The following is a 72,089-nucleotide window of genomic DNA, read 5'->3' as shown; positions in this document are numbered from 1 at the left end:
ATGGACTACCCTTGCAAATGTTGGTTTCAGAACCTAGGACAGTATGGCGTCTAGCGAGGGAAACTACCACCGTAGAGGTCCTTACTTTGATGGTACTAATTTTGCTAGTTGGAAGCATAAGATGAAAATGCATATTCTTGGACAGAACCCCGCCGTATGGGCTATTGTGTGTATTGGCTTGCAAGGTGAATTCTTTGATGGGAGAACAACAAACCATGAAGCTACCGTGGAGGAGTTGAAGATGCTGCAATACAATGCTCAAGCTTGTGATATCATCTTCAACGGATTGTGCCCCGAAGAATTCAACAAAACCAGCCGTCTTGAGAATGCAAAGGAAATTTGGGATACTTTGATTGATATGCACGAAGTTACTGAATCCGTCAAGGAATCCAAGTTGGATGTGCTTCAGAGTCAGCTTGACTATTTCAAAATGAAGGATGGTGAAGGTGTCGCTGAAATGTACTCTAGGCTTGCTCTTATCACAAATGAGATCGCCGGCTTAGGAAGTGAAGAGATGACCGACAAATTCATCATCAAGAAGATCCTAAGAGCTTTGGACGGAAAATATGATATCGTATGCACATTGATCCAAATGATGCCCAATTACAAAGATCTCAAGCCAACGGAAGTCATTGGAAGAATTGTTGCTCATGAGATGTCACTCAAGGATAAGGACATTTTTTAAACTGAAAGGCATCCGTATGAAACAGTACGTGCCACATGGAGTAATGAATGCGGTCTTCTCCTCATCCTCTTCTGCCATGAAGATCTGATGGTATCCTGAGTATGCGTCAAGAAATGAAAGCAAGTCACATCCGGCCGTGGAGTCAACAATCTGGTCAATGCGCGGCAAAGGAAATGGGTCTTTGGGACAAGCTTTGTTAACATCGGTAAAGTCGATACAAAGTCTCCATTTCCCGTTCGCCTTGCGCACGACTACAGGATTGGCCAACCACGTAGGATGGAGCACTCCTCTAACAAGGCCTGCTGCTTCCAACTTCTTGATCTCTTCTGCGATGAATTCTTGGCGCTCCACTGCTTGCTTCCTGACCTTCTGCTTGACGGGCCGCGCATGAGGACAAACGGCAAGATGGTGCTCAATTACTTTCCTGGGAACACCGGGGATGTCAGACGGTTGCCACGCAAACACGTCGACGTTCGCCCGCAGGAAAGCAATGAGCGCGCTTTCCTATTTAGGGTCAAGAGTGGCACTGATGGTGAAGGTACCACCAGTGCCGTCCTCCTTGGCGGACACCTTCTTGGTCTCTGGCGGAGCTGCCATTGTCTTCTTACACTTGCCGGTGGAGCTCAATGGTGCGTCCTCGACGGCAGCGCAGCACTCCGAAGAGGTGCGCTTGCCGGAGTGGGCATCAGAACTCTTGCCGGACTTGGTCTTCTTCTTCCCCTCGGGAGCTTCAACGGCAGGTGACTTGCGATCTGCTGCGGCTGCGGCTTCCCGGTAGATCTTGTCGGCGCAGATAAGGGCGTCTTTCTTGTTGCCAGGGACAGAGATGATGCTTATCGGGCCTGGCATCTTCAGCATGTTATATGCGTAGTGAGAGGCTGCCATGAACTTGGCGAGTGCTGGACGGCCGAGTATCCCATTGTAAGGCAATGGAAAATCGGCAACGTCAAAAGTGACCCTCTCAGTCCTGAAGTTCAACTCGCTGCCAAATGTTACTGGCAACGTGACCTTCCCCTTCGGCTTGCTCCTTCCCGGGTTGATTCTTTGGAATTTGCCGGTCTCTTCAAGCTCGCTGTCAGGGATCTGGAGTTTCTGGAGTACAGCGGAGGAGATCAGGTTCAAGCCGGCCCCGCCGTCAACTAGCATCTTAGTGACCTTGAGGTTGCGGATAGTTGGTGAAACCAACATCGGCAAGCACCCGACCGCAGTTGTGCGATCAGGGTGGTCCTCAATATCAAAGATGATAGGCGTGCTGGACCATTTCAGAAGCTTGCGTGACTCGACAGGTGGCTCCGCCGTAATGACTTCCCACACCCACCGCTTGAGTTGGCGGTGCGAAGTATGCAGAGAAGCACCGCCGTCAACGCACAAGACCTCTGTGGCTTTCTGGAACTCCTGCTCACTGGTCTCGACATCATCCATGTCTTCGTCGTCGTCGTCATCTTCATCCTTGTCGCGGCCGCGGGGAGGTCTGTCTCCTTGCCGCTGCTTGGCCTTGCCGCGGCGTCCTCCCCAGCTGGCACGCTTCTTGCCGGATTCCCCAGCGCCTCCTTGGGCCCTCTCCTTGTCGCGTCGCTCGTATTCAGCCTTTTGCTGCTGGACAAGCTGCTCGACCTTCTTGCAGCTCTGGAGGTCATGGCCCTTGGTGCGGTGGATCTTGCAGTATTGCTTGTCGGTGCCATCCTGCTTGTCGGCGACCGCCACAGCCTGGCAGTTGGTGCATGCGGCAATCTCCTTGCCGGAGCTACCAGCCTTGGCTTTCTTGGCGCCACCTTCGTTGCCGGACTGCTCAAAAACTAGCACATCTTTGCCTTTCTTCTTCCTGTTGTTCCGCCGCCGGTTTTTCTTTGCCGGGGCAGCATCCTCGCTGTCAGATCCTCCTGCTCCTGCATTCTCTCCGGGGAGTTTCCTCCCTTCTTCAGCACGTGCACACTTGTCGGCCAGGGCATACAGCTCACTGACGTCTCTGATCTTGCACATCGCCATCTCCTCCCGCATCCTGCGGTTACGCACGTTCTGATGGAACGCGCTGATGACCGCGGCAGGGTGGACATCTGGGATGTTGTGCTGTACACGGCTGAATCTCTGAATGTACTTGCGCAGGGGCTCTCCTTCCTTCTGGGCGAGCAGATGAAGGTCACTCTCTTGGCCATGGGGTTTGTGGCCGCCTGTAAAGGCGCCGACAAACTGATGGCATAGGTCTGCCCAGGTAGATATGGAGTTGTCCGGCAAGTGCATGAGCCAGGACCTGACGTTGGGCTTGAGCACCAGCGGGAAGTAGTTGGCAAGGATCTTGTCGTCCCGCCCCCCGGCAACCTGCACAGCGATGGTGTAGATGCCGAGGAACTCCGACGGATGCGACTTGCCGTCGTACTTCTCTGGTACGTCTGGCTTGAAATTCTTCGTGCTGGGCCACTGGACTTGCCGCAGCTCACGAGTAAACGCAGGGCAACCTACCGCGTACGGCAAGCCGCCTGGTTCCCCTGGCGCATGCATGTCGACAGAGGGCCCAGCACGCTGGTCCGATTGACGCCGCGCTTCTCTTCGGCGCTCGATGCGAGTTCGAGCGTCTTCTTGCTGTCGTTCGTGAAGAACTTGGCGCTGATCGCTACGAGCTCGTGGATCTGATGACGCGGTGGAGTCGCTGTCGAGGTGGATCCGGCGAGTCGGCGATCTTGGCCTTCGAGGCGGAGAGTGCATAGTGGTTGCACCCCCACCGGTCTTGTCGCCACCGGCTCGTGCCTGGCTGACTTGCCGCGACTGCGACATGCTCGGCTGCCGTTGAGTATCGCTGTTGGTGAAGCCGATGAGGCTCTGAATGGTGGCCCTCCAGTCATCGATCTTGTCTGCCGTTGGAGGGTAGTCTAGGAGCAGTTGAGCTCGCGCCAAAGCTTCTGCTGTAGTGGCGGGTGGCGGTGGCGAACGGTGCGAGGGGCTGGATATGCTCGGACTTCTAACTATGTTAGAAGGAGCAGTATCTTGTCCAGGCGACCGTGCCTCGCTCGTGCCAGCATGTTGGCGTGCACGCTGGTCTTGAGCACTCCGAGATCCACCAGCTCGATCTTGGTCCAGCAAACGCATGGTACCGTGAGTACCATGACGCTGCCGGTCCCGCGCCTCCTGAGATGGGCACGGTGCATGTACGGACGCCGAGGTCTTGGAGTGCGCTCGGTCGTTGTGGGAGCCGGCTAGGCCGCCGATGGGCAGCGCGGCCTTGTCCTTGGACCTGGCAGCACCGTGAGCTCCCTCGTCGACGCCCGTTCTTCCGCCGGCGTCTGCCCCATCAGCCGTTTGCTCCGGCGGTGGTGGGTTCGGCACGGACGGAGCAGCCGCCTCCGAAGCCTTCTTCTTCGGCGGCATGTCGATGAAGATGATGAAGATCTAGCTCGTGTGAACGCTGGATCTGGTTCACACAACCTCGACGCCCCCTACCTGGCGCGCCAAAGATGTCGGGGTACCGATCCACGAGCACCTATGGGACCGGCGGACCGAGTCCCTTTCGGTTCGGCGGGGGCGAGGGTCGCACGAAGAGCGGATCGAGGCGAAGCACACGAGCCGTTTACCCAGGTTCGGGCCGCACGGATGCGTAAAACCCTACTCCTGCTTTGTGGTATGTATTGAGTTCTTGCTTGGGAGCGCGGAGTGCTACAGTACACCCCAGCAGCTAACGAGACCGAGCCTGAGAGTTCTTCCTCCTTCCCCTCTACATTGCGCATGGGCCTCCTTTTATATGCTCAAGGGGTCACCGATAGGTGGCAACGTAGACAAGGGTAAAAATGGAAAGGTATTGCGCTTGGTACAGCTACCTGCTACAGTGTATCATACCTAACCCTGACGGCAGGGGACAAGGGCATTAAATGCCCGTCTGTGTCGCCTAAATAGTGCAAAAGGGACCGCCAGGGACGCCACCGCTTGCCACGATGGCAATCTTGTCAGTGCCGCTTGCCACCGCGCACCGCTGGCTGCACAACCTCTCGCCACGTACGCCTGGAAGGGTCCCAGAGCGACACGTTGGTGGATGTGCTGGAGCGCGGACACAGAGTGGTGGCTTGCCGCGGCAAGCACCTTGCCGCGGTCGTTGTCTTGTAGTGTCTGGGAGCTTGTCGCTCACCGGGCCTTGCCGGGACGCGTGGCGCGTCGCAGCAAGTTCCTTGAGATGCCTTGGTTGGCCTTCCCGGCAAGCTCCTCTTGCCGGGGTCTTGTCTCCTTGAGATGCCTTGGTTGGCCTTCCCGGCAAGCTCCTCTTGCCGGGGTCTTGTCTACTAGGCTTGGATACTTTGTCCTTGAATGGCTCCAAAGGAACCACGGAGGACCTTGGCGGTCACCCGGCAAGCCTTGCCGCGGGATGCTGCGACTGCCCGTGCACAAGTTCGGGATACTAGGGTACCCGTACTCTAGTACACCGACATATATTAAGTAGGGTTTGGAGATGAGATGGTGTTGGTGAAGATCTTGGTGGAGATGGGTCCTCCAATGATGAAAGGAGCATTGGTGATGACAATGGCTTCAATTTCCCCTTCCCGCGAGGAAGTTTCCCAGCGGTGTTGCTCCGCCGGAGAGAAAAGGTGCTCCTTGATATGTCTCCAACGTATCTACTTTTCCAAACACTTTCGATCTTATTTTGGACTCTAATTTGCATCATTTGAATGAAACTAATCCGGACCGACGTTGTTTTCAGCATAACTACCTTGGTGTTTGCTACTTGTGAGCTGCGTTGGGATTTCCCCGAAGAGGAGAGGATGATGCAATACAGTAGAGATAAGTATTTCCCTTAGTTATGAAACCAAGGTTATATCTCCAGTAGGAGAATCACGCAACAACTCATTAGCAGCACCTCCATACAAGATAATAAAGCCTCGCACCCAACGCGAACAAGGGGTTGTCAAACCCTTGGCAGTTATTTGCAAGATTAAATTGTATGGTGATAGATAGATAGATAGATAGATAGATAGATAGATAGATAGATAGATAGATCGAACAAAAATACAATAAAATAAATAAAGTAAAAGTGCAGCAAGGTATTTTTAGGATTTTCAATATATGATAGAAGTAGACCCGGGGGCATAGTTTTCACTTGAAGCTTCTCTCTTGAAAATAGCATACGGCAGGGAGACAAATTACTATTGGGCAATTGATAGAAAAGCAAATAATCATTACGATATCCAAGGCAATGATCATATATATAGGCATCATGTCTGAGACAAGTAGACCGAAATGATTCTGCATCTACTACTATTACTCCACACATCGACCGCTATCCAGCATGCATCTAGAGTATTAAGTTCATAAAGAATGGAGTAACGCCTTAAGCAAGATGATATGATGTAGCCAAAGTAAACTCATGCATGAATTAAAACCATCTTTTTACATAGCAATGATATAATACATGTCATGTCCCATTCTGTCACTGGCATTGAGCACCGCAAGATCGAACCCATTACAAAGCACCTCTCTCATTGCAAGATAAATCAATCTAGTTGCAAACCAAATAAATAGATAGGAGAGAAATACGAAGCTATAACAATCATGCATAAAAGATTTTAGAGAAAACTCAAATAATATTCATGGATAATCTGATCATAAACTCACAATTCATCGGGTCCCAACAAACACACCGCAAAAAGTGATTACATTGGATAGAACTCCAAGAACATCAAGGAGAACATTGTATTGAAGATCAAATGGAGAGAAGAAGCCATCTAGCTACTAACTATGGACCCATAGGTCTATGATAAACTACTCACGCATCATCAGAAGGACAACAAGGTTGATGTATAGCCCCTCCGTGATCGAATCCCCCTCCAGTAGAGTGCCGGAAAAGGCCTCCAGATGGGATCTCTCGAGAATAGGAACTTGCGGCAGTGATATGTCTCCAATGTATCTATAATTTTTGATTGTTCCATGCTATTATATTATCTGTTTTGGATGTTTTATATGCATTAATATGCTATTTTATATTATTTTTGAGACTAACCTATTAACCTAGAGCCCAGTGTCAGTTCCTGTGTTTTTGAGTTTCGTAGAAAAGGAATAGCAAACGGAGTCGAAACGGAATAAAACCTTCGCGATGATTTTTCTTGGACTAGAAGACAACCATGAGACTTGGAGATGAAGTCGGAGGAGCTGATACGTCTCCATCATATCTATAATTTTTGATTGTTTCATGCCATTATTATACAACTTTCACATATTTTTGGCAACTTTTTATATGATTTATTGGACTAACCTATTGATCCAGTGCCCAGTGCCAGTTCCTGTTTTTTGCATGTTTTTTGTATCGCATAAAATCCATATCAAACGAAGTCCAAATGTAATAAAGTTTTACGGAGAATTATTTTGGAATATATTTTTTGGGAGTGGGAATCGCCGCAAACGGATGCCCACACAACCCACAAGACACGAGGGTGAGCGAGAGGAGCCATGCACGTAGTGGTGGGTTGTGCTCACCTTGTACGTCGGTTGGGGCTCTACTTCGGGTGCAAGGAAGCTTATATCCAGAAAAAAAATTGTGTTAAAATATCAGCGCAATCAGAGTTACGGATCTCCCAGAATATAAGAAACGGTTTTCGGCCAGATCTAGGGAGCGCGAAACAGAAGAGAACAGAGAGGGAGATCCAATCTCAGAGGGGCTCCCGCCCCTCTGCCGCCATGGAGGCCATGGACAAGAGGGGAAACTATACTCCCATCTAGGGGGGAGGCCAAGGAAGAATAAGAAGGAGGGGGCTCTCTCCCCCTCTCTCTCGGTGGCGCCGGAGTGCCGCCGGGGCAAGGATCGTGACGGCGATCTACATCAACAATCTTGCTTCTGTCAACACCAACTCTTTCCCCCTCTATGCAGCGATGTAACACCCCTTCTCTCCACTATAATCTCTACTTAAACATGGTGCTCAACTCCATATATTATTTCCCAATGATCTATGGTTATCCTATGATGTTTGAGTAGATCCGTTTTGTCCTGTGGGTTAATCGTAAATTCATAATCTTGGTTGGTATGATTGTATATTTTATTTATGGTGCTATCCTACGGTGCCCTCCGTCTCGCACAAACGCGAGGGGCCCCCGCTGTAGGGTGTTGCAATATGTTCATGGTTTGCTTATTGTCAGTGTTGCGGGGGTGACAGTAGCCTAAATGTGGATAAGTGGGTTATGGCATATGGGAGTAAAGAGGACTTGATACTTAATGCTATGGTTGGGTTTCACGACCTTAATGAACTTTAGTAGTTGCGGATGCTTTCTAGGGGTCCAATCATAAGCGCATATGATCCAAGTAGAGAAAGTATGTTAGCTCATGCCTCTCCCTCATATAAAATTACAAGAATGATTACCGGAACTTGTTATCGATTGCCTAGGGACAAATGACTTTCTTGTTGACAAAAGCTATCCACTTTTATTATGTTGCAATTTATTCATAGTTTTATTCTCGCAAAGTACTCGTAGTTTTATTCTTGCCAAATAGTTTCATACTTGTTTCCGGTAAAGTGAACGTCAAGTGTGCGTAGAGTTGTATCGGTGGTCGATAGAACTTGGGGGAATATTTGTTCTGCCTTTAGCTCCTCGTTGGGTTCGACACTCTTATTTATCAAAGAAGGCTACAAACGATCCCCTATACTTGTGGGTTATCAAGACCTTTTTCTGGCGCCGTTGCCGGTGAGCAATAGCGTGGAGTGAATATTCTCGTGTGTGCTTGTTTGCTTTATCACTAAGTAGTTTTTATTTTATGTTCTAAGTTGTTCTTTATCTTTAGTTATAGATATGGAACACAAAACACCAAAAAAATTAGTTGTACTTGCTAGTCATGGAGATGGGGGACCTCCTAAAACTCTCGATGCTCGTTACGTGAAAGACATTATGCACTACTTTGATAATCCTGATAAAACCCCATTCAACTATATAATGGTAGTAATGTTGGATCAATGTGAATACTTTAGGGATTATCGCTTGACTCATAAAGGGAAATTGTTATGGGATCAAATTCATATGTTGCATTGGTATGCTCGAGAGCTATGCTTAAGATATGATTATACTTGTTGCTCTAGGATGAACGCTCCCCATCTTCCCTTTTCATGTGAATTTAATGATAATTAAACCTTGGCTTCTTATGCTAATGGTATATATGATTACTATGATGTGGAACGAATAGAAGAATTTGTTGCTTTTAAGGGTGCTTATGAAATTGAATCTTTGTTTGAAAAAATTGAAGATTTTGATGATTCAGTTTATAGATTTGAAAATTTTGCTATCCTTAAAAATTGCTATGATAATTACAAATACAATTCCGATATTGATATATTTATTGAGAATATCTCCGTTGTCCAAGAAGAGACTAATATTTTGCAGGAGCCTATGGAAGAAGAAATTCATGATATTGTGAGACCAGTGGATGAAAAAGATGAGGAGGAGAGCGAAGAACAAAAGGAGGAAGAGCGGATTGATCACCCGTTCCCACCTTCTAATGATAGTAACCCTCCAGCTCATACATTGTTTAATGTCCCTTTGTTCTTACCAAAGGATGAATGCCATGATAATTGCTATGATCTCATTGATTCATTTTAAATATCCTTTTTGATGATGCTTTCTATGCTTGTGGCCATGATGCAAATTCAAATTATGCTTATGGAGATGAACTTGCTATAGTTCCTTATATTAAGAATGATATTGTTGCTATTGCACCCACACATGATAGTCCTATTATCTTTTTGAATTCTCCAAACTACACTATATTGGAGAAGTTTGCACTTATTAAGGATTACATTGATGGGTTGCATTCTAACACTACACATGATAATTTTGATGAGTATAATATGCATGTGCTTGCTGCTCCTACTTGCAATTATTATGAGAGAGGAACTATATCTCCACCTCTCTATGTTTCCAACACGATAAAATTGCAAGAAACCACTTATGCTATGTATTGGCCTTTAGTTGATGTGCATGAATTGTTCTTTTATGACATGCCGATGCATAGAAAGAGAGTTAGACTTCATCATTGCATGATATATGTTGCTTTGTGATCAATACTAAATGAGAAATCATTGTTAATTAAAATTGGCTTTGATATACCTTGGGATCCGGGTGGATCCATTACTTGAGCACTTTATGCCTAGCTTAATGACTTTAAAGAAAGCGTTGTCAGGGAGACAACCCGGAAGTTTTAGAGAGTCATTTATTTCCTTTGAGTGCTTTTATAAAGTTTAAAAACCAAAAAAATATAGAGGGGAACTTAATACTTCACAAAAAGAAAAGTGAAAGTGAGAAGGACGAGCACCGTGGAAGCGAGAGCATGCCTTGAACTTTATTCGTGCCCATGGTAACTTTGTGAATCTTGAATTACAGAAACTTTTCAAAAAAATAATTATCCCCTTGTACAATTACATTGTATTATAAAAATAATGTGCCAAGATTTGCCTTTAGGATGAGTAGATTGCTTGTTGGTATGTGCGGTGCAAAAACAGAAACTTTGGCTATAGCGCGCGATTTTACATTTTTTACTAGAACGTCAAAAGTTTCTGAAACTTTTTGCAGAGTCTTGATATACAATTTTTTCCCGGAATTTTTTCAGAATTTTTGGAGTACCAGAAGTATGGTGAATGTTCAGATTACTACAAATTGTCCTGTTTAAGACAGATTCTATTTTTGATGCATTGTTTTGCTTGTTTTGATGAAACTATCGATTCTATAAGTGGATTAAGCCATCAAAAAGTTATATTACAGTAGCTACAATGCAAAAATAAAATATGAATTGGTTTGAAAGAGTACTTAGAGCAGTGATTTGCTTTATTATACTAACAGATCTTACCGAGCTTTTTGTTGAGTTTTGTGTGGATGAAGTGATCAAAGATCGAGGAGGTCTCGATATGAGGAGAAGGAGGAGAGTCAAGAGCTCAATCTTGGGGATGCCCGAGGCACCACAAGTAAATATTCAAGGAGACTCAAGCGTCTAAGCTTGGGGATGCCCCGGAAGGCATCCCATCTCTGTTGTGCTGCATCACCCTTTCCTCTTCAAGGAAAAAAACCAATGCAAGCTCAGGAAGTAGGATGAAGAATTTTTGGTGCCATTACCGGGGAGATCTACGTCAAGCCTACCAAGTACCCATCATAAAACTCTCATCTCTTGCATTACATTATTCGCTGTTTGCCTCTCGTTTTCCTCTCCCACACTTCTAAAACGATTTTTAGAAAAATACAAAAAGATTTGCCTTTTTATTCGCCCTTCTTCCGTCTGATTTTTGGTTTGCTTGAACTCATCACCATGAGTGACTTTGGCATGGCTGGAACTGATGATGGGATGACTCCTAAAATTGGACATCCAGGAAATCTAGATGTTAATACTTTCGTTTTGGGACAAGGGAATTTTATGGGAAAAGAACATATACAAGAATTTTTCAACTGTATAGGCAATTTGCCTCTCGACGATGTTCCCATACTTAAGAGAACTAAAACATATGCGGAAGCTATTTCAGCATTAGTTCTGAAATTTGAGCATAGATTTATCCATACCCATCCTACCTTGCAAAGATTGTTTTATGAGTTACCCGTTATAAAAGATCCTAAGGCTAAAAAGATAGCTTCTCAAGTTCTTAAGAATGAGTTTGATCACATAGTACGGGAAGCTAGGGAAATTTTTGATCATTACAGTATGAATCATGAAAAACCGGTGATAGATGAGATTCTTTACAATAGTGACTATGCTTTGAGACATTTGTTTGGAAATAATCAGATTTTCGATGAAAATCTCAAAAATAAAATCCCCGTTTTAGATATGATCCAACAAGTTTTCAATGATGTTAATCAACAGTATTCTTGGATTGTAGCCGGAAACCAAAGGGGATACATAGATCGGCAGCTTAATGATGCCAAAATTTCTATGGACACTGTGTTCCAAGTTATCTTTGCAAAACCTCCCGATGAGAATACATCTATGGAAAAGCATACCAAAGATGACAATACATAGATCTATGTTTTTATGCCTAGATAAGGTCGTTAAACAATACCGCTTGTTGGGAGGCAACCCAATTTTATTTTTGTTCTTGCTTTTTTGGTTCTATTTTTCAATAAATAATTCATCTAGCCTCTGGTTAGATATGTTTTTGTGTTTTAATTAGGGTTTGTGCCAAGTAAGACCTTTGGGGTGGCTTACGGTGATAGTTGATTTGATCTTGCTAAAAAAGAGAAACTTTTGCGTCCAGCAAAATAATTCTCATTTTTAACAGAAGCATGATAAAATACTAATTCTTTTTGCACAAGATTGATATACAAATTGCCTCTGTTTCCATAATTTGTCAGAATTTTTGGAGTTGCAGAAGTATTCGAAGTTTACACAAGTATATGCCAATTCTTTTATTTGGCAAACTTCACATGCTCAACTAGCATATAATCTTCTAACAATTGCTGGTACTCAAAGCATATTTTTAGAATAAACTGTTTCCATTGAACAGAAAAGAAGATTGGGGTTTATTGTTTCACCTCCCAACTTACTTACCATAGGGATAATTGTCAACAACAATAACCTATGATCTTATATATTCAACTGGATATATGTGCCTGGATCTTTTCCGACCACATGTTGCTTGCCAAGTGGAGAACAATTGATATTGGAATAGGATAATATATTTTTGACTCTTGCATAACGTAAAGCTTAAAAGTAAAATATAGGCCCTTCATAGAGGGAAGCAGATGTTGTCATGTGTTTTTTTGATTTTTGGATGTGCGAGCTCTTAATGCAAAGGAATGTCACTTTATATTGCCCCTTACGATGATGACTGATACATCTCCGAAGTATCTATAATTTTTGATTGTTTCATGCTATTATATTACCAATCTTGTATGCTTTATATGCCATGTTATATCATTTTTGTGGACTAAGCTATTAACTTAGTGTCCATTTCCAGTTTTTTTGCCTATTTATTTGTTTCGCAGAAAAACCAAACGAGGTACAAACACGAAGAAATTTTACGGTGATTTTTTCTGGGACAGAAGAGACCCTAGAAGCTTTAGGGACAGACCAGAAGACACATGAGGGAGCAAAAATCTCAAGGGGCGCATCATAGGAGGAACTATATAGGTTGGGGAAATTCATGCAAATCTTCGTGGTGTGTAGACAAAACATTGTTGAACAAACAATGAACCTTATGGTGCACAGAGAAGCGTTGATGGGCCCCGACTCCGGAAATGGCTATATGCCAAAGTAATATGAGATAGTATCCATATACCTGAATCAAGTTTAGAACTTGGTAAACCCTCCGAAAGACTTAGAGTCTAACATATGGTAATGGATCTATAAACTGACAAAGATAAAAATGTTTTATAAAAGCTTGACTTGTTGCAAATAGTTTATGACAATATCAAGGAATTAACTATAATGAGATTGTCTCATCATAGCAATAATTAAAGTCAGTTTGGGTTATACTAGCAATTACTACATATTACTATATAATATATGGATTTCAAAAGGATTTCCATAAGATATAAGTAGAATCGGGATTGTATATATATGATACGGCCCAAGATAACTTTGTCAATCCAAAGGATGCTAGTAAGTGTGCAAACTTCAAAAGATCCTATAATGGACTGAAGCAAGCATAGAGGAGTTGGAATCCTTATTCGGATGAAATGGTCAAGTAAATTGATTTTATCGAGTAAAGCAAAGATGCTTGTATTTTTCAAGAAAGTAAGTGGGAGCATAATAATATTTCTAAGACACTTTGTGTGCATGACACATTGTTGATTGGAATTTTTATAAGTTTCTTGACACGAATTAGGGCTTTATTAAACTAGTTTTCAGTAAAGCACTTAGGTAATATAGTCTGGTATTAGGCATATTGATCTATGAAGATAGTATTGCTTAATTAGGCTTAGCTAAAAACATATATTAACAAGATACTAAAGCAGTTTTGTATGAAAATACGCCAAGAAGAGTTTCTTATCGAAGTCATGTGGAACGATTTTTAAGCAGGAATTGGTATCCCGAAATACTGATGAGCGAAATACAAGATTTCAATCACACTTGTGTTAATAATATTCCATGGTATGTAAACAACCAAATATGTCCAGTGTTTGGTATGATTTCTAGATAATTGTGCCAATGGAACACTGTTCTCAACAGTGGTTCCAGAGCTCAATCTAAGGGGTCAAAGGTTCTGACAGTGATTCAATATATACAAAGCCTGTTTCACATAAATTATGAATTCTTGTCAAATCATGATAGATGCATAGATATGCAAATGATACACACGGATCTGGAGTTGTCAAGATCTGATAGGACGAAGGCTATACCACAAGCAAAGCATGAACAAACACCAGATTACCATTGGTGTAAAGAAAATGTGCTCACTAGATTATTGACTCTAGTGCAAGTGGGAGACTATTGGAAATATTCCCTAGACGCAATAATATTGTATTATTATATGTCCATGTTCATAATTAAGAGATTATATTTCATGCTATAACTGTTATGATCCTGGAATATGCGATCCAGTGGAAAACTCATATGCACGTGTAGAATGATAAACAATGAATAATAGGTTCCTAGTCTCACCTCTAGGACTGGCTCAAGTGTTGTTCATGATCATGTATTTCAGATCTTAGGATATTGTTAAGTGTAACGATAATCCTAAAACAAGATTAAGAGTATGACGTTAGAAGAACGAGCATATAGAATCGACCCAAACTTGTTTGTTATACTTTGAGATAATATCGCACGAAACCAATTGTTATAACATGGAGTGTTAACATGTGTTTCTAGTTCCTTATACCATGAGAGTATCGTAGTCACTTCCTACCATATGGTGGACTTTGGGGTTGCTCAAACATCATCTGTAACAAGGTGATCATAATGACAACTTACAGGTTCATCAGAAAGTTTGACAAGGGACTAGATAACTCAAGAGTGGGATTTGATCCTCCAGCGATGGAGAGATGTTCTTAGGTCCCTCTCAGTGTGACTGTTGGAAATATGCCCTAGAGGCAATAATAAAATGATTATTATTATATTTCCTTGTTCATGATAATTGTCTATTATTCATTCTATAATTGTGTTATTCAGAAATCATCATACATGTGTGAATACATAGACCATAACATGTCCCTAGTGAGCCTCTAGTTAACTAGCTCATTGATCAATAGATAGTCATGGTTTCCTGATTATGGACATTGGATGTCATTGATAATGGGATCACATCATTAGGAGAATGATGTGATGGTTTCCTGATTATGGACATTGGATGTCATTGATAATGGGATCACATCATTAGGAGAATGATGTGATGGACAAGACCCAATCCTAAGCATAGCACAAGATCGTGTAGTTCGTTTGCTAGAGCTTTTCCAATGTCAAGTATCATTTCCTTAGACCATGAGATCGTGTAACTCCCGGATGCCGTAGGAGTGCTTTGGGTGTACCAAACGTCACAACGTAACTGGATGACTATAAATGTATACTACAGGTATCCCAGAAAGTATCTGTTGGGTTGACACGGATCGAAACTGGGATTTGTCACTCCGTATAACGGAGAGGTATCTCTGGGCCCACTCGATAATGCATCATCATAATGAGCTCAATGTGACCAAGTGTTTGGTCATGGGATCATGCATTACGGTACGAGTAAAGTGACTTGCTGGTAACGAGATTGAACGAGGTATTGGGATACCGACAATCGAATCTCAGGCAAGTAACGTACCAATTGACAAAGGGAATTGAATACGGGATTGATTGAATCCTCGACATCATGGTTCATCCGATGAGATCATCGTGGAACATGTGGGAGCCAACATGGGTATCCATATCCCGCTGTTGGTTATTGACCGGAGAGTCGTCTCGAGTCATGTCTGCATGTCTCCCAAACCCGTAGGGTCTACACACTTAAGGTTCGGTGACGCTAGGGTTGTAGAGATGTTAGTGTGCGGTAACCCGAAAGTTGTTTGGAGTCCCGGATGAGATCCTGGACGTCACGAGGAGTTCCGGAATGGTCCAGAGGTGAAGATTTATATATAGGAAGTCCAGTTTCGACCATCGGGAAAGTTTCGGGGGTAATCGGTATTGTACCGGGACCACCGGAAGGGTCCCGGGGGTCCACCGGGTGGGGCCACCTATCCCGGAGGGCAATGGGCTGAAGTGGGAGGGGAACCAACCCCTGGTCGGCTGGTGCGCCCCCCCATGGGCCTCCCTCTGCGCCTAGGGTTGGAAACCCTAGGGTGGGGGGCGCCCCACCTGACTTGGGGGGCAAGTCCCCCCCCCCTTGGCCCCCCCCCCTTGGAGATTGGATCTCCTAGGGCCGGCGCCCCCCTAAGGGTCCTATATATAGTGGGGGGAGGGAGGGCTGCCACACCCAAGCCTTGGCGCCTCCCTCTCCCTCGTAACACCTCTCTCTCTCGTTGGAGCTTGGCGAAGCCCTGCCGAGATCACTGCTGCTTCCACCACCACACCGTCGTGCTGCTGGATCTCCATCAACCTCTCCTTCCCCTTGCTGGATCAAGAAGGAGGAGACATCTTCCCAACTGTACGTGTGTTGAACGCGGAGGTGCCGTCCGTTCGGCGCTTGGTCATCGGTGATTTGGATCACGACGAGTACGACTCCATCAACCCCGTTCTCTTGAACGCTTCCGCTCGCGATCTACAAGGGTATGTATATGCACTCCCCTCTCCCTCGTTGCTAGATGACTCCATAGATTGATCTTGGTGATGCGTAGAAAATTTTAAAATTATGCTATGTTCCCCTACAGTGGTATCAGAGCCAGGTTTATGCGTAGTTTCTATGCACGAGTAGAACACAAGTTGTTGTGGGCGTCGATTTTGTCAATTTGCTTGCCGTTACTAGTCTTATCTTGATTCGGTGGCATCGTGGGATGAAGCGGCCCGGACCGACCTTACACGTATGCTTACGTGAGACAGGTTCCACCGACTGACATGAAGGAAATATGCCCTACAGGCAATAATAAAGTTATTATTTATTTCCTTATATCATGATAAATGTTTATTATTCATGCTAGAATTGTATTAACCGGAAACATAATACATGTGTGAATACATAGACAAACAGAGTGTCACTAGTATGCCTCTACTAGACTAGCTCGTTAATCAAAGATGGTTATGTTTCCTAACCATGAACAAAGAGCTGTTATTTGATTAACGAGGTCACATCATTAGTTGAATGATCTGATTGACATGACCCATTATATTAGCTTAGCACCCGATCGTTTAGTATGTTGCTATTGCTTTATCCATGACTTATACATGTTCCTATGACTATGAGATTATGCAACTCCCGTTTACCGGAGGAACACTTTGGGTACTACTAAACGTCACAACGTAACTGGGTGATTATAAAGGAGTACTACAGGTGTCTCCAATGGTAGATGTTGGGTTGGCGTATTTCGAGATTAGGATTTGTCACTCCGATCGTCGGAGAGGTATCTCTGGGCCCTCTCGGTAATGCACATCACTTAAGCCTTGCAAGCATGGCAACTAATGAGTTAGTTGCGGGATGATATATTACGGAACGAGTAAAGAGACTTGCCGATAACGAGATTGAACTAAGTATTGGATACTGACGATCGAATCTCGGGCAAGTAACATACCGATGACAAAGGGAACAACGTATGTTGTTATGCGGTCTGACCGATAAAGATCTTCGTAGAATATGTAGGAGCCAATATGGGCATCCAGGTCCCGCTATTGGTTATTGACCGGAGACGTGTCTCGGTCATGTCTACATTGTTCTCGAACCGTAGGGTCCGCACGCTTAACGTTACGATGACAGTTATTATGAGTTTATGCATTTTGATGTACCGAAGGTTGTTCGGAGTCCCGGATGTGATCACGGACATGACGAGGAGTCTCGAAATGGTCGAGACATAAAGATTGATATATTGGAAGCCTATGTTTGGACATCGGAAGTGTTCCGGGTGAAATCGGGATTTTACCGGAATACCGGGAGGGTTACCGGAACCCCCCGGGAGCCAAATGGGCCAACATGGGCCTTGGTGGAAAGGTGAAAGGGCTGCCCACATAGGGCTGCGCGCCTCCCCCCTTCCCTAGTCCTATTAGGACTAGGAGAAGGGGCCGGCCCCCCTCTTTCTCTTTTCCTTTTGGAGAATCCTAGTTGGAATAGGATTGGAGGGGGGGAGTCCTACTCCCGGTAGGAGTAGGACTCCTCCTGGCGCACCAAGGGGCTGGCCGCACCTCTCCCCCTTTGCCCCTTTATATACGGGGGCAGGGGGCACCTCTAGACACACAATTGATCATTGAGATCGTTCCTTAACCGTGTGCGGTGCCCCCTGCCACCATATTCTACCTCGGTCATATTGTTGCAGTGCTTAGGCGAAGCCCTGCGTCGGTAGTACATCAAGATCGTCACCACGCCGTCGTGCTGACGGAACTCTTCCTCGACGCTTTGCTGGATCGGAGCCCGAGGATCGTCATCGAGCTGAACGTGTGCTAAGAACTCGGAGGTGCCGGAGTAACGGTGCTTGGATCGGTCGGATCGGGAAGAAGACGTATGACTACTTCCTCAACGTTGTGTCAACGCTTCCGTTGCGATCTACAAGGGTACGTAGATCATACTCTCCCCTCGTTGCTATGCATCACCATGATCTTGCGTGTGCATAGGAAAATTTTGAGATTACTACGTTCCCCAACATGACATGCACTAGTTGCATAAGGTGGCTAGCGGGTGTCTGTCTCTCCGACTTTAGTTGGATCGGATTCGATGAAAAGGGTCCTTGTGAAGGGTAAATAGAAATTGGCATATCACGTTGTGGTTTTGACATAGGTAAGAAACGTTCTTGCTAGAAACTTATAGCAGCCACATAAAAAACATGCAACAACAATTAGAGAACGTCTAACTTGTTTTTGCAGCATATGCCATGTGATGTGATATGGCCAAAAGGATGTGATGAATGATATATGTGATGTATGAGATTGATCATGTTCTTGTAATAGGAATCACGACTTGCATATCGATGAGTATGACAACCGGCAGGAGCCATAGGAGTTGTCTTAATTTATTTATGACCTGCGTGTCAATATAAACGTCATGTAATTACTTTACTTTATTGCTAAACCGTTAGCCATAGTAGTAGAAGTAATAGATGACGAGACAACTTCATGAAGACACGATGATGAAGATCATGATGATGGAGATCATGGTGTCATGCCGGTGACGATGATGATCATGGCGCCCCGAAGATGGAGATCAAAAGGAGCAAAATGATATTGGCCATATCATGTCACTATTTGATTGCATGTGATGTTTATCATGTTTTACATCTTATTTGCTTAGAACGACGGTAGCTTAAATAAGATGATCCCTCACCTAATTTCAAGAAAGTGTTCCCCCTAACTATGCACCATTGCAAAGGTTTGTTGTTTCGAAGCACCACGTGATGATCGGGTGTGATAGATTCTAACGTTCGAATACAACGGGTGTAAGCCAGATTTACACACGTAATACACTTAGGTTGACTTGATGAGCCTAGCATGTACAGACATGGCCTCGGAACACGGAAGACCGAAAGGTCGAACATGAGTCGTATAGAAGATACGATCAACATGAAGATGTTCACCGATGATGACTAGTCCGTCTCACGTGATGATCGGACACGGCCTAGTTGACTCGGATCATGTATCACTTAGATGACTAGAGGGATGTCTGTCTGAGTGGGAGTTCATTAAATAATTTGATTATATGAACTTAATTATCATGAACTTAGTCTAAAACCTTTGCAAAATGTCTTGTAGATCAAATGGCTAACCCTCATGTCAACCTCAACTTCAACGCGTTCCTAGAGAAAACCAAGCTGAAAGATGATGGCAGCAACTATACAGACTGGGTCCGGAACCTGAGGATCATCCTCATAGCTGCCAGGAAAGCATATGTCCTAGAAGAACCGCTAGGTGATGCACCCATCCCAGAGAACCAAGACGTTATGAACGCTTGGCAGTCACGTGTTGATGATTACTCCCTCGTTCAGTGCGGCATACTTTACAGCTTAGAACCGGGGCTCCAAAAGCGTTTTGAGCGACACGGAGCATATGAGATGTTCGAAGAGCTGAAAATGGTTTTCCAAGCTCATGCCCGGGTCGAGAGATATGAAGTCTCCGACAAGTTCTACAGTTGTAAGATGGAGGAAAATAGTTCTGTCAGTGAGCACATACTCAAAATGTCTGGGTTGCACAATCGCTTGTCCCAGCTGGACATACCTCCCGGACGAGGCGGTCATTGACAGAATCCTTCAGTCGCTCCCACCTAGCTACAAGAGCTTTGTGATGAACTACAATATGCAGGGGATGGTGAAAACTATTCCTGAAGTATTTTCAATGCTGAAATCAGCGGAGGTGGAAATCAAAAAGGAACATCAAGTGTTGATGGTCAATAAAACCACTAGTTTCAAGAAAGGCAAGGGTAAGAAGAACTTCAAGAAGGACGGCAAGGGAGTTGCCGCGCCCGGTAAACCAGTTGCTAGGAAGAAGTCAAAGAATGGACCCAAACCTGAGACTGAGTGCTTTTATTGCAAGGGAAAGGGACACTGGAAGCGGAACTGCCCCAAATACTTAGCGGACAAGAAGGCCGGCAACACTGAAGGTATATGTGATATACATGTAATTGATGTGTACCTTACCAGTACTCGTAGTAGCTCCTGGGTATTTGATACCGGTGTGGTTGCTCACATTTGTAACTCAAAACAGGAGCTGCGGAATAAGCGGAGACTGGCGAAGGACGAGGTGACGATGCGCGTCGGGAATGGTTCCAAGGTCGATGTGATCGCCGTCGGCACGCTACCTCTACATTTACCTATGGGATTAGTTTTAAACCTCAATAATTGTTATTTAGTGCTAGCTTTGAGCATGAACATTGTATATGGATCTCGTTTAATACGAGATGGCTACTCATTTAAATCCGAGAATAATGGTTGTTCTATTTATATGAGAGATATGTTTTATGGTCATGCTCCGCTGGTCAATGGTTTATTCTTAATGAATCTCGAACGTGATGTTACACATATTCATAGTGTGAATACCAAAAGATGTAAGATTGATAATGATAGTCCCACATATCTGTGGCACTGCCGCCTTGGTCACATCGGTGTCAAACGCATGAAGAAGCTCCATACAGATGGACTTTTGGAGTCTCTTGATTTCGAATCATTTGACACGTGCGAACCATGCCTCATGGGTAAAATGACCAAGACTCCGTTCTCCAGAACAATGGAGCAAGCAACCAACTTGTTGGAAATTATACATACTGATGTGTGCGGTCCAATGAGCGTCGAGGCTCGCGGTAGCTATCGTTATGTTCTCACTCTCACTGATGATTTAAGTAGATATGGGTATGTCTATTTGATGAAACACAAGTCTGAGACCTTTGAAAAGTTCAAGGAATTTCAGAATGAGGTAGAGAATCATCGTGACCGAAAGATAAAATTCTTACGATCAAATCGTGGGGGAGAATATTTAAGTCACGAATTTGGTACGCACTTAAGGAAATGTGGAATCGTTTCACAACTCACGCCGCCTGGAACACCTCAGCTTAACGGTGTGTCCGAACATCGTAATCGCACTCTATTGGATATGGTACGATCTATGATGTCACTCACTGATTTACCGCTATCATTTTGGGGATACGCTCTAGAGACAACTACATTCACTTTAAATAGGGCACCGTCTAAATCCTTTGAGACGACACCGTATGAATTATGGTTTGGAAAGAAACCTAAGCTGTCGTTTCTAAAAGTTTGGGGATGCGATGCTTATGTCAAGAAACTTCAACCTGAAAAGCTCGAACCCAAGTCGGAAAAATGTGTCTTCATAGGATACCCTAAGGAAACCATTGGGTATACCTTCTACCTCAGATCCGAAGGCAAGATCTTTGTTGCCAAGAACGGGTCCTTTCTGGAGAAAGAGTTTCTCTCGAGAGAAGTAAGTGGGAGGAAAGTAGAACTCGATGAAGTACTGCCTCTTGAAATGGAAAGTAGCGCAGCTCGGGAAGATGTTCATGTGGTGCCTGCACCGACTAGAGAGGAAGTTAATGATAACGTTCAAGGTACTTCGGATCAATTTGCTACTGAACTTCGAAGGTCCACAAGGACACGTTCCACACCAGAATGGTATGGCAACCCTGTCCTGGAAATCATGTTGTTAGACAACGGTGAACCTTCAAACTATGAAGAAGCAATGGCGGGCCCAGATTCCAACAAATGGCTTGAAGCCATGCAATCCGAGATAGGATCCATGTATGAAAACAAAGTATGGACTTTGACAGACTTGCCCGATGATCGGCGAGCGATAGAGAATAAATGGATCTTTAAGAAGAAGACGGACGCGGATGGTAATGTTACCATCTATAAGGCTCGACTTGTCACTAAGGGTTATCGACAAGTTCAAGGGGTTGACTACGATGAGACCTTCTCACCCGTAGCGAAGCTGAGTCCGTCTGAATCATGTTAGCAATTGCCGCATACTATGATTATGAGATATGGCAAATGGAAGTCAAAACGGCATTCCTTAACGGCTTTCTTAAGGAAGAATTGTATATGATGCAGCCGGAAGGTTTTGTCAATCCTAAGAATGCTAACAAGGTATGCAAGCTCCAACGCTCCATCTATGGGATGGTGCAAGCATCTCGGAGTTGGAACATTCGCTTTAATGAAATGATCAAAGCGTTTGGGTTTATGCAGACTTATGGAGAAGCCTGCATTTACAAGAAAGTGAGTGGGAGCTCTGTAGCATTTCTCATATTATATGTGGATGACATACTTTTGATGGGAAATGATATAGAACTTTTGGACAGTATTAAGGCCTACTTGAATAAGTGTTTTTCAATGAAGGACCTTGGAGAAGCTGCTTACATATTAGGCATCAAGATCTATAGAGATAGATCGAGACGCCTCATAGGTCTTTCACAAAGCACATACCTTGATAAGATATTGAAGAAGTTCAATATGGATCAGTCCAAGAAGGGGTTCTTGCCTGTGTTGCAAGGTGTGAAATTGAGCTCAGCTCAATGTTCGACCACGGCAGAAGATAGAGAAAAGATGAGTGTCGTCCCCTATGCCTCAGCCATAGGGTCTATCATGTATGCCATGCTGTGTACCAGACCTGATGTAAACCTTGCCGTGAGTTTGGTAGGAAGGTACCAAAGTAATCCCGGCATGGAACACTGGACAGCGGTCAAGAACATCCTGAAGTACCTGAAAAGGACTAAGGATATGTTTCTCGTATATGGAGGTGACGAGGAGCTCGTCGTAAAGGGTTACGTCGACGCTAGCTTCGACACAGATCTGGAGGACTCTAAGTCACAAACCGGATACGTGTATATTTTGAATGGTGGGGCAGTAAGCTGGTGCAGTTGCAAGCAAAGCATCATGGCGGGATCTACGTGTGAAGCGGTGTACATGGCAGCCTCGGAGGCAGCGCATGAAGCAATCTGGATGAAGGAGTTCATCACCGACCTAGGAGTCATACCCAATGTGTCGGGGCCGATCACTCTCTTCTGTGACAACACTGGATCTATTGCCCTTGCAAAGGAGCCCAGGTTTCACAAGAAGACCAGGCACATCAAGCGTCGCTTCAACTCCATTCGTGAAAATGTTCAAGATGGAGACATAGATATTTGCAAAGTACATACGGATCTGAATGTCACAGATCCGTTGACTAAACCTCTTCCGCGAGCAAAACATGATCAACACCAGAACTCTATGGGTGTTCGATTCATCACAATGTAACTAGATTATTGACTCTAGTGCAAGTGGGAGACTATTGGAAATATGCCCTAGAGGCAATAATAAAATGATTATTATTATATTTCCTTGTTCATGATAATTGTCTATTATTCATGCTATAATTGTGTTATCCGGAAATCATAATACATGTGTGAATACATAGACCATAACATGTCCCTAGTGAGCCTCTAGTTAACTAGCTCGTTGATCAATAGATAGTCATGGTTTCCTGACTATGGACATTGGATGTCATTGATAACGGGATCACATCATTAGGAGAATGATGTGATGGACAAGACCCAATCCTAAGCATAGCACAAGATCGTGTAGTTCGTTTGCTAGAGCTTTTCCAATGTCAAGTATCATTTCCTTAGACCATGAGATCGTGTAACTCCCGGATGCCGTAGGAGTGCTTTGGGTGTACCAAACGTCACAACGTAACTGGGTGACTATAAAGGTATACTACAGGTATCCCCGAAAGTATCTGTTGGGTTGACACGGATCGAGACTGGGATTTGTCACTCCGTATGACGGAGAGGTATCTCTGGGCCCACTCGATAATGCATCATCATAATGAGCTCAATGTGACCAAGTGTTTTGTCACGGGATCATGCATTATGGTACGAGTAAAGTGACTTGCCGGTAACGAGATTGAACGAGGTATTGGGATACCGACGATCGAATCTCGGGCAAGTAACATACCGATTGACAAAGGGAATTGAATACAGGATTGATTGAATCCTCGACATCGTGGTTCATCTGATGAGATCATCGTGGAACATGTGGGAGCCAACATGGGTATGCAGATCCCGCTGTTGGTTATTGACCGGAGAGTCGTCTCGGTCATGTCTGCATGTCTCCCGAACCCGTAGGGTCTACACACTTAAGGTTCGGTGACGCTAGGGTTGTAGAGATGTTAGTATGCGGTAACCCAAAAGTTGTTCGGAGTCCCGGATGAGATCCCGGACGTCACGAGGAGTTCCGGAATGGTCCGGAGGTGAAGATTTATATATAGGAAGTCCAGTTTCGACCATCGGGAAAGTTTCGGGGGTAATCGGTATTGTACCGAGACCACCGGAAGGGTCCCGGGGGTCCGCCGGGTGGGTCCACCTATCCCGGAGGGCCCCATGGGCTGAAGTGGGAGGGGAACCAGCCCCTGGTGGGCTGGTGCTCCCCCCATGGGCCTCCCCCTGCGCCTAGGGTTGGAAACCCTAGGGGTGGGGGCGCCCCACCTGACTTGGGGGGCAAGTCCCCCCCCCCTTGGTCGCCGCCCCCCCTTGGAGATTGGATCTCCTAGGGCCGGCGCGCCCCCCCCTAAGGGTCCTATATATAGTGGGGGGAGGGAGGGCTGCCACACCCAAGCCTTGGCGCCTCCCTCTCCCTCGTAACACCTCTCTCTCTCGTTGGAGCTTGGCGAAGCCCTGCCGAGATCACCGCTGCTTCCACCACCACCCCGTCGTGCTACTGGATCTCCATCAACCTCTCCTTCCCCTTGCTGGATCAAGAAGGAGTATACGTCTTCCCAACCGTACGTGTGTTGAACGCGGAGGTGCCGTCCGTTCGGTGCTTGGTCATCGGTGATTTGGATCACGACGAGTACGACTCCATCAACCCCGTTCTCTTGAACGCTTCCGCTCGCGATCTACAAGGGTATGTAGATGCACTCCCCTCTCCCTCATTGCTAGATGACTCCATAGATTGATCTTGGTGATGCATAGAAAATTTTAAAATTATGCTGCGTTCCCCTACAGTGACAACATCCATCATCGTCTAGCCAGATACAGGTGACTATGTCACAGGGATGTCGGTACACTTCAATGAGAAAGAAGAACAAAACCGGTAATGAGCATAATGGTATAGTGAGCATGTGGATGACTCAGGAGAATACTGACGCATCTCGGGTTTTGTATAGCATCGGGAAGCAAAGGGAACGTCACATGATAACCAAAGGTTCACTCAAATGTCATTCATGTTATCATACGGATCGATATGGCCATCCACGGTTCCGCTATCGGTCATTGAATGAAGGAGTTTCATTCATGTCTATGATTTACCGAACCTACGGGGCCACAAGCTTAAGGTAATCATAATCTGCTAAGTGTTAGTAGTACGAGAGTATCAAGGATTTATTTGTGGAATTGTTTCATTTGATATTCGGAATAGTTTCGAGAGGAACCGGAAGCATCTCAGGGTCACCGAAAGGGTTTCAGAGTTTATCGAGCAATATCGGGTATTGCTAATAAATAATATATAGGTGGAAAATGTTTCTGGTGATGTTAATTTGATAATAAAAGGCTCTAGTGATTGTTAGGAGGTTTTTATATTTAATTTAATATCAATGTGCCTTAAAAGGCCAAGTAGTGGAAAAAGAATTGGGCCAAAGGGCCCAATAGGGGTTGCGCCTTCCTCTCCATGGAAAGGAAGGAGGGGAGGCCGAATTGTAGGGGGAATCCCCCTCGTCTTGGCCAGCCAAGTAGGGAGGATTCCTTCCCTGCTTGTGGCGCCCCTCCTTCTCCCCTCCAACCTATATGTACTAGAGGTTCTGGCCACAATTGAGACACAAGTTTTGGAGCCTCCTCTAATTCATCTAGCTCTAGTTCTAGTTGGTCCTAATTGACTAATTAGAGCTAGACTTAGTTCCTATAATCCTCATAATTATAAGCCCGGTGTGGTTCTAATATCATCCCTCTACGGCGAAGATTGGCTCTGGACGGCAAAGTGTTGCCGGATCATGAAGAGCGTACGCTTGCAACCAAGTAGAGAGGTCGTGCTTTGGCCTTCCGTTCGAGGGATCGTTCGAGGGCGGTTCGCGGAATTGTCACCAACGGTTCGAGGGACTCCAAGTATGATCTACACCGACTCGTCTACTTCCGCTGCACTCTAGAGTCGGTAACGATCTTTGATCCAAACCCTATATGCATCTTCATATTGTTCCTCGGTGTTCATAGGACGACTTTTTTGTTTTCTACTACATTTCTTAACAACTTGATCCCACTTGGTACATCTTCTACGCTTTGTGTGTTGATCAAGTTGAATCTACTCTTTGTACTTTGACTTGATCAACCTTGTATCTTATCTTCTCTCATCATTAAGATGATGTATTGAATGTAAACAGGAATGCTCACACAATCTTCTTCTTGAATACATGCTTGCAATAGTCTCAACACCTCACAAGACCAACTTTGGATAACTCCTTGAATATCACCTTGGTCAACACATAATCTACTTCTTTTAACCTGAAACCAACACATGGTATTCAAGCAATGCCTATGGACAAAACTTTCAAGTATAACTCAAGACAACCATTAGTCCATAGTGATTGTCATTCATTCCCAAAACCAAATATGGGGGCACCATGCTCTTTCATTAGTGAATTAGTTTTTTTAATCGACTGAAATCCTTTTATGAATTGATTGAATTCAATTTTTTAAATAGAGCAAAATCAATGTTTTGAAATGAGTGAAATCAGTTTCTGAAATGAGCGGAACATGTTTTTGATTTTTCTAAATTGTTATTTTGAAATGAGCTAAACCTGTTTTTCGAAAATGAGTGAACTTATTTTAGTCAAATTTTTTTCAGAAGAGTGAATTTTAAAATGACAGAAATCTTGAAATGACTGAGATCTATTATCTAAAACGAGTGAAATAAGTCATTAAAAAATGGATGAAATCGGTATTTGGAATGAGTTTTTTTAATTGCCTGATTTTTTGTAATGGTGATTTTTCCTTGAATTGTGTGAATTTAGTGAAAACACTTATCTGAAATAAATGAATTTTATTTTGAGTTGAGTGGAATCCGTGTTTTGAATTATGTGAAATCAATTATTTAGGAATGACTAAAATTCGTTGTTTGAAATGAGTGAAATATGCTGTTTTAAATGAGTGAAATCGTTATTTTTAAAAATGATTGAAAATATTTATTTTAACTGAGTGGAATGAGTGTGTTGAAATGAGTGAAATCAGTGTTTTGAATATATTCCACACTCTCGACTTTTAAAAAATGAGTGAAATCTATTTTTCAGAAATAAGTGAAATATGTTTCACGGTTTATAAACCCGTTTAAAATCTACCAAGATTGCTATTGTTTTAAAGTTCTTGTCGACCTAAATTCAAATATGTAAAATGTTTCAAAAAGAGAAATTTGGTTGAGAAGTTATGAGCAATTCAAAATGTTGCAACGAAAATAAAGGGCAAATCTTTAGTTACGAGAGAATAGTATAGAAATGGGAAAACGGATTTGATTTTTCAGATCCGGGCAACACGTGGAAAGATAAGCCAAAAGTCTTCAACGAATTACGAGAGCTGGCTTTTTCTCGTACCACAAGTTTCTGCCCCGCTCACGCACTCAAGGGCCATCAATCTACAAAATAATATCACCTTGAGCCAGCAGAGAGCCACCCATTCTTGCCTATATAAACCATCATCAGAACTCGTATCTCCAAAACGATCGATCACACGAACCAAGAAACAAAAAAGATTAAGATACACGCGGAGGCAGAGAGAATCAAATGGGGTTCAGTGAGGCGCAGGAGGAGCTGGTCCTGCGCTCATGGAAGGCCATGAAGCCGGACTCCGAATCCATCGCTCTCAAGTTCTTCCTCAGGTGTCCTTTCCACTTGCATTGCTCATGCATCATGACCAATTAACGCCTTGCATTTTCTGAGATGACATACTTATATGCAGGATCTTCGAGATCGCGCCGGCGGCGAAGCCGATGTTCCCGTTCCTGCGCGACGCCGGCGAGGACGCGCCCCTCGAGAGCCACCCGAAGCTCAAGGCGCACGCCGTGACCGTCTTCGTCATGGCCTGCGAGTCGGCCACGCAGCTGCGCAAGACCGGCGACGTCAAGGTGAGGGAGGCCACGCTCCGGCGTCTCGCCGCCACCCACGTCAGGGCCGGCGTCGCCGACGCGCACTTCGAGGTGGTGAAGACGGCGCTGCTGGACACCATCGAGGGCGCCGTCCCCGAGATGTGGACGCCGGAGATGAAGGCGGCTTGGGAGGAGGCCTACGACCAGCTCGCCGCCGCCATCAAGGAGGAGATGAAGTTCGCTGCGGCAGCTTGATGCCACGCATGGACTCTGCCTTCATGAGCTCTCTTGTTGTGATGTGTCATGTGTGTACTGTACCGTAAACGCTGCCGTAACGTCAAGTGAGGCAGCCAAAAAAAACCACTGTTTTATATAAATCCCGATTATCAATATATCAATTCCTTCAGTTTATTTCATACTACTCTATAAATAATCGCCCTTCATTTTTTGAGACTGTAAAACTGAAGCTAATCCAAGTCCTGTCATGTTGACAGTTTCTAACCGTCCGTTCTAATGACCTTGCCTATCTGAGCCGTTGGATGTGCTGTCAACTCGGACCTCCAAGCTTTAGGGTTTTTTTAGAAAATTCCTTATATAACACTGTTTTAAATATTGTTTTTCTATTTGACACTGGAAATTTATTTCTTCCCTATCTAACACTGTGTCTAAATTTTATTTCCTTTACGACACTTTTGTTCATTTTAAGCCTTAACAGTGTTAAATGACATCTGAAAAGTCCTATTTGCCCCTTATGAAGTATGTGACCAAAATTTAACCCCACTAGATGAAGCTTATATGGATGACCGATCCCCAATTTACTAGATTATAAAGTAATCAATTATTAGTCTTTGACAATGATAGAGCAGTAGGATAAAAGACGTACGTGATTGAAGCTAAAACGGAAGAACATAAGTACTACGTACTTTACCTCCTAGGTGACCGAGTAATTAAATAATGATTAGTTGGTTAGTATGTGCATGTGCTGACCGAGTAATGTGTTAGTGTTCACCCGCAAAAAAAAAGTAATGTGTTAGTGGCCTAGGTTATAGTGCGTGAGTGGCAGAATATTAGGGCCAGCTTGTGGCTCGGCTGTGTGTGTGGGTGCTATGTATGGCATTTTAATCATTTTAGTTGTGTTAATGAGAGGAAGTGAAAAATGTAGGATATGTGTTTCCACTCGGAGAGAAGGCAAAGCTAGTTCTTTCCTAAGTGAAATGTACTCCCCATAAAGAAATATAAGAACGTTGCTTAAAATAATAGTAAAAGCCAACAGCTAAATAGCTGGCTTCGCCACTGCCGGCAAATACGCTTACGTATTTGAATACGGGCCGCGTACACATACATCTATGCATATCTAAATACCCGTGTGTACCCAGCTAAAGAAGAGGAGCTCAGTATCCGCAAGAAAGAAAAAAGGAGCTCAGAAAGGTAATGGGTGCGCGTCATGTACTTTACCTCCTAGACTCGCATCAACAGAAACTCACGCATAAGGAGACGTCCCCGCAGCGGCACGTACAAAAAAGCTAAGCACTCGAATCGATTTTCCATAGAAATTGGCTCACACGCATAGCAAAACGAGTTGGCTCGATACACACATACACGTAAAATTTTGGTCACATATCACATGAGGGGCAAATAGGTCTTTCCACGTATGATTTAACACCATTAAGGCTTAAAATGGACGAAAGTGTTATAAAGGGCATAAAATTTAGACTCGGAGTTAAATAAGGAATGAAATGTTTTTCAGTGTTAAATAAGGCAACAAATTTTAAGACAATGTTAAATAAGGAATTCTCTCTCTCTTTTGAGAATCCCTTCCAAGCTTTGGTTCTCCTTTTACTTGGACGGTTGGGCCAATTGTCCTAAAGGGCAACTGTTGGAATCGAAGCTCCGGAGGCCCAAATGTTCGAACATTGGGGTAAGCTGCTTCTCCCACTTCATCCTAACCAACAACTAAACACAGGGACGCTCGCGGTTAGTACGATCTAGCGAGGATGAATTGGTGGCACGATGGTTATCCATGTTCGGGCCGCAAGAACCCTACTCCTCCTTGGTTGGGATTGCTCGTGGGAGAGAGAGTACAAGTGCTAGGGCTCTGGTTTTTCTACCCCCTTCTACAGCGGCACCCTGCCCTCTTTTATAGTGCCGTTGGTCCTCATCCCCTGAAAAGTAATGGCGGAAAAGGTTGCCTCAACGGTCAGTTTGAAGGGGGACAGGAGCGCAGTCTATCCTCACAAAAGGTGGTCTTCGTCTGCAAAGCTTCCCTCCATGACGCGCTGGTGGGATCGGGAATGACCTCTTGCCCTGCGTGTCCGTCGTCTTGGTCTTCTTGCACCAAACGGGCAACCTTTTGGGGTTGCTTTGGGAACTGGACCGCTGCCTTGCTCCCTTAGCACAAAAGTGGAAATCCTCCTCATCCACGCCTACTGGCGTGGGCTCTGCCGTCGTTCGCCGTTGCACGCATCACCCACGTGGTGGCGCGGGGCCGCGCGGTCGAGCTGAACTGCTCCTGATCTGCTTGCCTCAGGGAGCTGCCTCAGGGGGCAGCATTGGGAGGCCGCCTCGCGAGGCTCTTTGTGATGCCGCCACGTCTTGGCCGCCTGCCCGCTCTCTAGAGAGGGGGCCTCATGAGGCGAAGGCCTCCTGAAGAGGCTAGCTCGTGGCGCTCGCTAGTGGGCCGGCTTGCTGGGCTTTCGCCATGCGTCGCGCCCTGGGCCGAAGGCAGACGGGCCTGTATACCATGGGGTCCATGGTCCCAACAGCAACTACATCAAAAGAAAAAGATTTGTGGTTCCTGAGCTTTTTATACATGTCCATTTGGCTAACCCACACAGAAACATACACAAGAACACGAATCACTTACATGTGCCTAAAAAAACTAAACTTGGAACCTCTTATTCCGCGTAGTGCGTACCACGAAGACGCAGAACACGTAAAACATCCAAATCAAAAAAATCATCATGTTCAGAAAATTAATGATTTTTTTAAAAAAAATCATCGAGTTATAAAATGTTCTCGGATTCAAAGCAATTTCAAAAAATTTAAATGTTTTCAACGAGATAAGAAATGTTCATCATATTCAAAATGTTCATGTTGTTTTTTAAAAAAAATCATAAAATTCTAAACATGTTCCCTAATTCAAAATTTGTTCATCAACCTAAAAAAGTGCGTTGAATTTAATTTTTGTTTAGAAAATAAAAAATGTTCATCGAAATTCAAAACATGTGCATCCAAACTTCAAAAAAAATAAAAAATAAAAACAATCATTAAAATTTTAAAATATCTTATAAATAGTGAACATTTTTTCTTCATTTGTAAACAGTTTTTTTGCGTTAGTGCACATTTGTTTTGAAATTATAAGTACTTTTTGAAATGCCGAACTTTTTTACAGAAGCAAACAAAAATATAAACAAAACAAACAACAAAAATAAAAGGGAGCCGCGCCCCACACATGGGTCGGCCCAAGGTTTGCGCCTTGCAAATGAGCGAGGGGCTGCACGCTGGCTTCTTTCCCAGCGCCCATGTGCAAGGCAGGACCCTCACTGTTTTTTCTTTCATTTAGTTTTTTTATGTTTTTCCTTTTCCTTCTTTAAAATAATTCGGGATTACAAAAAATTACGAATTAAAAAAATTGCGAATATTTAGAAAAAGAATCAAGAAATCATAAAATGTTCATGAAATCAAAAACTGGTCGAGAATCATAAAATGTTCACAGATCCACTAAATGTTCACGATTTCGAAAACAATCTTCAAAAAATCAAAAGGTTCATGATTTTGAAAAAAAGTTTATGTATTAAAAAATCATGAATTTCGAAAAATATTCAAAAAAATCCGAAATAAAAAACATCTCTTCAAAAAAATTCATGAATTCAAAAAATGGTCATCAAACAAAAAAATGTACATCAATTTAAAAAATTGTTCCCAAAATTCAAAAAATGCTTGTCAATTCAAAAAAATGTGTACGAGTTTCCAAAATGTGTCCGCGATTTCAAAAAATGTTTGCAAATTTGTAATAAATTTTCATATTTTTTTAAATGGTTTGCAAATCTACAAAATGTTCATGATTTTTAAAAAATAAGAAATAAAAAATGTTCACGAATTTGAACGATCTTTGCAAAATGATCATAATTACACGATAGTCCAGTATGGAGATAATACCCTCTTAGTTGTGCCAATTATGGATGATTGGCCAATTTCCATAAAAGAAATGTTGCATGTCTTTGCTGGTTCCACTAGTTTAAGAGTCCATTTTTAGAATCCCTCCATGATGCCAATAAACGTTGGAGATGACTGAATATCACTCAACCAAGGTGCGAGGGTGCAAAGATTTTGAGGTCTGCTCTACCTTTAATGCCCATCTATTTCTCTTGTGTCTTTGCATTTTGAGGCCGAAGCGAAGGGGTGGTCATCCATCTGGGAGACCCTGGTGATGTCTACTACACAACCTTCTTCTTGTAGACGTTGTTGGGCCTCCAAGTGCAGAGGTTTGTAGTACAGTAGCAAATTTCTCTCAAGTGGATGACCTAAGGTTTATCAATCTGTAGGAGGCGTAGGATGAAGATGGTCTCTCTCAAGCAACCCTGCAACCAAATAAAAAAGAGTCTCTTGTGTCCCCAACACACTCAATACAATGGTAAATTGTATAGGTGCACTAGTTCGGCGAAGAGATGGTGATACAAGTGGTATATGGATGATAGATAAAGGTTTTTGTAATCTGAAATTATAAAAACAGCAAGGTAACTAATGATAAAAGTGAGCGTAAACGGTATTGCAATGATGGGAAACAAGGCCTAGGGTTCATACTTTCACTAGTGCAAGTCCTCTCAACAATAATAACATAATTGGATCACATAACTATACCTCAACATGCAACAAAGAGTCACTCCAAAGTCACTAATAGCGGAGAACAAACGAAGAGATTATGGTAGGGTACGAAACCACCTCAAAGTTATTCTTTCCAATCAATCCGTTGGGCTATTCCTATAAGTGTCACAAATAGCCCTAGAGTTCGTACTAGAATAACACCTTAAGACACAAATCAACCAAAACCCTAATGTCACCTAGATACTCCAATGTCACCTCAAGTATCTGTGGGTATGATTATACGATATGCATCACACAATCTCAGATTCATCTATTCAACCAACACATAGAACCTCAAAGAGTGCCCCAAAGTTTCTACCGGAGAATCACGACGAAAACGTGTGCCAACCCCTATGCATAGGTTCATGGGCGGAACCCGTAAGTTGATCACCAAAACATACATCAAGTGAATCACGTGATATCCCATTGTCACCACAGATACGCACGGCAAGACATACATCAAGTGTTCTCAAATCTTTAAAGACTCAATCTGATAAGATAACTTTAAAGGGAAAACTCAATCCATTACAAGAGAGTAGAGGGGGGAGAAAACACCATAGGATCCAAATATAATAGCAAAGCCCGCGATACATCAAGATCGTATCACCTCAAGAACATGAGAGAGTGAGATCAAACACATAGCTACTGGTACATACCCTCATCCCCGAGCGTCATGGAGAGCACCGGGATGATGAAGATGGCCACCGGAGAGGGATTCCCCCTCCGGTAGGGTGCCGGAGGGGGACTAGATTGGCTTTCGGTGGCTACGGAGGCTTCTGGCGGCGGAACTCCTGATCTATTGTGCTCCCCGATCGTTTTAGGGTATATGGAGATATATAGGAGGTAGACGTACGTCAGGGGAGCCACGAGGGGCCCACGAGGGTGGAGGGCGCGCCCAGGGGGTGGGCGCGCCCCCTGCCTTGTGGCTTCCTCGTTGCTTCCCTTACGTGGACTCCAAGTCTCCCGGGTTGCTTTCCTTTCAAAAATAAGTTCTGTGAAGTTTTAGGTCAACTGGACTCCGTTTGATTTTCCTTTTCTGTGATACTCTAAAATAAGGAAAAAACAGAAACTGGCACTGGGCTCTAGGTTAATAGGTTAGTCCCAAAAATCATATAAAATAGCATATAAATGCTTATAAAACATTCAAGGTTGATAATATAATAGCATGGAACAATCAAAAATTATAGATACGTTGGAGACGTATCACCTGGTTCCTTCAAAACATCGTGCCTTTGCATGGCGTTTGGCCCATCATTCAGTCCCTACTAATGATGTTCTCCAGCATAGAAATATTTGCATGGCGTTTGGCCCATCATTCACTCCCTACTAATGATGTTCTCCAGCATAGAAATATGGCTACATCAAGTGTGTGTCCTCTCTGTGGATCACCGAACAGCTGGCGCCATGCACTGATTGACTGCAGTGCATCTCGAAGTGTATGGGCATTATCCAACGAGGAGACGGTTGAACATATGATCATGACCACCGAACCCAGTGCGAAGGTTTGGCTCTTCTCTATGAGTGAATCACTCCCAGCGGACCAGTCCACATTGATGATTGTCACGCTATGGGACATATGGAGTGCTAGAAGGAAAGTGATACACGAGAACATCTATCAAACACCTTTTGCTACTGATCGTTTTATCTCATCATACCTACAACATATTCAGTTCATGCAAAAAGCAGAGCCAACAACGCATGCAACACGAGTCACGAACCTACTCACTGGCTACCACCACCGCCCGATCATGCTAAAATAAATGTGGATGTTGCTATGTCGAGGGACGGATCCTTTGGGTCTGCTGCTGCCATTGCAAGAGATGAAACAGGGATGTTCATGGGGGCCTCGGTGGTCGTTTTCAATTTCCTTACTGAACGCCAGGTGCTCGAGACCTTGGCCATAAGGGAGGCCCTAGCTCTTGCTGGCGATTTGTATACACCCAAGATCTCCATTGCGTCGGACTGTAAGGGCATGTACAATGGAGGCAGTAGCAAGGTGATGCCCCAATAATTACACGTAGATATATGTCAGTGAAGCTACGGTCCAAAACACTAGTACCCAATGCTATGATAGCCTCAGCGGACCCACCTTCTCCCTCTTAATGCACTTCTCTCTCTTGCTTTACTGAATCACAACCAATCCGTGCTGCTCATCTTTCTTTATTTTACTCCGCTCTCTCTTGCATTCCCTTCTTCTTTACTTTTCTCTCAGGGAGGAGGCGGTCTCCTCTGCAAGCATCCGCTTTTCTCTGCGAGCAGCATATTAAGCAACCCCTGGACCATCCGAACCTACGTGGAGGCTGGGGCATCAGTCCAGCGTGTGGCGTTGTACATGCCCTAAGCTTGCAGTGGATGCTATCAAAGAAGGAAGTAATGCTAATTTTGGTGCCATACTTCATGAAATAGTAGCTAGGACTAAGGATTTCTTAGTTTGTTCCTTTAGCCATGAATTTGGAACCTCTAATAGGGAGGCTCATAATCTCGCAAAGTTCGCTTTATCTCATGGGTTTGGTTGCCATGTTTAGTTGGGCCAACCTGACGATCTCATTTTTGCACCTGTAAACATTGAGATGCCTTAATAAAGCTTTGTGAGATTCTTAAACAAAAATCCATTTCTCTTGTGTGGTATTCATTTTCTCTCGTCAATCCATCACATAGTGGAGTGGGGAGAAAAATCTAAATAAAGAGGTCTCACACCTGCTAAACTTTCAGGGTGGACTGAACTTTAGAACCACCTCCTGCCATTTATTCATGGGCCTTTTTAAGATTTCAAAAATTGTACATGGGAGCCAGCTGCTCCACCTCGTCGTCCTCCAGACCCGCTATCTTCATCGGAGCCGGCTACTGCACCTCTTCCTTCTCCTTCGACTCCGGCGAGTCCGGATGCAGGCCAGGTGCAATGCGGGCAGCGTGCCTTCCCCGGATCTCATCCTCAATCTGGAACCGGTGCTCCGGCGTGAGCATAGCATCGTTGTCTTCTTTTGTCGGGCCATGGCGAAGCCGGACGGCGTGGGAAGAGCGGCAGAGCGGGAGATAGGTGGACTGGCTCCTGCTAGCGGCGCGGAGAGGGAGGAGGTGGATGTGGCTAGGGTTGGGGGACGCCTGCTGGCTTAAATAGTCGAATTTTGCCTCGGACGGTGAGCCGGAACGGTGCCACACGGCGTTCACAACACCACCGAGGAGACGTCCGTCAGACCGCCGGGTTTCCGAATGATTCAATGTGGGACCCCATCGTGAATCCGACAACATGGCGGACGCGCTCGGTCGCATGAGAGCCTCCCCATATCCATCCCATATTTGAGCTGGATATGAAGGGTGCTGGTCGGCTCGAGCGTTTGAGACCTATTTGATACATTCATCTGGATCGGGTTTTCTTGACAGATAACTGACCGAGCGTTTGAGCGGAGTTTGGGGCGCGAGATGCTCTTACTCAGCACATATCTTGCACATGACAAGATGTGGATCTTGTCATCTTTACCACTACTGCTAAGTGCTAAGAGCATTACTAGTAGAACCCCTAAACCCTCAAACCCTTGTAGCAGTTTTAAGGGTTGAGAAGTGCCACTTTTTGACACTTTTAAGGGTTGAAAAACAGGGGCAAAGACTAGAACCCTCAAACCCAACCCTTAAACTGCTTTAAGGGTTGGATTTGAGGGTTCTAGTCTTTGCCTCAACCCCAACCTTTAAAACTGTCATTTCATATATCACACATTTCATCACATTTCATCATATGACATATCACAAATTCCATCACATTTGACATAAAACAATAATCATTCTAGTTATTATTACAACACCGAATAAAACAATAATCATTCAAATTATTACAACAATGTTTGAGCAAATTACACTAATTGTTCGAATCAAATAGGACATAGAAAAGTAAAACAAAGATACATCATGGGCCAATGCGCCGCCCATCCAACTGCCAGTGGTGCTCTTATTAGATCATCCCGGAGCCGACCATGAGTGGTTGCATCCTCAATCTCACGGTGTGCTTGAAGAAAAGCGTGTATGCGAGAAGGATTTCTTTCCGGTTGCACACGGGTACCAACATTGTCATAGAAACAAGGGAGGTTTAACCCTCTTTCATCCTCTAGGATCATGTTGTGTAGAATCACACAACATTTCATGATGTTCATCAAGGTTTTTTTGTCCCAAAACCGAGCTGGACCACGAACTATGGCAAACCTTGCTTGCAAAACACCGAAAGCTCTCTCAATATCCTTGCGGGCTGCCTCTTGTGCCTTGGTGAAATGAGCCTCTTTTCTTGTTAAGGGCACCCCATTTTTCTCCTTGATGGACTTCACAAGAGTTGCCCATTGGGGATAGATGCCATGGGTGAGATAGTATCCCATTTGAGTACTCATTGTCCATGATTTTGTAGTTGCAAGCTGGAGCATCCCCAGAAATTAATCTTTTGAACAAAGGAGATCTATTAAGGATATTGATATCATTGAGTGTTCCCGGCAACCCAAAGAATGCATGCCAAATCCATGTGTCCTGAGATGCTACGGCCTCAAGCACAATGGTAGCATCACGGCTTTTACCGCAATACATTCCGTGCCATGCCTTTGGGCAATTTTTCCACCTCCAATGCATGCAGTCAAGACTACCTAGTATCCCCGGCCATCCCCTTTTTTCATTCATTTCCATTAATATCTTTGTATCTTCCTCGTTTGGTGCCCGAAGATACTGTTGGGGAACGTTGCAGAAAACAAAAAATTTCCTACGGTTTCACCAAGATCCATCTATGAGTTCATCTAGCAACGAGTGATCGGATGCATCTACATACCTTTGTAGATCGCGAGCGGAAGCGTTCAAGGAACGGGGATGAGGTAGTCGAACACGACGTGATCCAAATCACCGGAGATCCTAGCACCGAACGGACGGCACCTCCGCATGTTCAACACACGTACTGTCAGCGTAACGTCTCCTTCTTCTTGATCCAGCAAGGGGGAGGAGAGGTTGAGGGATGGCTCCAGCAGCAGCACGACGGCGTGGTGGTGGTGGAGCTGCAGTACTCCGGCAGGGCTTCGCCTAAGCACTATGGAGGAGGATGAGGAGTTGGAGAGGGAGAAGGAGGCAACCAAAGGCATGGATGAAAAAGCCCTCCTTCCCCACTATATATAGGAGGGCCAAGGGGGGGCGCCGGCCCTAGGAGATCCAATCTCCTAGGGGGGCGGTGGCCAAGGGAGGTTTCCTCTCCCCCCCAAGGCACCTAGGGGTGCCTTCCACTTGTGGGACTCTTCCCCTTTGGAAACCCTAGGCGCATGGGCCTCTTGGGGCTGGTGCCCTTGGCCCATGTAGGCCAAGGCGCACCCCCTACAGCCCATGTGGCCCCCGGGACAGGTGGCCCCACCCGGTGGACCCTCGGGACCCTTCCGGTGGTCCCGGTACAATACCGGTGACCCCGAAACTTGTCCCGATGGCCGAAATAGCACTTCCTATATATAATTCTTTACCTCCGGACCATTCCGGAACTCCTCGTGACGTCCGGGATCTCATCCAGGACTCCGAACAACATGCGGGTTACTGCATATACATATCCCTACAACCCTAGCGTCACCGAACCTTAAGTGTGTAGACCCTACGGGTTCGGGAGACATGTAGACATGACCGAGATCGCTCTCCGGTCAATAACCAATAGCGGGATCTGGATACCCATGTTGGCTCCCACATGCTCCTCGATGATCTCATCGGATGAACCACGATGTCGAGGATTCAAGCAACCCCGTATACAATTCCCTTCGTCAATCGGTATGTTACTTGCCCGAGAATCGATCGTCGGTATCCCAATACCTCGTTTAATCTCGTTACCGGCAAGTCACTTTACTCGTACCATAATGCATGATCCCGTGACCAGACACTTGGTCACTTTGAGCTCATAATGATGATGCATTACCGAGTGGGCCCAGTGATACCTCTCCGTCATACGGAGTGACAAATCCCAGTCTTGATCCGTGTCAACCCAACAGACACTTTCAGAGATACCCGTAGTATACCTTTATAGTCACCCAGTTACGTTGTGACGTTTGGTATACCCAAAGCACTCCTACGGTATCCGGGAGTTACACGATCTCATGGTCTAAGGAAAAGATACTTGACATTGGAAAACTCTAGCAAACGAACTATACGATCTTATGCTATGTTTAGGATTGGGTCTTGTCCATCACATCATTCTCCTAATGATGTGATCTCGTTATCAATGACATCCAATGCCCATAGTCAGGAAACCATGACTATCTGTTGATCAATGAGCTAGTCAACTAGAGGCTTACTAGGGACATGTTGGTGTCTATTATTCACACATGTATTACAATTTCCAGATAACACAATTATAGCATGAATAAAGACAATTATCATGAACAAGGAAATATAATAATAATGCTTTTATTATTGCCTCTAGGGCATATTTCCAACAGTCTCCCACTTGCACTAGAGTCAATAATCTAGTTACATTGTGATGAATCGAACACCCATGGAATTCTGGTGTTGATCATGTTTTGCTCTAGGGAGAGGTTTAGTCAACAGATCTGCTACATTCAGGTCCATATGTACTTTACAAATATCTATGTCTCCATCTTGAACATTTTCACGAATGGAGTTGAAGCGACGCTTGATGTGCCTTGTCTTCTTGTGAAACCTGGGCTCCTTGGCAAGAGCAATAGCTCCAGTGTTGTCACAGAAGAGCTTGATCGGCCTCGACGCATTGGGTATGACTCCTAGGTCGATGATGAACTCCTTCACCCAAATTGCTTCATGCGCTGCCTCCGAGGCTGCCATGTACTCCGCTTCACATGTAGATCCCGCCATGACGCTCTGCTTGCAACTGCACCAGCTTACTGCCCCACCATTCAAAATATACACGTATCCGGTTTGTGACTTAGAGTCATCCAGATCTGTGTCGAAGCTAGCGTCGACGTAACCCTTTACGACGAGCTCTTCGTCACCTCCATAGACGAGAAACATTTCCTTAGTCCTTTTCAGGTACTTCAGGATATTCTTGACCGCTGTCCAGTGTTCCTTGCCGGGATTACTTTGGTACCTTCCTACCAAACTTACGGCAAGGTTTATATCAGGTCTGGTACACAGCATGGCATACATAATAGAACCTATGGCTGAGGCATAGGGGATGACACTCATCTCTTCTATATCTTCTGCCGTGGTCGAACATTGAGCTGAGCTCAATTTCACACCTTGCAACACAGGCAAGAACCCCTTCTTAGACTGATCCATATTGAACTTCTTCAATATCTTATCAAGGTATGTGCTTTGTGAAAGACCTATGAGGCGTCTTGATCTATCTCTATAGATCTTGATGCCTAATATATAAGCAGCTTCTCCAAGGTCCTTCATTGAAAAACTCTTATTCAAGTAGGCCTTAATGCTGTCCAAAAGTTCTATATCATTTCCCATCAAAAGTATGTCATCTACATATAATATGAGAAATGCTACAGAGCTCCCACTCACTTTCTTGTAAACGCAGGCTTCTCCATAAGTCTGCGTAAACCCAAACGCTTTGATCATCTCATCAAAGCGAATGTTCCAACTCCGAGATGCTTGCACCAGCCCATAAATCGAGCGTTGGAGCTTGCATACCTTGTCAGCATACTTAGGATCGACAAAACCCTCCGGCTGCATCATATACAATTCTTCCTTAAGGAAACCATTAAGGAATGCCGTTTTGACGTCCATTTGCCATATTTCATAATCATAGAATGCGGAAATTGCTAACATGATTCGGACGGACTTCAGCTTCGCTACCGGTGAGAAAGTCTCATCGTAGTCAACCCCTTGAACTTGTCGATAACCCTTAGCGACAAGCCGAGCTTTATAGATGGTCACATTACCATCCGCGTCTGTCTTCTTCTTAAAGATCCATTTATTTTCTATGGCTCGCTGTTCAACGGGCAAGTCAGTCAAAGTCCATACTTCGTTTTCATACATGGATCCTATCTCGGATTTCATGGCTTCTAGCCATTTGTCGGAATCCGGGCCCGCCATCGCTTCTTCATAGTTCGAAGGTTCACCGTTGTCTAACAACATGATTTCTAAGACGGGGTTGCCGTACCACTCTGGTGCGGAACGTGTCCTTGTGGACCTTCGAATTTCAGTAGGAGCTTGATCAGAAGTATCTTGATCATTATCATCAACTTCCTCTCTAGTCGGTGCAGGCACCTCAGGAACATTCTCTTGAGTTGCGCAATTTTCCGGTTCAAGAGGTAATACTTCATCAAGTTCTACTTTCCTCCCACTTACTTCTTTCGAGAGAAACTCCTTCTCTAGAAAGGATCCATTCTTGGCAACAAAGATCTTGCCTTCGGATCTGAGGTAGAAGGTATACCCAATAGTTTCTTTAGGGTATCCTATGAAGACGCATTTTTCCGACTTGGGTTCGAGCTTTTGAGGTTGAAGTTTCTTGACATAAGCATCGCATCCCCAAACTTTTAGAAACGACAGCTTAGGTTTCTTCCCAAACCATAATTCATACGGTGTCGTCTCAACGGATTTCGACGGAGCCCTATTTAAAGTGAATGCGGCAGTCTCTAAAGCATAGCCCCAAAAAGATAGCGGTAAATCGGTAAGAGACATCATAGATCGCACCATATCTAATAGAGTGCGATTACGACGTTCGGACACACCATTACGCTGAGGTGTTCCAGGCGGCGTGAGTTGTGAAACTATTCCACATTTTCTTAAGTGTGTGCCAAATTCGTGACTCAAGTATTCTCCTCCATGATCTGATCGTAGGAACTTGATTTTCCTGTCACGTTGATTCTCAACCTCACTCTGAAATTCCTTGAACTTTTCAAAGGTTTCAGACTTGTGTTTCATTAAGTAGACATACCCATATCTACTCAAGTCATCAGTGAGGGTGAGAACATAACGATAGCCACCGCGAGCCTCAACACTCATTGGACCGCACACATCAGTATGTATGATTTCCAATAAGTTGGTTGCTCGCTCCATTGTTCCTGAGAACGGAGTCTTGGTCATTTTACCCATGAGGCATGGTTCGCACGTGTCAAATGATTCATAATCAAGAGACTCTAAAAGTCCATCTGCATGGAGCTTCTTCATGCGTTTGACACCTATGTGACCAAGGCGGCAGTGCCACAAGTATGTGGGACTATCATTATCAACCTTACATCTTTTGGTATTCACACTATGAACATGTGTAGCATTACGCTCGAGATTCATTAAGAATAAACCATTCACCATCGGAGCATGACCATAAAACATATCTCTCATATAAATAGAACAACCATTATTCTCGGATTTAAATGAGTAGCCATCTTGAATTAAACGAGATCCTGATACAATGTTCATGCTCAAAGCTGGCACTAAATAACAATTATTAAGGTTTAAAACTAATCCCGAAGGTAAATGTAGAGGTAGCGTGCCGACGGCGATCACATTGACCTTGGAACCATTCCCGACGCGCATCGTCACCTCGTCCTTCGCCAGTCTCCGCTTATTCCGCAGCTCCTGTTTTGAGTTACAAATGTGAGCAACCGCACCGGTATCAAATACCCAGGAGCTACTACGAGTACTGGTAAGGTACACATCAATTACATGTATATCACATATACCTTTCGTTTTGCCAGCCTTCTTGTCCGCTAAGTATTTGGGGTAGTTCCGCTTCCAGTGACCACTTTCCTTGCAATAAAAGCACTCAGTCTCGGGCTTGGGTCCATTCTTTGGCTTCTTCCCGGCAGCTTGCTTGCCGGGCGCGGCAACTCCCTTGCCGTCCTTCTTGAAAGCTTTTTTACCCTTGCCATTTTTGAACTTAGTGGTTTTATTGACCATCAACACTTGATGTTCCTTCTTGACTTCTACCTCTGCTGATTTCAGCATAGCAAATACTTCAGGAATGGTCTTTTCCATCCCCTGCATATTGAAGTTCATCACAAAGCTCTTGTAGCTTGGTGGAAGCGACTGGAGGATTCTGTCAATGACCGCATCATCCGGGAGATTAACTCCCAGCTGAGTCAAGCGGTTATGTAACCCAGACATAGTGAGTAAGTGCTCACTGACAGAACTGTTTTCCTCCATCTTACAGCTGAAGAATTTGTCGGAGACTTCATATCTCTCGACCCGGGCATGAGCTTGGAAAACCATTTTCAGCTCTTCGAACATCTCATATGCTCCGTGTCTCTCAAAACGCTTTTGGAGCCCCGGCTCTAAACTGTAAAGCATGCCGCACTGAACGAGGGAGTAGTCATCGGTACGTGCCTGCCAAGCGTTCATAACGTCTTGTTCTGCAGGGAGAACAGGTGCGTCACCCAGCGGTGCTTGTAGGACATAATCTTTCTTGGCAGCTATGAGGATGATCCTCAGGTTCCGGACCCAGTCCGTGTAGTTGCTGCCATCGTCTTTCAGCTTGGTTTTCTCTAGGAACGCGTTAAAGTTGAGGACTACGTTGGCCATTTGATCTACAAGACATATTGTAAAGATTTTAGACTAAGTTCATGATAATTAAGTTCATCTAATCAAATTATAATGAACTCCCACTTAGATAGACATCCCTCTTCTAGTCATCTAAGTATAACATGATCCGAGTTAACTAGGTTGTGTCCGATCATCACGTGAGACGGACTAGTCAACGTCGGTGAACATCTTCATGTTGATCGTATCTTCTATACGACTCATGCTCGACCTTTCGGTCTTCTATGTTCCGAGGCCATGTCTGTACATGCTAGGCTCGTCAAGTCAACCTAAGTGTTTGCATGTGTAAATCTGTCTTACACCCGTTGTATGTGAACGTTAGAATCTATCACACCCGATCATCACGTGGTGCTTCGAAACAACGAACTGTCGCAACGGTGCACAGTTAGGGGGAACACTTCTTGAAATTATTATGAGGGATCATCTTATTTACTACCGTCGTTCTAAGTAAACAAGATGCAAAAACATGATAAACATCACATGCAATCAAATAATAATAGTGACATGATATGGCCAATATCACATAGCTCCTTTGATCTCCATCTTGGGGCTCCATGATCATCTTGTCACCGGCTTGACACCATGATCTCCATCATCATGATCTCCATCATCGTGTCTCCATGAAGTTGCTCGCCAACTATTACTTCTACTACTATGGCTAACGCGTTTAGCAATAAAGTAAAGTAATTTACATGGCGTTTCTCAATGACACGCAGGTCATATAAAAAATAAAGACAACTCCTATGGCTCCTGCCGGTTGTCATACTCATCGACATGCAAGTCGTGATTCCTATTACAATAGCATGAACATCTCATACATCACATATAGATCATTCATCATTCATCACAACTTTGGCCATATCATATCACAAAGCACTTGCTGCAAAAACAAGTTAGACGTCCTCTAATTGTTATTGCAAGTTTTACGTGGCTGAATCAGGGTTCTAGCAAGAACGTTTTCTTACCTACGTGAAAGCCACAACGTGATTTGTCAACTTCTATTTACCCTTCATAAGGACCCTTTTCATCGAATCCGCTCCAACTAAAGTGGGAGAGACAGACACCCGCCAGCCACCTTATGCAACTAGTGCATGTTAGTCGGTGGAACCGGTCTCACGTAAGCGTACGTGTAAGGTTGGTCCGGGCCGCTTCATCCCACAATACCGCTGAAGCAAGATAAGACTAGTAGCGGCAAGAAAGTTGACAAATCTACGCCCACAACAAATTGTGTTCTACTCGCGCAAGAAGAACTACGCATAGACCTAGCTCATGATGCCACTGTTGGGGAACGTTGCAGAAAACAAAAATTTTCCTACGGTTTCACCAAGATCCATCTATGAGTTCATCTAGCAACGAGTGATCGGATGCATCTACATACCTTTGTAGATCGCGAGCGGAAGCGTTCAAGGAACGGGGATGATGTAGTCGAACACGACGTGATCCAAATCACCGGAGATCCTAGCACCGAACGGACGGCACCTCCGCGTTCAACACACGTACGGTCAGCGTAACGTCTCCTTCTTCTTGATCCAGCAAGGGGAGAGGAGAGGTTGAGGAAGATGGCTCCAGCAGCAGCACGACGGCGTGGTGGTGATGGAGCTGCAGTACTCCGGCAGGGCTTCGCTAAGCACTATGGAGGAGGAGGAGGAGTTGGAGAGGGAGAAGGAGGCAACCAAAGGCATGGGTGAAAAAGCCCTCCTTCCCCCACTATATATAGGAGGGCCTAGGGGGGCGCCGGCCCTAGGAGATCCAATCTCCTAGGGGGGGCGGCGGCCAAGGGAGGTTTTCCTCCCCCCCAAGGCACCTAGGGGTGCCTTCCACTTGTGGGACTCTTCCCCTTTGGAAACCCTAGGCGCATGGGCCTATTGGGGCTGGTTCCCTTGTCCCATGTAGGCCAAGGCGCACCCCCTACAGCCCATGTGGCCCCCGGGACAGGTGGCCCCACCCGGTGGACCCCCGGGACCCCTCCGGTGGTCCCGGTACAATACCGGTGACCTCGAAACTTGTCCCAATGGCCGAAATAGCACTTCCTATATATAATTATTTACCTCCGGACCATTCCGGAACTCCTCGTGACGTCCGAGATCTCATCCGGGACTCCGAACAACATGCGGGTTACTGCATATACATATCCCTACAACCCTAGCGTCACCGAACCTTAAGTGTGTAGACCCTACGGGTTCGGGAGACATGTAGACATGACCGAGATCGCTCTCCGGTCAATAACCAATAGCGGGATCTGGATACCCATGTTGGCTCCCACATGCTCCTCGATGATCTCATCGGATGAACCACGATGTCGAGGATTCAAGCAACCCCGTATACAATTCCCTTCGTCAATCGGTATGTTACTTGCCCGAGAATCGATCGTCGGTATCCCAATACCTCGTTCAATCTCGTTACCGGCAAGTCACTTTACTCGTACCGTAATGCATGATCCCGTGACCAGACACTTGGTCACTTTGAGCTCATAATGATGATGCATTACCGAGTGGGCCCAGTGATACCTCTCCGTCATACGGAGTGACAAATCCCAGTCTTGATCCGTGTCAACCCAACAGACACTTTCAGAGATACCCGTAGTATACCTTTATAGTCACCCAGTTACGTTGTGACGTTTGGTATACCCAAAGCACTCCTACGGTATCCGGGAGTTACACGATCTCATGGTCTAAGGAAAAGATACTTGACATTGGAAAACTCTAGCAAACGAACTATACGATCTTATGCTATGTTTAGGATTGGGTCTTGTCCATCACATCATTCTCCTAATGATGTGATCTCGTTATCAATGACATCCAATGCCCATAGTCAGGAAACCATGACTATCTGTTGATCAACGAGCTAGTCAACTAGAGGCTTACTAGGGACATGTTGGTGTCTATTATTCACACATGTATTACGATTTCCAGATAACACAATTATAGCATGAATAAAGACAATTATCATGAACAAGGAAATATAATAATAATGCTTTTATTATTGCCTCTAGGGCATATTTCCAACAGATACTGCTCACCGTACAGCCGAATGACCAACTTGGCAAACCTACGGACTGACTCCGTGGTTGTATCTTGCCCAATGCGAAGATACTCGTCGGTATAATCCGCGGGTATGCCATAAGCGAGTACCCGCATTGCCGTCGATATCTTTTGATATGCACCAAACCCCATGATACCGGCGGCGGATCTACGACGTTTAAAGTAATAGGAGGCGGCCTCACAATCGTTGACAATCTTCACAAACAAACTACGCCGCATTCGGTACCTTCTGCGGAAGAGACGAGGAGGGTATGTAGGTACCTCTGCGAAGTAGTCTTCCATCAAATGCTCGTGTCCTAGAGCGCGGTTCCGGTAGATGGTGACTCGCCCCATCTTCGACCCTCTCCTCTGATCCACCAGCCTCACGCGGTTTTCAAAGGATTGCACGTCGATGAGGAGGCTCATCATCTCGACGTCGTCGTCTTGCAACAACTCGTCGATGTCCGAATCGTCGGATGACGACCAACCCGACGAATCGGACAACGAGTCCATGTCGTTGTTGTTCACCTCCATCTACACAATACAACAAACAATAAATTGTGAGTGCCAACAATGAATCAAAAAGGAAAAAAATAAAACAAAAAGGAAGAACAGGAAGCATACCTGCGGGTTGGGGGCGGGCGACGGTCGGCGTCGAGGGGAGGCGGGGGCGTCTGGCGCGGCGGCTCGAGGAGGCCGGCCTGCCTCTGGCCTCTGGGGGGGCGGGAGGCGGCTGGGGGCGGGAGGCGAACTGGGGGCGGGGGCCGAAGGCTGATGCGGGCGGGCGGGGGCGGGGCGCCGGGGCGGGGGGGGCGGCGCGGGAGGCCGGGGGGCGGGACGCCGGGGCGGGAGGCGGCGGCGCGGGAGGCCGGGGGGGGGGGGCGCGGGGCGGCCGGGGGCGCGGGGCAGGCGGGCGGCGGGGCGTCGAGGGACTATTCAGCCATCTGGGGAGGCGCGGGCCTAACCCAAACGTAAACAATATTAAAATCTTAGAATAAGCTGTCCAGAAGCGATAGAGTACACATCAAGTAAGATATGATTGTAGTAGAACTAACCTCCATATAAAAAAAAACATGAGACAGCTGAGTAAAGCAGCGCATTATAACGAGACATATCTGATTTGGCAGTGAACCTAAGTAACGAAGAAGCCCAAGTAGTGTCGTATAAAGGAAGCTTGAGCCCACGAACCTGCACCACAAGAGAATACGAATTTAATTAAAGAGCCGATGAAGGGCGGATCTGGCGGCGGGGAGCGTGGCACAGGGGCGAGACGGCGGCGGCGTCAAGGGGAGGCGGGGGGCTGGCCGGATTGGCGGCGGGCGACGGCCGGCGGCGCGGGAGGCCGAGAGGCGGGAGGTTGGGAAGGGAAACTTCCCTCCCGCGCGACGGGGGAAGGGAGTGCGGGCTGGGGTCGAGCGCCCCCCTCCAGCCCTCACTTTTACGGTTCGAAATTGGGTTTGAGGGTTGGACCCTTACTTTTTTTTGAGGGTTTGAGGGTTTAGGGGTTCTAGTCTTTGTGTTTTTTTCTGTTGCAACCCATAAAAAAGCAGTTATTTATGAAGGTTTGAGAGTTTAGGGGTACTACTAGTAATGCTCTAACGCGTGAGAGCGGTTGTTATTTTCGAAAACAGATGAGGTTTGCACGTTCCGCTACCTCCTCTCCCAGCAGATCCATTTTCCAGATCGCCGCGCGAACCACATGCTCCTATTATTATGGAATTCAAGTATAATCCTCCTCTGGAGTCCAGCCACGAGGCGATAACAAAAGCGACCTGCTTGAAGCGAGCCCACTCCCAGCCGGCACAGTCCAATTGTTCACACACCTCCACATGGCTTCTCCTCCCCGGCACCTGCTCCCCCTCCTCCTCCTGCTCGCCCTCCTCGGGACCTCGTCGGCGGCCGCGCCGGGCGTCATCCGGCTGCCGCGCGCCGGGGCCTGCGCCGCGCCGGCGGACCCGGCCGTCTACGACCGCCCCGTGATCGGCATCGTCACGCACCCGGGCGACGGCGCGGCCGGGAGGATCGACAACGGCACCTCCACCTCCTACATCGGCGCCTCCTACGTCAAGTTCGTCGAGGCCGGCGGCGCCCGCGTCATCCCGCTCATCTACAACGAGCCCGACGAGCGCCTCCTCGAGGTCAGCGCTTCCAGATCCCCTCCCTCCCTCCGCCTTTCTCTTTCTGCTGCTTAAATGTGATTGTAGTTCTATCTGACAACTGCCAGTTCTTTGCAAGTCAAACTAAAATACTTGATAGTCAACTTACTATGTACTCTATGTACAAGTTAAAATCATTTTCTAACAGTGCAGAAACGAACATTCGTAGTTCTGGTTATTTAGAATTTCTCTACATTTAAAGTACATGTTTACATAGGAATGACAAATCAAATACAGTAGCAAGGTGGATCGTGACTTGATCACTCAGTGTCTAACTAGCTTGTGTTACTGTTCATCTGTTTCAGATCAAGGTGAAACATGTTTAAAAAAAGATCTAGATGAAACAGTTAACCTATCATGTCTCTGACTACTATAAATAATTAAATATTGTTCGTGTTCTGCAGTCATTTGATCTCAGGACAACAGATCACCTATTAGTTACTTTTACTTGGTAGCCCCCTGCTTGCTCAGTAGTACCTACATCTTATCTCTTAGGTAGTAATTTCTGATAGTTTTGCCTGTGTCCCTTTTACTGCAGAAACTCAGTTTGGTGAATGGTGTGCTGTTTACTGGTGGATCAGTGAAAAGGGGTCCATATTTTGAGACGATTAAGAAAGTGTTTCAGGTACCTATCTATTAGGCAGCTTCTGTGTGTTTCAGACATGTTACTCACTTCTGCTCTGTACTTGCTTCCATTATTAAGAACATACTATATCACAGTATGGTAACATCATATTATTGGTCCTAGTTCACACAGAATGGGACCAAACGTTACTGGATAATTCTCACTTTCTTTGTTTATCTTCTGTAGTATGTCTTGGACAAAAATGATGCAGGAGTTCCATTTCCATTGTTTGCACAGTGTCTTGGCTTTGAGCTTGTAAGCATGATTGTGAGCAAGGTAATTTCTCTTTTTTCTAAGATAATGAACAAAAATTATAGACGTCAACATGCAAATTTAGTTGCTAAAGTACAGAAATAATTTGAAATTATTATATTATTAGGACAGCCTCAAATTGAGATATCTGCCTGAAGAAAAATGATGTGTTAGAATTTAAAAGTATACATTTGCTCTTGCCGCCCTCATGTAGTCATGTGATGCAGTGAAGAACCGGTTGGTCGGCTGCACTGTCCTGTTCCTGGGAACAGGACATAGACACTTAGTGTGTTCCATACCAAGTTTGTGTTTTGTATCTACAAACTGACAACTGGCTCTTTTCTCTATATTGGTATTAGGACAATAATATTTTGGAGTCATTCCACGCCTCAGATCAAGCATCAACTCTCCAGTTCCCCAATTATTCTTCACTTCAGGGATCAGTATTTGGAAGGTAGGGATTCTAATATATATTTGAAAGGTGTAGGTACTGCATGGTCATCTTTTATTTGCAGGAGAAAATCGTATTGGTACCAAACTTGTGCAGCTTTCTCATTTTCCTCTATCAACTGAAAGTCTGCATGGGCACTTGCAAAGACCATGTTTCTTGTCCCGGCCTATACAAAAAGATTATGTATGTTAGGTTTTCATTACAGAGAAAATGCAATTAAGCTTACAGTTTACAGTACACTGCATTGCAAATGAAATTTCAGGTTTAGACGCCAGCTTCATCAAACTTGAAATAGCAAAAATGAATTAAATTGATGTCAACTATGCAGTTGGTTAGATTATAGATGTAATATTATATCTAGAATGCCCCCTGAACCACAGGCACTACGCTTGATGTTATCCATTTATCTAAGATATAACCTTGTCGCTCCGTACATTTTTATGGCACAAATACCGTCTTCTATTGACTCTTTGTGGCTTGGCTTCTAATATCCCTTGTATACCTGTCTAATAGAAGTGATCCAAATTCGCAGATTTCATCCTGATCTCATCAAGAAACTCAGCACCAGTTGTCTTGTCATGCAAAACCACAAAGTAAGTAGAATCCTGGGTGCTCCTTTTCTCCTTGAACACGCATTGGATGCGTGTCGTTTTGTATTAGAAGAAGAATCTTGGGTACTCATCACATTTTATCTTTGACCTTCACTCGATATTAACATTGACATGATATACTTGGTTCAACCAAATCATGACTGTCAATTTAAAACAGCAACTTTTTATGGAGATTGCAGAATAACTATCTTTATCTCCTTGTTTTCCCTAACATGGTTTATTTTCTTAACTGGTCAAAGTATGGTATATCTCCAAAGAGATTGCGCGAGAATGATGCGTTATCAAGTTTCTTCAAGATTCTGACTATATCCCCTGATGAAAATGGTGAGGTACAATATGTCATCTTTTTCCTAGTACTTAACTGGTTTGGACTCAACCAGCCTAATTCAGAGGTAGTGCTAAATCAATGTATAAAGAAACAGCAAACTAATTTACTTTCCTTTGGCAAATCAGGTTTACGTCTCAACCGTTGAAGCACAGAAATATCCTATCACTTGCACTCAGTGGCACCCTGAGGTATGCTGACTGTAGTGCTGCTGGTTGTTTTTGAAATTAAAGTCGGTATTCCACTAATCTGTTCGCATGCCTGTGCACATTTTTGCATCCCATTTATTCTTGTTTGACATTTTTAGGACTATATATTACTAGGCTGCTATCAAAATGTTTGTCTTTAAACTATTCAGTCCATGATATTTCTTCATTTGGCCAGATCACTTAGGCAAACGTAATATATTCAGAGGTCAGACTATAATTAGCTTGTTCACTTGCTGCAGAAAGCCATTTTCGAATGGCGTAAACCAATGATTCCACACAGCGAGGATGCAGTACAAGTGACACAAAATTTTGCCAACTACTTTATCAGGTTTGTAATACTCTCTTTATTCGTTATAAGCAACACATCATCTGCTTATTCACATTCATGTTGACCATGCCCTCATTCTGTGATGAAAACCATACTTCACGGAATGGCGGATTACCTATTCAAAATCATTTTATGGTGTCCTAGTTTCCCTACTAAGCAGGTATAGGTCCTGTGTACGTTTGTATGGCTCCTGTTGGGCAACTTGTTTGTGAATAAGGCTTTGTGCCCAGTTGCATTTCAAAACAGCTTTGTGCCCAGTTGCATTTTAAAGAAATGAAGCGAGTTCACAGTTTGTTGCCCATCGCAACCCCCTAAAGGGGACATAGTTATTAATAAAACATCAACGCTCAAAACACACGCAGCCTGAGGGAAAAGAAAACTGGTATCTTGCACCGTTGTCTTCCTCCAATGCATGAATTCCATACTTTCCTACTGCAAAGCAACAGCTCGTGAAAAAGGGTAAGAACAGCGTGTTTATCTCACCCTTCTTCGCTCTGTCGTGAAACAGCCAAGCCCGCAAGTCGCCAAACAGGCCCCCTGCCGACAAGGTGCTGGACAACCTGATCTACAACTACATCCCTACATTTTCCGGGAAAACCTCGTAAGCCACCTCTGTCGGTCCTGTATTGTAACTGCACACTTACTGCACCATATGTTTCTCCATTCACCCGCTAAGTAAATGAGCATGTGCCATGCCTTGCAGGAAATCTTTTGAGTTGGTGTACCTCTTCTCCTGAGCCATGAGCCGTCGCTTGCAGCTGTGGTTCTTCTCTTCCTGTATTGTACATGTACATGTACAGTATTGTTTTTTTTTTTTGAAACGGGGCAAAAGATTTGCTATTTTCATTGATTAAGAAGAAGAGAATTGCACGGTTAATTAACGGAAAACCGAGCTAAAACCGATACAACTCAACCCACGTGACATGGGCACCACCGGCCAACTTGGCCACCGACATGGGACACAAAGCTGCAAAGAAGAAAAGCATTCGTCGAGGAGTCGCAAGCGTCATCGTCATCATCGGTTGCCTCGAACGAGCGACTCCGACTTCACCATTAAGCTCCAACCGCGAAGCCAACCCGCAAACAGCCGCATAGAAGCCACGACGGCACATGCCACCAGATGGCCACACGCGCAAGCAGCCGACAGCTCCGACTTTGACGACGAGCCTCACCAGGGAAATATGCAGGACTTGCGCTGACCGTGCCCTCAAAGCACCTCGGACACGCCGGGAAGAGCCGACTACCGAAGTCCACGCCGCGACCCGAGCTCCTCTCGACGACATCATCGTTGTCAAACAGAAACCAGCGCCCCGCCGCAGCAAACTACACGGCGAAGATGCCGCCATCCACGACGAAGATGCCGCAATCCACCAGTCTCCCAGTCGTAGCCGGCTCCGAGACGATGCCCCCAAGGAGGAGAAAGACGCGAAGACGCCTCCATCGCCCAACCCAGCGAATCTGAGGTTTCCCTCCGAAGCCAAAGCCGTGGGGAGAAGGAGCACACCTCCACGGTGACGCTTCCAAGAAAGATCACGGCACCCGCGGGCACCGTCGTCGCCGGCTCCGAAGAAGACCGGAGCAAAGATTTCTCCCGAAGATGCGCCGACCACCTACCACCACCGACCGCCACCCACCAGCCACCACCTGCTGAGGCCGACCTCATTCTTGCCACGGGATCCCACGATCCACCGCGACCAGACACGCACCACCCCCTGGCCGAAGCCGCCGTCCACCACCGTAGCCACCTCCACCGCAGCAACCCACGCCGCATCGCGAAGCGCAGCACCCAGATCGATGCACCTTGCACCAGATCCAATCGGAGCTGCACAGGCGAAGCAGCAGAGAAGACGAGCAGGATCTCCCTCCGCAGCACACCTCGCACTCCAGAGGAGCACACCCGCCACGCCAGCTGGTCACCGCGCCCGACGCACGCCTGCAACCACCGCGCCCGGCCAGTCACCGCGCCCCACGCGCACAGCCGGATCCGAGCCGCCGCTGCGCGAGCGCGCGCCGTCCACACCCCGGCCACATCAGGAGCCCGGACCGAGGCCGCCGCCCCGGCGCCCCACTCGCCGCCCGCAAAAGGCACGACGCCGCTCCGGCCGCCGCCCTCCGCCCGACGTCGCCCCGCTCAGAGATCCCCCGCTCGTGAGAGGAGCCGCCCGCCGCGAGAAAAGGAGCCCCGCCGCCGCCTGCTCCATGAGAGCTTTGCCCGCAGGAGGCGCCGGCGACGGCGAGGGGTGGGATTGGGTGTGGTGGCCGGAGGCCTTGGCGATTTGGTCGCCGCCCGTGTCGCCCCTGGGGAGGGAGCGACGCGAGGGCCTTTTTTTTGCTCTGTGTAGTCGAGCTTGGTCGTGTTGTAGCTTGCTAATATGTACAGTATTGTGTTCCATGTGTTGATTGTTGTACTGATGAGACCTTCGGTTCAGTGGTGTAGATCATTTGTAGACTTGATTGCCGGTATCAGAGTTCAGGAGGAGCAGCATCAGTAGCTGTGATGTTTCGGTTTTCAGAGTGAATAAGAGCATCCTCCTCCGAGCTGTTGTTCATCTTGTATTATATAAGAGTAGTCAGTACGTTCGCCATTGGCTGATGCTCAGTTCAGTAGTATAGATCATTTGTAAACTTGGTTGTCAGTGTCAGCGTTCGGGAGGAGCGTCAGTAGTTGCGACGTTTGCCATTTTCAGAATAAACAAGAGCATCCTCTTCCTAATTGTTACTCCCTCTATAAAAAAATACTCCCTCTGTAAACTAATATAAGAGCGTTTAGAATACTAAAATAGTGATCTAAACGCTCTTATATTAGTTTACAGAGGAAGTATATAAGAGCGTTTAAATCACTACTTTAGTAAGGGAGTATTTATGTTCTGAAGATGCTCGACTTTGAATCTTTCTAGCAGAGTAGCGTCACACAAGTGCAATCTATTCTTCCCCAGGCTCGTGATGAATAAATCGGTGAAACACAACATTTTTTAGGGGAACGGTCAAAATACAACTAGGAGACCTTACTTATCATCAGCCTTATGAGTTGACATAAGCTAATGATAATAATCATTCCAAGTTCTAATGATGATGGACGGAAAATAGGTTTACAGTTTTGTTAAAGCACATCTAGATGTGCCATAAGTATTGCACATTTAAATCCTATGGCATTGATCTTACATAAAGGTTCGTGTGGGTACTTTATTTTTTTCTTTTCCTTTTGATGCTTAATTGAGTCACTTAGATGTGCAATAACTAGGATACATCTAGATGTGCCCTATGCATTCCCGTAGGTTTATGTCAATCTCCCTGCGCTGTGCTGCACTTGAAAATGAAAAAGAAATCTCCCTGCGTTGTGCTGCCTCATTCGAGCAAAACATTTATAAGCAAAAACTAATACCGAGCGAGGGTCAAGTATCATCAGCTAGGAAAAAAACAGCAGCAGCTTTGTGAGTTATTTTAGTCAATCGGTGTCTCAATTTGGACTGTGGAAAACAAATGGGCCTGAGTTTCAGCCGTCTAAGAAATAGTGACGTTAAAAGCCAAGTGATTTAGCGCAATTTAGCATGCTATAGCGCTGATAGTGGACATGGACATGGCGAAGAAATTGGCTATAGCGTAGCAGTGGCTCCTCTCAAACACTATAGCGCGCTATTTTTTTCGGTGATCATCAGCAATACGAACTACTGTAAGTTCACGACATTATGAATTATAGATAGCAAACTAAGGTAAAAGATAGCCAGATATAAGGGTGCACATAACTCTGTCAAATTATCATTTGAATCTCATCCTTGATATTCAGACACCTGCGCAACATTACAAGAAAAGAAAAACTAGGTTTCTTGACTACAATCTTTTTGTTAATCAAGCCGACAGACAAGCTGCAACAGTTGTCCTTTCCCCAGGTTTAACGCCAATATTCTCCATATCACGGAGAACACAAGAGAAACATGGGAGCACGAAAGATCAGCTATGCACATATGAGTCTTCTTGCAGCCAACCCATTGAAATGCAGTAACCAACCGAGGAACGAGGCTATTGTAGCTACCAGAATGTAACCCCTCTCCTTGCAGCTTCAGACTATATAACTCCCTTGTCCACCAGGAGAAACACATTTTCTTCTCTACAATGAATCATGAGTCCAAGAAATTAATGATTGTGACCTGTAAGATAGTTTTTGCCCTGCTGTGGGTCATTTGCCCACTGCTCCACCCCTTCGGATCAAAGAAAATAGTTTTAGTGAGTCAGAGCATCATAGTATGCAGATTCAGTTCCAGGCTAAGATCCTTCTATCCTTGTATTACTGAACTGTATTTGTTCATCACTGATGTCTAATGAGGAGACTGATGTAGCCAGGTCATCTGTCAAGCCTGCCGTTGGGTCTGGTTCTGAAACTTCTGCTAGTGCACTCAGCATACTGACTACTTCATATGTATCGTCCAGATAGAACTTGGCTTTGCTCGGTTTCTGCCCCACAGTACATGCAAACAGTGGTGTTTTTGGAGCAACAATGCCCTTTTTCATGGCATCCGCAATATTTTCAAACATATCCTCATCAGATCTATCATCACCAATGCATAAAACAAAATCTGCCTGTTGACCTTTCTCCTTCATTGATAAAAGTATCTTCTCGGCTATAAGACCTTTACTAACACCCTGCAGTACAAAGAGATAACCAAACGAATTAATGGAAATTCAGCAGCGGTGCAAAGATCAGAACAAATAAAACCTGAAATAATTTAGTAAAACCATTGTGGTTATTTTCCATATTTCTGATCGAATGACATTTTTGAAAAAATTAAAGCATCTAAAGAGGGAAAGAAGTGGATGCAATATGATGCATGCACTGCATATGACATACTCATGTAAACTAAACAAGGACAGTTTATTTTGTTCAAAGCTGGTAATAAGTATTAAGTAGATATGGTGAAGCAACCAAGGCCACATAAATAGAATAAAATTTGAATACAAATCACGAATAGCTTTTTAAGCAATATACTCATTACCTAATGTAAAACTGAAAGGCATTCACAATAGGATAAAATTGTGAAGGTAATAAATATAGAAAAAGCATAATCACCGCCCTGTTAAATCTACAAAAAGCCTAGTGACTACTTCATCCGTCTGGGCTTAAAAGGCCCGTTGGCCAAAACGCTGAGGTTGAGACCAATGCAAAATTAACTCGGCGCCAGTTACAGAAATGATTTAATTCCTCTTGCAATGCTGGCCACATGCACCAACGGGATAGAGGAAGGAATTTTTAAATCAGACATGCATTTGTCGTTGCCAATTACGCAAACGTAACCGATTAAATTCTGCATGCAGCCTAGCCCCTCACGCTTGCATGTGATGCAGCTCCTCTGGCTAATTAATTCACCAAATCAGCAGACGTAGCGCCAGCCAAACCCAGCGAAAAAGCAGGGAACTGATTACAAGCGGACTTAGAATTACGGGCATGCGATTGAGGCCCACTGGCCTTTTAAACCCGGACAGAGGGAGCACACCATAGTACTAATCACTTTAACCTGAAGTAATGTACAAGAAACAAAATGGCTTGTGTGATTGACACAGAAGTATTATGCAAACCTCAGGTAGGGGCACCAGCTAAATGCAGAGCAAGTCATAGGGTATCGCATACAGATATAAATGAAGGGAAAAATCATGTGCGCATATACTCTATGGATGGCACAAAATTTGGTGAGCTCATCTAATGGAATGCAAGAAATGGTAATGGCGAACCTGAGGTTTAACTTCAACAATGAACTGGCCGCTCTTGACTGAGACTGCTTCATTTGCTAGTACACTTTCCAGGTGATCAAGCATCTCCTTTGCCTGAGAAGACGCAAAGCCTTGGTCAGCATCCCTATGGTGCCACACCAAAGCAGTTTCTTTGGTTTCAATGTAGGATCCATCAGTTGCTTCTGTATAAAGATTCATCACTGGCTCGGCCATTTGCATCCATCCAATATCTGGGGACTGGGTACTGGTTTGCCATTCTTCATCTCTAGTCCACCTACATATGGAAACAACGTGTTTTATCATCTATTTAATTCTCTAGTGATTCCAAAAATCATGATCAGTCTGCAGTGATCTCCATTCTCCCCAGATAATAAAAACACTAAACAGAAATGGGCAGCCAAGAAACATGAACAAACATCTTATGACGTGTGCATGCCATGTTGAAGTAAAAGCAGAACCTGCTACATGAGTTTAATGAACATAACATGTATGATCTTACAGGTCCTAATTACTGACTCCGCTAGTTGGTCATTACAGTGAAGTACTCCCTCCGATCGCCAAAGGAGGGCGTACAATTCTGAGCGCGACAATTGAGAGAATCTCATGCAGTTTATTTTCCCAGATTTACCCTTGAAAGCGCCGCAAAATACTTGCTCCACGCGCCTCGATAACTAGCATCCGTTTAATATGGGCCTCACGCTGGCCATTCCTAGAGTGTGAATGCTACGGAGCAGCAGAATGTGCAGCCTTAGCCAATCGTGTTATGTGCATGCAGCGACAGGTAATTAATGTGAATCAGTAAAGCAGATCCGAGGGAGGGGTATTTTGCCGAGCACTGCATTTTTCTCCCACTTGACACCCTAATTTCATGGAGGGAGTACCAAACAAACAACTGGTGCATGTAGTAGCCTGACAAGGAACAAATGAAGAATTTCCTATTGATACAAGAAAAACGAACAAAAGTAAACTAGATTGCTATTTGCTCGATGAAGCAGAAAACACTGACACCTCTGCATCTGCACTTGACCTAGACTCCTATTCCTATTACGTCTGAATAAAGTACAGACTTCACTGCTAATCTGAAGCAAAATGTAGAACAGTGGTAATAAAAAATTGTACCTTAAGAAATAACCATGCTCTGCCGCGATGCCTAGAATTGGACATGAGGAGAACATTGATCCCAAGCTATTCTTGCTTCTTCCACTGACAATAAAGACGATGTTGTTCTTATCCGAGCATAGGGTATTAATGATGCTTACTAATTCTTCACTTGGTTTCTGGTAGAGAGAAGCCTGTGGCACCAATGTACCATCATAGTCAAGAAATATAGCTCTACTCTTTGATCTCCCATAAGACATTATAATTGAATCAAAACTAAGCTTTGAGAAATTTGGGTCTAGTGCCACCACCCTGAATCCAAATCCCAATCCAATGCCCCAACATGGCTTCCTGAAATGATCCTTGCAAGCCCTCTCCAGGTCCTGGATAAAGCTCCTTGACCAATATGCAACATCATGTGTGCTTACATAGCGGTAATGTTTTTCGTGCCTCAGCTCCTTGTCACGCTCTGACATTGATATGGCCTCATTTAGTGACTCCGCCGTTAATTCAACATTCCATGGGTTAATACGAATAGCACCACTCAGTGAAGGTGAGCACCCAATAAATTCCGAGACAACTAGCATGCTCTTGCGTGGCCCACTCACCTCAGGTGCAGACTCAGAGTTAGGTATGCCCTGTCGGCAGACAATGTACTCATATGGGGTCAAATTCATCCCATCCCTCACAGCCGTCACCACGACACACTCAGCGACTGTATAATATGCAAGCTTCTCCACACTTGGAACATTCCGGTCAATGAGAACAATTGGGCTGTACCCGGACTGGCCAAACTCCCTGTTAATCCTCTCACAACTATCCTGAATCTCAGCCCGAATGGACTCAATATCCTTTCCCTTCCCGCGCGCTGGGTTAGCAATCTGTACTAACACAGCCCTACCCCGCCACTTAGGATGTGTCTTCAACATATACTCAAATGCAAGAAGCTTCAGATTGATGCCTTTAAAGATATCCGTGTCATCCACACCAAGCAACACAGTCTTGCCCTCAAATTGCTGCCGCAGCTCAGCAACCTTCTGCTGCATTTCAGGTAATCGCAGCACTGACTGCAATTGACCCATATGGATTCCCACTGGCATGATCTTGATCCCAACAGTGCGACCATAGTAATCCAGACCAATATATCCACGCTTTGACTGGTACTCTATCCCGAGCATCCTACTACAGCAAGACAGAAAGTGCCTGGCATAATCGAATGTGTGGAATCCAATGAGATCACAGTTGAGCATAGTCCTGAGAATCTCCTCTCTGACAGGGAGGGATCGGTATATCTCTGATGAGGGGAATGGGCTGTGGAGGAAGAATCCGATGCGGAGGCGATTGAAGCGGCGGCGGAGGAAGGTGGGCAGCGCCATGAGGTGGTAATCATGGACCCAAACATAGTCGTCCTCCGGGTTGATGACCTCAACAATCTTCTCGAAGAAGTGCTTGTTGGCGAGGACGTAGGCCTCCCATGAGGCGCGCTCAAACCGACCACCGGCAGATGCACCGTTCTCACTGGGAGATTGGGCGGCGGCGTAGGGGAGCATGTAATGGAAGAGCGGCCAGAGGTAGCCCTTGCAGAAGTTCTGGTAAAATCGATCGTAGAGGTCGGCGGGGAGGAAGACGGGGGCGCAGCGGAAGCCGTCGATGAGGGTCTGCGAGACCTCTTCCTGCTCGGCGGCGGGCACGTCGGCGCGGAGGGTGCCGATGAAGAGCACCTCCATCTCGTCGGGGACGCCGTCGCGGAGGCGGAGGAGGAGCGAGTCGTCGTCCCAGGAGAAGACCCAGCCGCGGCCGTCCGGGCGGCGGCGCGCGACGACGGGGAGCTGGTTGGCGACGACGATGAGGCGCTCGCAGATGGCCGAGGAGGGCACATCGGAGGCGACGCTGCTGGTGGCGGCCCGCTCGTCGTCCTCGTCGTCCAGCTCCGACAGCGTGCCGGGCACCGTCATGACCCGCGGCATCCGCCTCGACCCGAACGACCCCGACCGGCGCCTCCCGCCGCCGGCCGGGCCGAGCGCCGCGAAGTTCCCCGCCGCAAGGTCGAGCAGGTTGGTGTAGGACCTCGACATCATGGCTGATTCCCCCGGATCGATCCCCGCCGGATCCGCGTAATGGCGAGTGTTTTATCCAAACCCTAGGTCCGCGCCTTTGACCCGATCCGGCGTTTTGGAGTTCGGGGGAGAATGGGGGAGGCGAAGTGGGGCGACGAGGAAGACGAGCACACAGTATATTCCCCCCTTGCTGCACCCGGCGCACATCGCCTGCCTCCTGGTCCACCCCTCACCGACCGGTGGGCCCTACCATTCCTGTCACCCACCGGCGTAGTGGACCCTGCCCACACGGACAGACCACGCGGCGGAGAAAAGAGGATAAGGTGGTGCGTGCCCCACCGGCTCCAGCTGGCGTCACGCTGCCACCTGACGACCCTGGGACCCACCCGAACGGACGCGCGGGATGGCTCGCCCCACGCGACGGACGGTCGAGACCAGCCGGGGGCAACAGTTTGTGGATAAAGAATTCCCCAGGCCATTTGGTCCGGCGCTTTCATGAGACGTCCCGGTCCCCCTTCCCGTTCCCGCAACCGAGCGACAGCGATAGCCCAAACGCGGTGGCCCGGTACACGCGTCCGGCAGCCCCGCTGCCGCGTCGACGCTGCTCATGTGTCCGTGACTGGGCGCGACGCTGTCCACGAATTTGATCTGCGGCGAGGTGGCCAGCCCGGTGACCTGGCGCCACATGGGCCACCCGTGGCACGCACGGCATGTCGGCGAGGCCGCGACTGCGACCGTCCGTGGCCACGTCGCCCTCGGATGCTCAATCCAGGTAGGCAGACAGTCATCCATCGAGACGGACGCCACGAGGAGCATCAGGCGGAAGGATATGCCTTGTTAATTCGCGCGGCAGACAACCAGCTAACAAACAGCTAGAGAACAGATGGGCAGTGTTTTCTAGCTCTGTCTTTGGAGGAAAAAAGGACAAGCAATCTTAGTGGCTAATTAAGCGTGAGGCAGGCGCACTGGCCACCCAACTCGTGATGATAGTCTGACCAGCATAGCATATCCCTTGATTTTTATTCGGATAACGTGCCCTTTGCCGTTGCCGCTAGGTAGGTTCAACTTCAATCCAGTGGTGCAATTTGGTTTAGGAATATCTGATGATATAGTATTGCCAGTTGGCCATGTAGCATAAGGCAAGTTGTTGTACGTACTGGTCAAGCTTTTGACGATGGAATCTCCAGGTGAGGATCAGTCGGGTTGGGGCCGCATATTGTTCGCTTTCGCGTGTTGTATAATTGTATACTACTACTCCCTCCGTTTCAAAATAATTGACTCAATTTTATATAGAGTTAGTACAAAGTTAAGTCATTTATTTTCAGATGAAGGGAGTACATGTATTAGTGCTCCTCCATGGCCTTGTCTCGAGTCAAACTTTGTAACATTTGATCAAGTTTATATATACAAACAAATATTTACATGCACAATACCAAATCAACCATTAGAATCGTCATCCAATATATTTTTATACCATATATATTTGTTATTGTGACAGTTAAAATTGTTTTTGATAAACTTGGTCAAACTCTATAAAGTTTGACGCTAATATATGGAGTAAATAAAGATGAAAGGAGTATGTTGATAACTTTTTAAAACTCTGCATTATTACATGACCAGCTTGACCTACGGTTTGTTCAAACTCTTCGTAATTGTATGATGCTTTTTACAAAAAAAAATAAGAGTGTTCTGGACAAGCTCTGCCGTGAATAACAAGTTGTGATGACGACATTGTAGCTTGTGTGTAGAGCCACCATTGCTTTGACTACGACTCGATCTCTTCCTACTGCCAATGTCTTCATCGGTCATGAGTCTTTGCACGTCTGCTCAAAGCAGAAGCGGTTTTTTGAATGTTACTTGCGTTGCACGCTTAGTTGACGTTCATGATGATTTTAATGAGGGGTTTTAAGATCTAGTAGCGGCGCTACAGTTAGCGACACATGCATGTGGCGAAAACCTGAGTTTCTTGGTGAAAAACCTGAAGATGTCATTGGTTGGGCCAGTAAGGCCAATGGCGGCGCACATACATTGCCCCTTGTTCTCAGTAGTGAAAAATCTCTTGATCGAGATGTTTTTCTGTGTTTTCTTTACTCCCCCGCGTCTTTTGAAGAGAGGAGAAACAATATAATTTCTCGAAAAGTAGGTGTAACCCCCTCTCCCATGCATCAAGTGACGCACACGGGAATTTATTATTTTTCTTGAGTTCATGCACCTGTTTTAGAAATTTGGTGGTATGTCTTCTCTATTAATCGCCTCAAAAAGTGACGAGGAACTCAAAGGTTTGACTAAAGACATGGAGATAACCACTCTTGCTGGCGTGTTTTGCTCGGTGTTACAAGCTCTTCTGTCTTCACCCCTTCCGCAGCTCGGACCACCTCCGGGGAATGGTTGACGAGTGTTACAATCTTTAATGAGGGAATTCAAGATCTAGTTTGGGTGGACAATCAACACCATAGATGCATGGTGAAAACCCTCGAGATGACCTTAACTTGACCGGTAAGGCAATCGTTGCACACTGACATTGCCCCTCGCTCCCTGTAGTGAAAAACTCTTGACTGTGGTGGTTTTGTTCCTCCCTTTACTACTCCTATGTGTCATTAGGGAGAGAAGAAACAAGATAATTTCTCAAAAAGCAGGTGTAACCCCCTCTCCCCTGCATCAAGGGATGCACAAGGCCATTTATTGATCCCCTTTGTGCATCTTTTTTTAAGATATATGGCGATATGCCTTCTCTATTAATTGTCTCAAAAGGCAAGAGGGGCCTCAACGGTTTGACTATTTTTAATTAGAGAATTTGATGTCTATTTGAGGTGGACGACCAGCAAGACTCGTGCATATGATGAACACCTAAGCTGCATCATGAAAACCCTCAAAACGATGTTAGCTTGACTGGTAAGGCAATGGCGGTGCATGGGCATTGCCCTAGTGAAAATATTCTACACCATGATTGTTTTTTCTCCCTCTACTTTACTCCTTTGTGTCTTTGGGGAGAGGATAAACAAGATAATTCCTCAAAAGGCAAGTGTAAGCCCCTCCCCTACATCAAGTGATGTAGATAACCATTTATTAATTTTTCTTGAGTTTGTGCATCTATTTTATAAAATTGGCGGTATGTCTTCTCAATTAATTGACTCAAAAAGCGACATGGAACACAATGGCTGGTCTAAACAAGTGGAGATAATGGGTGATGCTAACGTGTTTTACTCAATGTTGCACATTTTTTCGTCTACTCCCCTTCCGTGACCCAAACCACCTTTTTGAGGATGGTTGACAAGCGTGAAGATCTTTAGTGAGAGCATTCAAGATCCAGTTGGGGTGGACGTTCAACAACACTCAGTTATATGGTGAACACCTGAGTTGCATGATGAACATCTTGAAGATGATGTTAGCTTAACTAGTAAGGCAATGGTGGCGCACGAGCATTGCCCCTTGTTCCCAGTAGTGAAAAATCTCTGATCGTGATGGTGTTTGCCTTCCCCTTACTTTACTCATTTGTGTATTGAGGAGAAACAAAATAATTTCTCGAAAAGAAGGTGTAGCCCCCTCTCCCTGCATAAAGTGATGCACACACCCATTTATTAATTTCCTTGAGTTTGTTCATATGTTGTAGAAAAAATGGCAGTATGTCTTCTCTATTAATTGGATGAAAAAGTGAGAGGGTAGTCAAAATTTTGACTAAACAAGTGGAGATAACGAATGTCGCTAGCGTGCTTTACTCAGTGTTGCACGCTCTTCCCTCTTCTCCCCTTCCACAACCTCGTCACCTTTGCAAGGATGGCTGACGAATGTGATCATCTATAATGGGGGAATTCGAGATCTTGTTGGGTGGATGACCAGTAACACCCGTCCATACAATAAACACCTAAGTTGCAGGGTGAAAACTCTCATGATGATGTTAGCTTGACCGGTAAGGCAATGGCAACACATGGATGATGTCTACTACACAACCTTCTTCTTGTAGACGTTGTTGGGCCTCCAAGTGCAGAGGTTTGTAGGACAGTAGAAAATTCCCCTCAAGTGGATGACCTAAGGTTTATCAATCCGTAGGAGGCATAGGATGAAGATGGTCTCTCTCAAGCAACCTTGCAACCAAATAACAAAGAGTCTCTTGTGTCCCCAACACACCCAATACAATGGTAAACTGTATAGGTGCACTAGTTCGGCGAAGAGATGGTGATACAAGTGGTATATGGATGGTAGATAAAGGTTTTTGTAATCTGAAAATATAAAAACATCAAGGTAACTAATGATAAAAATGAGCACAAACGGTATTGCAATGTGTTGAAACAAGGCATAGGGTTCATACTTTCACTAGTGCAAGTTCTCTCAACAATAATAACATAATTGGATCATATAACTATCCCTCAACATGCAACAAAGAGTCACTCCAAAGTCACTAATAGCGAAGAACAAACGAAGAGATTATGGTAGGGTACGAAACCACCTCAAAGTTATCCTTTTTGATCGATCTATTCAAGAGTCCGTAGTAAAATAACACGAAGCTATTCTTTCCGTTCAATCTATCCTAGAGTTCGTACTAGAATAATACCTTAAGATACAAATCAACCAAAACCCTAATGTCACCTAGACACTCTAATGTCACCTCAAGTATCCGTGGGTATGATTATACGATATGCATCACACAATATCAGATTCATCTATTCAAACCAACACAAAGAACTTCAAAGAGTGCCCCAAAGATTCTACCGGAGAGTCAAGACGAAAACATGTGCCAACCCCTATGCATAGGTTCATGGGCGGAACCCGCAAGTTGATCACCAAAACATACATCAAGTGGATCACGTGATATCCCATTGTCACCACAGATAAGCACGACAAGACATACATCAAGTGTTCTCAAATCCTTAAAGACTCAATCCGATAAGATAACTTCAAAGGGAAAACTCAATCCATTACAAGAGAGTAGAGGGGGAGAAACATCATAAGATCCAACTATAATAGCAAAGCTCGCGACACATCAAGATCGTACCACCTCAAGAACACGAGAGAGAGAGAGAGATCAAACACATAGCTACTGGTACATACCCTCAGCCCCGAGGGTGGACTACTCCCTCCTCGTCATGGAGAGCGCCGGGATGATGAAGATGGCCACCAAAGAGGGATTCCCCCCTCCGGCAGGGTGCCGGAACGGGTCTAGATTGGTTTTCGGTGGCTACAGAGGCTTCTGGCGGCGGAACTCCCGATCTATTCTGCTCTCTGAAATTTTTAGGGTATATGGATATATATAGGAGGAAGAAGTACGTCGGTGGATCTCCGGGCTGTCCACGAGGCAGGGGGCACGCCCAGGGGGTGGGCGCGCCCCCTACCCTCGTGGGAAGCCCAAGACTCTTCTGGTCCATCTCCGATACTCCGTGGGCTTCTTGTGGTCCAAAAATAAGTTCCGTGAAGTTTCAGGTCAATTGGACTCCATTTGATTTTCCTTTTCTGTGATACTCTAAAACAAGGAAAAAACAGAAGTTGGCACTGGACTCTAGGTTAGTCCCAAAAATAATATAAAAGTGCATAATAAAGCCCATAAACATCCAAAACAGATAATATAATAGCATGGAACAATCAAAAATTATAGATACGCTGGAGATGTATCAATGGACATTGCCCCCTTGTTCTAGTGGTGAAAAAAATCTTGATCATAATGATTTTCCCTCTCCTTACTTTAATTTACTTATTTATGTCTACCGGGAGAAGAGAAAAAGGATAATTTCTCGAAAAGCAAGTGTAACCTCTCCCCTGCATTAAGTAATGCACAGGACCATTTTTTTTAAATTTGTTGAGTTTTTGTATCTGTTTTAGATAAATGGCGGTATGTCTTCGCTATTAACTGGCTCAAAAGGAGAGGTTGAACTTGAAGTTCTTCTAAGCAAGAGGACAAATGAATATCGCTAGCGCATTATACTTGGTGTTGCATGCTCTTCTGTCTTCTTCCCTTCCACACCATGAACCACCTTTGCAAGGGTGGCTCACGAGCATGAGGATATCTAATGAAGAAATTCAAGATCTAGTTGGGGTGGACGGTGAGCTACACTCGTGCATATGGTAAACACATAAGCTAAATGGTGAAAACCGTGATGTTGTGAGCTTGACCGATAAGTCAATGGCGGCGCACAGACATTGACCCTTGTTCCGGTATTGATTTTTTACATCATGATGTTTTTTCCCTTCCTTTACTTATTTGTGTCTTCGGGGAGAGGACGCACAAGATAATTTCTTAGAAAGCAGGTGTAACCCTCTCTCCCTCTGAATTAATTGGTGCACATGACCACTTATTAAATTAATTGAGTTCTGCATCTGCTTTAGAAAATTAGCGGTATACCTTCTCTATTAATTGGCTCAAAAAGCGACAAGGAACTCAGTGGATTGACTAAACAAGTGGAGAAAATGAATGTCGCTAGCGCTTTTTATTTAGTGTTGCACGCTCTATTGTATTTTCCCCTTCCACGACTCAGACCACCTTTCAGGGATGGCCGATGAGCATGACGATATCTAATGAAGGAATTCAAGATCTAGTTGGGGTGGACGGTCAGCAACACTCGTGCATATGGTAAACACCGTAGCTGCATGGTGAAAACCCTCACGATGATGTTAGCTTGACCGGTAAGGCAATGGTGATGCACGGACATTGCCCCGTGTTCCATTAGTGAAAAAAACTCTTGATCATGTTGTTTTTTGTTCCTCCCTTTACTGTACTTATTTATGTCTTCCGAGAGAGGGGATGCAAGATAGTTTCTCGAAAAGCAGGTGTAACCCCCTCTTCCCCTATATTTAGCAGTGCACACATCCATTAATCATTTCATTGATTTTGTGCATTTGTCAAAAAGTGAGAGGGAACTCAACATTTGACAAACAAGTGGATATCATTAGCGTGTTCTACTAAGTATTGTGCTCTCTTCTGTTTTCTCCCCTTCCTCGTATGGACCACCTTTGCAAGGATAGCTAACGAGCATGACAATCTCGAGTCAAGAAAATAAATATCTAGTTGGGGTGGATGGTAAGCAACACTCGTACATGCACATGGTAATTACCTGAGCTGCTTGGTGAAAACCCCTAAGATGACGTAACTTGACTGGTAAAGCAATGGTGGCACATGTATATTGCCCCCTTTTCTAGTAGTTAAAAATCTCTTGATCATGATGGTTTTTCCCTCACTTTACTTTACTTTTTTTGTGTCTTCAGAGAGAACACAAACAAGATAACTTCTCAAAAGGCATGTGTAACCCCTCTCCCCTACATTAAGTGATGCACACAACCATTTATCAAATTCGTTTAATTTGTGCATTTGTATTAGATATATGGTGGTATGTCTTCTCTATTAGTTGGATCAAAAAGAGAGAGACAACTCAATGTATTAATAAACAAGGGAAGATAGTGAATGTTGCCGTCACATTTTACTCATTGTTGCACACTCTTATGTCTTCTCCACTTACACAAACTAGAACACCTTTGCTAGGATGGTTGATGACTGTGATGATCTTTAATGAAGAAATTCAAGATATAGTTGGGGTGGACGGTCACCAACACTCATGCATATAGTAAACACCTGAACTACATGGTGAAAACTCTCAAGATGACGTTAGCTTGCCCAGTAAGGTAATGGTTGCGGGCCTACATTGCCCCTTATTCTTAGTAGTGAAAAAATCTTGATCATGATGGGGATTTCCCTCTCTTTACTTTTAATATTGTGTCTCCAGAGAGAGGAGAAAACAAGATATTTTCTCGAAAAGCAGATGTAACCCCCTTTCCCCTACAACAAGTGATGCACACATCCATTTATTAATTTAATTGAGTTTGTGCATCTATTTTAGATGTGTGGCTGAAAGTTGGCTCAGAAAGTCAGAGGGAACTCAACAAATTGACTAAACAAGTGGAGATAACCAATGACACTGCGTGTTTTCCTCAGTGTTGCTGCCCTTCCGTCTTCTCCCCTTCCTCAATCCAGACCACCTTTGTAGGGATGGTTGACGAGCGTGATGATCTGTAATGAGGTAATTCATAATCTTGGTTGAGTGGATGGTCAACAACACTCACGCATATGGTGAAGACCTAAGATGCATGGTGAAAATCCTCAAGACGAAGTTAGCTTGAGCAACAAGGTAGTGGCGGAGGACGAACATTAAGCCTTGTTCCCACTAGTGAAAAATTCTTGATCATGATTGTTTTTCCTCCTTTTAATTTACTACTTTGTTCCTGTAACGCCCCGAGACCGATGTGCCAGGTGTCCTCCAATTATTCGTTGTTGTTGTCTTGTCATTGGCTTGCATGCTGCATTTCATCATGTCATCATGTGCATTGCATCATCATGTTTTCAAAACTTGCATCTGTCCGGGTCTCCTCGTTCCTTTCGTTGTCCGTTCTGAACCCAGACACACTTGCACGCGCCCGCGACATGTCCAAAATATTATTTTATAAGTGGCCAGAAAATGTTCTCGGAATGGGTAGAAAGTTGGCGTGTGGTCTTGTTATAGTGTAGATAGACCGCCTGTCAAGTTTCATCGCATTCGGAGTTCGTTTGATAGCCCAACCGTTAAACTATAGCGGCATTGTAGTCGGTCTAACGTCGGACGTTTTCGGTCTCCGGAAACAGTTGCCGGGCTGCATTTCCGCCTCTCTCCTCTCAGCCCAACCCACTCTCCACAGCCCACCTAACCCAGCTAAACCCCTCCTCTCGATCAAAACCATCGGATCGTGATTGGGTGCTCCGAAACGCTCCAAAAATCCCCCTAACCCTAAACCTGCCTATTTAAACCACATCCCATTCCAAATCTGGCAGCCTAGCCTTCCCCTACCTCTAGCCTCCCACCTCCTCCTCAATTTTCGCGCCACTCCAGCCCCTCCTCTCCACTTGGCGCCGCCCCACAGGGCAGACCTCCACCTGCGCCGCCGCCAAGGGCCACTCTCGCGCCTCCACCTCACCCCCTGGTCTCCCCGCGTCGCCGCGAAGCCCGTGGGCCCGCCAGGACCCGCATCGGGCCCTGGGAAGCCCATCTGGGCCCAACCCGCGGGCCCCGCCCCCCTGCTCCAGGCCGCCGGCGCCTCCCCGAGCGCTCCTCCTCGCCCGCGCCTGCATCGCCGTCCCACACCGTGCAGCGACCCCGCCGCCGGTGAGCTTCGCCGTCGACCCCAGGCAGAGCCCCCGTCGCCTTCTCCTTCTCTCTCTCTCGCAGGTCTCACCATATCTCTCTCCCTCTGCCTGCAGAGACGCCATGGGCTTGGATCTGTGCTGCCGTCGCCGAAGTCCGTCGTCAGCCGCCCGATCCGGCCTTCCCGTTGTCGGATCCGGGAAGCTCACGCCACCCCGCGTCCATTCTGGCCGGATCCCGTTCCTCCTCGACCCCGCTGCACCTCCGCGCCGCCGGAGTCCGCCGCCGTTGCTCCCTGTATGCGAGCAGTATGAGACGCGCCCGATCTGCCTCAGTTTCTCGTCAACGCTTGCGCGTGGGCCGCGCCCAACCCAAGGCCCAGCACCCAGCCGGCCTGCCCGGCCTCCTCTGCACTGACCGGGCCATAGCCCATGGTGAGCCAGCGCCTCCTTTTTCATTCCTTTGGCCCAGCCAGATTCAGCCCTTAGTTGTTTTTTTTGTGTGCGCTGCGAATTTGTCCATTTAACCTGAGACTGCAGTTTTTACAGAGAGGTCCCTAAACTTCATGCATATAAAAACTTAATAACCGTGCATCGGATCTAAATAAATTATATATGGAACTTGCTCAGAATTTTGTCTAGTTTAATAATATGTCACTTTCATCCATGGTTAAAATGTCTAAAATGTTGTTTGTTTAAATTTGCTCCTATGCCATGCAAAAATGCTTTAATTCATAACTAAATAACTGTAACTCGGAATTTAATAAACTTTATATGTAAATGGGGTAGAAAAATGCCTAGTTTAACATGGTGGCCTTACTTTGCATGTCAAACAACTCTAAAATTGTGTTTAGGGCAGAACAGTACCAAATCAATAATATGCATATGGGGATTTACCGGAATTATTGTTCGTTGTTTCCAGCCTCATTTAAACTTGACTAGATAGGTAGTTTTCATTTGCTTCACCCTCTTGCCATGTTTAACAACATTTAATATTGTTGGATACATAAATGAGATCGAACTAAATAACTTGTCGTGGTGTTCCGTCAATATGCAACCCGTTGCATAATGAGCTCCACTTAATTTGTAGGATTGTTTGTGCATTTTGCCATGCCATGCCATACTTCATTAAACCGGACATGCATCATACTTGGTTGTGCATCATGCCATGTCTATGTGGTGGTTGTTTACTATGTTGTGTGCTTCTTTCCGGTGTTGCTTCTTCGGGTTGGATCCGGTAACATTGCGTTTGTGAGGATCCGTTGGCTACGTTCGTTTGCCTTCTTCATGGACTCGTTCTTCTTCCTTGCGGGATTTCAGGCAAGATGATCATACCCTCGAAATCACTTCTATCTTTGCTTTGCTAGATGCTCGCTCTTTTGCTATGCCTATGCTGCGATACCTACCACTTGTTTATCATGCCTCCTAAATTGTTGAACCAAGCCTCTAACCCACCTTGTCCTAGAAAACCGTTGATTGGCTATGTTACCGCTTTGCTCAGCCCCTCTTATAGCGTTGTTAGTTGCAGGTGAAGATTGAAGTATGTTCCTTGTTGGAACATGGAGTTGTTGTTCCTTGTTGGAACATGTTTACTTGTTGGGATATCACAATATATCTTATTTAATTAATGCATCTATATACTTGGTAAAGGGTGGAAGGCTCGGCCTTATGCCTGGTGTTTTGTTCCACTCTTGCCGCCCTAGTTTCCGTCATATCGGTGTTATGTTCCCGGATTTTGCGTTCCTTACGCGGTTGGGTAATAATGGGAACCCCTTGACAGTTCGCCTTAAGTAAAGCTCCTCCAGCAATGCCCAACCTTGGTTTTACCATTTGCCTCACCACCACCTACTATTCCCTTGGGAGTCACTCTCTCGAGGGTCATCTTTATTTTAACCCCCCCGGGCCAGTGCTCCTCTGAGTGTTGGTCCGACCGAGCAGACTGCGGGGCCACCTCGGGGCAACTTGAGGTTTGGTTTTACTCGTAGGATGTCTCATCTGAGTGTGCCCTGAGAACGAGATATGTGCAGCTCCTATCGGGATTTGTCGGCACATTCGTGCGGTGTTGCTGGTTTAGTTTTACCCTGTTGAAATGTCTTGTTGTACCGGGATACCGAGTCTGATCGGAATGTCTCGGGAGGAGGTCTATTCCTTCGTTGACCGTGAGAGCTTGTGATGGGCTAAGTTGGGACACCCCTGCAGGGATTTGAACTTTCGAAAGCCGTGCCCGTGGTTATGGGCTGATGGGAATTTGTTAATGTCCGGTTGTAGAAAACCTGAAGTTGACCTTAATTAAAATGAATCAACCGCATGTGTAACCGTGATGGTCTCTTTCCGGCGGGGTCCGGGAAGTGAACACGGTTGTCGGAGTTATGCTTGGCGTAGGTTGCTATAGGATCACTTCTTGATCATACTTTTATCGACCGTGCTTTACCTTCTTTTCTCGCTCTCATTTGCGTATGTTAGCCACCATATATGCTAGTCGCTTGCTGCAGCTCCACCTCATACCTTTTACCTTACCCATAAGCTTAAATAGTCTTGATCGCGAGGGTGCGAGATTGCTGAGTCCCCGTGGCTCACAGATACTTCCAAAACCAGTTTGCAGGTGCCAATGAGTCCGTGC

The 72,089-nt window shown here is 45.5% G+C and overlaps 3 protein-coding genes across 3 annotated transcripts; 2 read left to right on the top strand and 1 right to left on the bottom strand.

The window, feature by feature from the left end:
• The first annotated feature begins 27,790 nt into the window (after window positions 1-27,790).
• LOC125537274 (non-symbiotic hemoglobin-like) lies at window positions 27,791-28,618 on the top strand. Its single transcript, XM_048700565.1, has 2 exons — window positions 27,791-28,000; window positions 28,081-28,618. The coding sequence occupies exons 1-2, from the start codon at window positions 27,906-27,908 to the stop codon at window positions 28,460-28,462; spliced, it is 477 nt and encodes a 158-aa protein (XP_048556522.1). The 5' UTR covers window positions 27,791-27,905; the 3' UTR covers window positions 28,463-28,618.
• Window positions 28,619-48,296: 19,678 nt separating this feature from the next.
• Window positions 48,297-52,376, top strand: LOC125524873 (gamma-glutamyl hydrolase 1-like). The gene is made up of 10 exons (XM_048689907.1): window positions 48,297-48,680; window positions 49,237-49,323; window positions 49,510-49,599; window positions 49,935-50,029; window positions 50,559-50,619; window positions 50,877-50,966; window positions 51,091-51,153; window positions 51,411-51,499; window positions 52,008-52,100; window positions 52,203-52,376. Exons 1-10 carry the CDS (start codon window positions 48,372-48,374, stop codon window positions 52,234-52,236), a joined length of 1,011 nt encoding a protein of 336 aa, XP_048545864.1. The 5' UTR covers window positions 48,297-48,371; the 3' UTR covers window positions 52,237-52,376.
• Window positions 52,377-55,227: 2,851 nt separating this feature from the next.
• Window positions 55,228-60,532, bottom strand: LOC125524866 (probable alpha,alpha-trehalose-phosphate synthase [UDP-forming] 7). The gene is made up of 3 exons (XM_048689900.1): window positions 58,340-60,532; window positions 57,221-57,494; window positions 55,228-56,137 (listed from the first exon to the last, which is right to left on the bottom strand). Exons 1-3 carry the CDS (start codon window positions 60,394-60,396, stop codon window positions 55,760-55,762), a joined length of 2,709 nt encoding a protein of 902 aa, XP_048545857.1. The 5' UTR covers window positions 60,397-60,532; the 3' UTR covers window positions 55,228-55,759.
• Between the last annotated feature and the right edge of the window lie 11,557 nt (window positions 60,533-72,089).

This window comes from Triticum urartu, chromosome 1, assembly GCF_003073215.2.
Source record: "Triticum urartu cultivar G1812 chromosome 1, Tu2.1, whole genome shotgun sequence".
Taxonomy (NCBI): domain Eukaryota; kingdom Viridiplantae; phylum Streptophyta; class Magnoliopsida; order Poales; family Poaceae; genus Triticum; species Triticum urartu.
The sequence above is the reverse complement of the archived record's forward strand: the minus strand, read 5'-3'. Positions and strand labels throughout refer to the sequence as shown.

What these genes read in the sequence shown, in the direction of transcription:
- LOC125537274 (XM_048700565.1), top strand. Translation starts at nt 27,906, where the DNA reads ATGGGGTTCAGTGAGGCGCAGGAGGAGCTGGTCCTGCGCTCATGGAAG. An exon ending in GCTCTCAAGTTCTTCCTCAG is followed by an intron (nt 28,001 to 28,080) that starts GTGTCCTTTCCA and finishes ACTTATATGCAG; the next exon opens with GATCTTCGAGATCGCGCCGG.
- LOC125524873 (XM_048689907.1), top strand. Translation starts at nt 48,372, where the DNA reads ATGGCTTCTCCTCCCCGGCACCTGCTCCCCCTCCTCCTCCTGCTCGCC. An exon ending in CGATTAAGAAAGTGTTTCAG is followed by an intron (nt 49,324 to 49,509) that starts GTACCTATCTAT and finishes TATCTTCTGTAG; the next exon opens with TATGTCTTGGACAAAAATGA. An exon ending in GCACTCAGTGGCACCCTGAG is followed by an intron (nt 51,154 to 51,410) that starts GTATGCTGACTG and finishes CACTTGCTGCAG; the next exon opens with AAAGCCATTTTCGAATGGCG.
- LOC125524866 (XM_048689900.1), bottom strand. Translation starts at nt 60,396, where the DNA reads ATGATGTCGAGGTCCTACACCAACCTGCTCGACCTTGCGGCGGGGAAC. An exon ending in GAGCATGGTTATTTCTTAAG is followed by an intron (nt 57,495 to 58,339) that starts GTACAATTTTTT and finishes TTCCATATGTAG; the next exon opens with GTGGACTAGAGATGAAGAAT. An exon ending in TTGTTGAAGTTAAACCTCAG is followed by an intron (nt 56,138 to 57,220) that starts GTTCGCCATTAC and finishes TTTGTACTGCAG; the next exon opens with GGTGTTAGTAAAGGTCTTAT.